The following is a 72089-nucleotide window of genomic DNA, read 5'->3' on the forward strand; positions in this document are numbered from 1 at the left end:
TCCCATAAAATATATGATTTTATATATATATTTTATATGTATATATATATATGTATATATATGTGTGTATATATATATATATATATATATATATATATATATATATATTAATGGCTGTATTTTACTTAATTAACTCATTCAGTATATAATGCTGATGCTCTATTTACAAAAAATGACTGCATTGTATACAGCAACAATATTGCAACTAGCTTCAGCACTATACTGTGTTTTAGTCTACTGTAAAAATCAATGAAATGCAGGATTGTTCTGTAATTCAGTATGTGGTTTTATCACAGTAACATACTGTAAAGTAAATAACAGTAGAGGAACTGTACAATTAACAGTGGAGTGTTGGCAACCCTGCTGTCAGTGTTTTACTGTTAATTTATAAGACAATTGTTTACAGTGTAATATTGGTATTGGATTGAAGCTTAGTATATTGTGTATATTTTTTAATTCCTTGTAGATCCACTGTCTTCCATAAACTTCTTCAATTCCATCTCATTTGTTTTTTTTCACGTCAGAATAGAAAAAAAAAGTGCAAGCTGCTTATTGTCAGCCTCAATCTGTTCCTTTCCTCTTGTGTTGGAGATTCTATCCAATTTCCTGTCTCCTGCGTCTGGCTCCAGATGTGCTCACTGACTTCAGTCCTGAACTAACCCTCTGGCTCCTCAACCAAACTGTGTGTTTCTCTCAATGGAGGTTGTGTAACCTTCTTATTCTTGCCAAGTTTCTCTTCTTTGCTCACTATCTGCTTTCTGGCTCAACTTTCTGCTGCTTGTCCCAACATAATATCCTGGACATACTGCTACTTTTGGAATGACATTACTATAATTATTATACTTTTTAAGATTATGAAGCTGTGTTGGCACGTGCATGTGTGGCTGTGGGCGAGACTGAGGGCCAGACAAAAAGCAGCTGGCTGGCAGTGATAAGTGCTCTCTCTTTGAATGCATTGCAACCTTTTTGTGCTCAATGTTTACTCTTAGTGTCTAAAATGAGATAATCTGTGGTGACAAGATAGCAACTAAAAAAGCATTGACATATGCATGTTTTTTTTTTTTTTAAAAGGACCATATAAAAAAGGCTTTTTGGTTTATTTAATGTAGGTATGGTTTCAAGAAGTCCTTGAAATCATATAAGCACAGAGGTTGTTTGTTCCTCCCCTTAAATACAACCAATAGGAGTGTTTCCAAAAATAGCAACGTTACCAGTTGCAGGAGATCAACAAGTCCAGACACCTAAATATAACGGCCACTGTATTAAACACTTAAATACACATATATGCCATAAGTTAAGAAGATACAAGAACAACATTAATACCGGAAGTGACATAGTTACATTGCTTACATAAAAACAAGACACACTGAAGTTAAATTAACTTACTTAAAATATTATCCTATACTTTTGGTTTCACACAGGATGGATGGTGGTCTCCTTAGTTACAGTCCTGGGTTTGTTTGACCCATCCAACCCCCCCTTAAAGATCGTTCCCTAACTTCCTCATAATTCTTTCGTCACTTCTGCCTTCGTGTCGTACATAATTACTACGGCCACTAGAGGGTGCCACCAAACAGTATACATGAATATATTTAAATGAGCTGATAATTACCTGCTCTACTGACTAAGAAGTAATCGCCCATACTTATGGGATGATAAGCACCATTCAAAGTATTCTCGCTTCCTGCTTTGCTTTTCTACTCCATAATGTCACTTTTGATTTTGGCGTCCTTCATAATTACTGCGGCTACTACAGGGCACCGTTAACTACAAACGTAAATATCGGTCATAAAAAAGATGGCCTTCACGTTGCCTTTGACCCAGAAAATATTACTCAAAGTGAAATGACCAACCAGAAACAGACTCAAAATGACCACAAAGAAACATAAAGCAACCTCAAAGAGACACAAAATGACTTCAAGTTTCACAGCTGATGATGTTTGAAAATCTCAAATGATACATCACTTTGGATAAAAGCGTCTTCTAAATTAAATTGTGCCACTGTACAAAAACAAATCTATATCTTGTTTAAAGTGCCTTCCAGTGCCAGTTGATCATTTTACATTTAGTTTTGTTTTCAAATAAACCAACAGACCGTAAATATAGAGATGTGACCGTGTGCTGTAAATCTCCTGAGACAGGCTTGTTAAAGATGATTTCCCTGCGGAGTTACTCTTCCTGTGGGTGTCAGGAGACTGACAGTAACCTACAGGTGATGGATTGTGTAGCTCGGGCTATTTTCATCTCAGCAGAATACGTTTTTTTTTGTGTGCTGTAAAATAACAAATGGCAGTAAATGGCTTCCTGTAAAGCTGGAAAATTGAGTTGTGCTATATGGACAGCAGCAGGAAGAGTTTAAAGGTTGAGGACACAAATTTAAAGGGACATTTTATCTTTTAAAAACACTTTTGTGATGTTATTTTACAAAAAAAAAATATTTTTTTGATTTGAGTGCAGCTGCTGTAGAGGAGCCAAACTTTCCATTTTCAAATGAAGAAAAAATTAACAGGAACATTTGCAACAACTCATCAGTCGTGCAGAAATTACAACACTGAAAACTTCCATTCACCTGATTATCAATAAGTGAATGGAAAGAAAATTAATCAGCAACTACTTTGATAATTTAGCTTTTTTTTAGTATTGACTGAATATATTGAGACCTTTGGTCTTTAAGAATTACAATTAAGTTACAAACTTTTTTTTCTTTTTACCATTTTAATGTCACTACACAGCAAAATCTGTAGTGTTGTTTTTTCAGTGTCATTAATTTTGAGTTGGTGAGTGTTGATTTTGGAGTTGTTTTAACACTTGACGTGACCAAAAAGCTCTGCCAGCGTTGTCAATCAAGCGAGTTACATGTTAACACCTGACACCAGAGTTCGATTCACTTCAGTTGGAGTTGATTTTCAGATTTTGTGACTTGTATGTTAGGCTAAAGACAGAATGCACTTTGAATGTATCATAAAACAAAACAATGAATGTTAATTATCACATTAGTGAAAGGAAATAACATGATTTTAGGGTTAAAAATACACTTTAATGTGTCAAAGTAACACAATGTACGTTAAAAATGAACACTCAAAGTGAAAAGGAATAACACAATTTCGAGTAAAAAGTGCCCTTATGTGGTGTCATAAAACAACACCAAGGGTGTCAAATATTTAACACTATTAAAGAGTTAAAATATTAACACTTTTCAAGTGTAATTTTAACTCAGAATCCGTGAGAACTATATAAACTCTGAAAAAGTGTTAAATTGAACTCCCTGCGAGTTGAATTAAAACTCCCGATTTATAAAGATGTTCATTTATGAGAAACATATTTATATTAATAGATAAATAAATGTTAGTTGCAGAACTGTGAACATATGTCAGAGGAACAAACCGGCTGCTGAATGTGTGTGTGTGTGTGTGTGCGTGTGTGTGTGTGTGTGGGTGGGTGGGTGGGTGGGTGAGTGTGTGAGGGTGTGTGTGCTCTTTAACACAGCCACATGGCCTCATCTCAATATTCTAAAAAAACAATTTTTTTAAAATGTGAAAAAAAACAACTCCTGAACAGCTGGGCTTTTAGCAAGAATGCCATCCCAATGACGAAACACACAATCACACATCTGCATCTGAAAAAACACGCGCACACACACACACACACACACACATCCATACATCCATAAGCACGTACACAAACGTGACACACTCTAGAAAACGTCGCCTTGCAAACACAGCAGACATCGGTGGAGAGAGAGAGAGAGCAACATCAAACACCTCAATGTCAGTGGACGGGGGAGTGGTGGGTGGTGTGTGCATGCCCAAGGTGCCCACTCACCTTGAAGAGCCAGGAGGGCCAGAGGTAGCAGCAGAAGCAGCTCTTGTATTGCAGACATCCTGACAGAAGGAATAAGACTGGTGGCAGCTCTCAATGGCATCAAAACACACTCACACACTCACACACTTCAGAGTGAGACACACAAGACAGATCTGAGGTGGTGGAAACCTCCAAGACACCCAAACTAAAAGTCGGGGAGTTAAGACGAGGTGGCTGTTAGGACTCTGGGTGTGTCTTCTTCTTCTTTTCCTCCTCTTTTATTTTTTTTTCTCCAGCTCGTACACAAGGGCTGTGAGGAGAGGTGTGGGTGGATCTTCTTGCTGATTTGGTCTTCTTAAGCACCTGCAGTGAGGGAGCCCTACTGCCTCGTCTCCTCACCCTCTCAGGATCTTAAATCACTCTGAGTCGCTGGAGACTTTGTCCAGCTTCACAGAGTGCGAGCGTGTATGGTTACCAGAGGGAGGAATCACTGAGGGTTTCAGGTTTCAGCCTCTTGTCTGCTCCAAAAGGGCCTTTGTTCAACTATTTATACTCTGTGGCACACCCTTAGGCTTGATTAGCTCCACAATGAGACTGAGTGCACCAAGTAATGGCAGAACCCTGACACACACACAGGCTGGGTGATAAATGACATCCACTATATATTTTGGAAGATAAATGAAGGTGCTGAGAAATTTAATGCTGAATATGGAAGACACAGCGTGCAAAAGAGTGATTGTGCAGTCAAGTGTTGCATGCATGAACGCCTTTAACAGGAAACATTTAGCTGCACTTTTCCCTCATGTGCTGCAGATATGACCTGAGGCTCAATGCTTGATAGATCCAGAGTGAACGACAATTGGAAGTAGTGTGAATTATCCTCTTGCTTGTTTCCACTTCTCTTTGGCTTCAGAAGAAGTTACTCATCACCTTCCTATTGCCTCATATTAGTGTTATTGCTTTCTTTCGGTCTAAATTGCAGCTTCACAGCACATCTCTTCAGGTGAAGTGATCTAGGGCAGAGTCTGTTTACTTCTGACTTATTCATGTGAAGTCATCCGCTGTGTCTGCGCATCAGTTAGACCATGTGGTTTGTTTAGCTGCTGTCAGGCTTGAATGCAACAGCACAGGTGGCTCTGCTGCTCAGCACAGGACTCCAGTGTGAAAGGCATGCATTCAACAGCTAAGGACGGGCTTTATTTACCCCGCTACCCGCCCATCTGTGCGTCTTTCGAAGCTAAAAAAAGTGCGCTATACTGTCGGCTATTGATTATTAATAGGCTATTAACCAGTGATCCGTTTACCTGTGACTTTTGTTTACTAAAGTGCTACTTTTAAATAATAAATTGTGCGCCTTTTCAACCCCTCTATTATATCCCTGAAACGTGTCGTCCCGTTGATGGGTCAGAGGTGGACGGTTTCCATCCCGCGTCAGGCTGTCAGATGCTGGAAGTCGCTCCGCTGTCACACCGGGAAGATTTTAGGATCAGAGCGCGCAACAGACAAAAAAAGACCGAAAATAAAAGAAGACAAAAATCTTCTTTGCTTCTCATCGCCTCCAAGAAATGACGCACAGAGGCAAATGTCCTGTGGGCATCCACATATTCCTCGAGCGGGACGTGAAATTGAAGAACAAATAAAAATGGGTAATCTCCAGAAATGACGTGGTGTGTCAGTGGAAGGATGCCGCGCTAATCAGTCTTTGGGGAGGGTGAAGGCTGGGGGAGGGAGGTGCATGCTGGAGGAGGAGGAGGAGGAGGAGGAGGAGAGAGGGTGACATGCATTGCAGCAGAGGGATGGAGAGGAGGAGAGAGAAGTATAGAGGCGTCGTTGTGGCAACAGGGATATTATGTGATGTTTTCATCTCTTCCAGAAGCCACCACGTGCTGGCAAAGAGAGCAGTCCCTGAAATCACAGAAACTAAATAACCTGTGTATTATTTAAAAAAATAATTATATATTATAATTATAGGTCAAAACAGATCTGTTTTAAATGATATAATTTGCAATTTCTACAGCTTTTTTAAATTCTGTAGGCCTATTACTCTTTTCCATCCAACCCTATTTCTTATCTATCTATCTATCTATCTATCTATCTATCTATCTATCTATCTATCTATCTATCTATCTATCTATCTATCTATCTGTCTGTCTGTCTGTCTGTCTGTCTGCCTGCTTCTGAATGACCCTATCATCACTTTGTTGAGACTGAATGGTGGTGATGTGTCATCATGTGACTGTAACAGTATATATATTTATCAAACTGTAAATTATGAAATTACTCAACTTCAACTCTACTAAAAGTCAAAGCAATCACAACCTGAAAGTATCAGCATCAAGTACAAAAATTATGCAGAATGGACCCACTCAGATATTATTATTTATATGGGAATATTATTATTGATGCATTTATGTAAGCAGCATGTCACTGTCATATAGGCTCATTGTAACTACTTAATATACTGTTAAAATAAAAATGCATAATAAAAAAATGTCTCATGTTTTTCATGTTCTTGACCTGAAAAGTACAAGAATCTCAAAATTGTACAGTACCAGAAGATGTTATCTTTTAAATAAGGCCTCATATGAATGCAATTTGGCCCTATAGTTCTTCTGATTTCACTTTTTGTACACCAAATAAGCAAAAAAAAAAGTGTGGGTGTTATAAAAGGTTAAAACTGTTTCCCACCTCTACATGGAAAGTTTCATTTACTCGCCTGTCCTGTTCTCAGCCAGCCTTCTGGTGGTGTTTCAACTGATAGGTTTCCACTTTATAAGCCATCATTGCTCTTTGTTTTAGTCATGAATCCCCCCCCCACACACACACATATACACACACACACAACCACATGACCACAGGTGCACTGACTCGCTCTCTGACTCAGCTCAGAGGGGAATCAGACTACTGTATGTGTGTGTGTGTGTGTGTGTGTGTGTGTGTGGTTGTGGTTGTGGTTGTGCGCATGCTTATCTCTAGTTTTGGCCATTTCATTATGCCAGCAGTGAGGATTACTGCGTTGATTGCATGCCTGTCCTCGCCCTGAGAAATGTATCGTTCGTGTGTGTGTGTGTGTGTGTGTGTGTGTGTGTGTGACCTCCCTGTCCTTAATTCCACTAACATCCCTTTTCATTTTTTTAAATATGTGGATTAACTTCAATAACAGTCCCAACTCATATTGAGGATTAATCTCCACTCATGCAGTGAGATGTATTCAAGGTAAACTTGTTTTATTGTCCACAAATATAAACACATCTTCTGTGAAGAAGGCAAGTTGATGCAGCAATACTTTTAATTAAAAAAGAAATACATTTGCTTCTTTCAGTTTCAGCCACAGGTTTTGCTTTTTCATGTTGATGAGTCATTCATTGCAAGTAGTTTAGATTTATGCTTAAAGTGAACCGATTATATTCCAAGTTTTAAGTCAAGAAAAATGCTTTAATAATTTTTTAAAAAAGGAGAAAGTGTCACCCTCAATATGTGCAACTGCTCTTAGTCACCGTTAGAGGGCGATAAAAACAAAACAAAAAAAACAACCTTTCTTCACCTTAAACCTGGGGAACAGAAAATATTGTGAAGGAATTGAAGCTTGAAACCGAAAAAAGCGAACCAGTTATTTACATTTCTGATGAAGGAGGAACCTGTGGAGGGGATTTACTTAGATTTTTCTGATTTAAACTGAAGTATTCCTGTGAGGATAAAACCACAAGTCTAGTATCATTATGAACCACTAAAAATCTGTAAGAATCTTACTGTTGTTGTGTATTGTCCAAATACACAACAACAGCACCTTGAGATTGCTTTTAACAATGAAAAGTGCTTTACAAATAACATTTATTATTATTATTATTATTATTATTAAATATTTGTAAGAAGTTGTACTTGTGCTTTGGCACCATTGTTTTTTTAACATTTGTGCCAATAAAGCCTTATTGAATAGTATTGAATGAATAAATAAGAGTATTACTTTTGTCATATATCATTTCATATTCACATATAATCACTTCTGTCATCATTCTATATTATTCAGAAGTCAGCTAACTTTATGGTGAATAATACTGTCAGTCAGAGCACTTCCCTTTTAACTTGAATTTATAGGACATTGGCCTTGATTAAGAATGACGTTGATTGGAAAACGAGCCGTTGCTACACCTCTCTGTTACAGCCAGATGTTGGCAAACTCAGCATCTGTAAATCAGCAGGGCAGTTAAAAGTGCCAGCAGGGTGGAGACAGGCACCAGGAGGAGAGCCACATACAGGAACCATGGCTCTGGAAATGGACCCAAACTTGGCTCTGAGAAACACAAAAACCATGAAGTGTAATCATGAGATTAAAATCACACACTGATGCAGCGATGAATCATTAAAACAAAACCAATAACAGTTGCAGGAAAAAGTATGTGAACCCTTTGAAATTACCTAGTTTTCTGCACTAATTTGTAAAAAAAATGGGATCTGATCTGCATCCAAGTCCCATAGACAAACACAATGTGCTTAACCTATACCTTATACCTAATTCCACGCAATCAATTCTAATATTTCATGTCAAAATTCCTCCTGAACGTTTTGCAGGTCTGATCAGCAGCTGTCAGAAGCGTTTGGTTGAGGTTATTGCTGCTAAAGGAGGCTCAACCAGTTATTTAATCAAGGGTTCACTTACTTTTTCCACCATCACTATGAATGTTTAATGGATGTGTTCAATAAAAACATGAAATATTATAATTGTTTGTGTGGTATACTTGGGACTTAGATGCAGATCAGCTCACATTTTATGACAAATTAATGCAGAAAACCAGGTAATTTCAAAGGGTTCACATACTTTTTCTTGCAACCGTATATTGGTTGCTAGATCTACCAATGCATTTTGTGTGAGGTGATCATTTAATAACACAATTTGAACCATTTTAAACAGCAGAAAGTGAGTGTTTGCTTCTGTTTAGGACAGACTTACCAGAATCAGTAATTGGAGGTGTTACCGAAACATTTTTTTCAGCATCTGCAGCATCTAAACAGATAAGATCGAAAGAGTCTTTGCTTAAAAGGGAAGAATCAGATGTTTTGAAGTAGGAGTGTATGAGATCATTGTATGACCTGCAGTGGATGATGGCCGACATGCTCCCAGTTTGGAGAAGCAGGCAGGAGAACCAGCACAGAAACCAAACAATGACCTTTTGGAATTTCTACCTCGCTGTCAGACAGCCCTTCCCCACAAGGAACTGTGGTTGTTATATCCAGTTATGCTCTCTTCAAAGCCACCAGACTTCTTTGACAAAAACAGTCATTTTTCCTCGCAGAAAATAGGAGCCGCTGATCTGCCACTGCCTCGATTGGTTAGATTGTTTGTGCTATTGTGTCACTTTGGTGTTTTAAAAGGGGTTGCTTCAGATTCATCGTAGTCACAGAATAACACAAACTGACTAACCAAGCAAGGCTGCAGTAGACCAACAGCTCCATGTTCTGTGTGATAAAATTACTGTTTGTTAGTGGAGTCTGGTGGCTTTAAAAGAACATAAGTAACTCAAACAGGGCTGTCTGATGACAAGGCAAAGCTGTAAAAATACTGTACATATAGTGTACACTGCAACTGAAAAAGATTTTAACGTGTGTAAAACCTGTTTAGCTGCTGCCCATGTCCACAGCAGTACATCACTCAGTTTCTGTGACAGTTCTCCTGCCTTCCTCTTCGACCGTCAGCGACTCGAGGCAATACACAGACTATGGATAATTACCTCATATAATCCGCCTTTAAACATCCAAACCATCCCTTAAATGTTGACATTTTACAGCATAATCTTCACATTTTTCTTAAAACAAAACTCATAGTGTTTGTCACCAATCGAAGAGCAGAAGATGTTAAAACTGTGCATGCATGAATACTAGATCACATCAGGAGGGAGATTATTACCATTCAGATGGTAGTGGAAGGTGCTATTTGTGACCAGCGTTTCGTTCAGGTGCAGCTGACACTCGTATTCTCCTTCTTTCCTCAGAGAAATGGTCTCAGAGAGTGTGCCGTAGTGCAGAGCTGCACTGGTGTCTCTTGGAGCACAGTCAACGGGTTGAAGTTTGTATCCATTATGAAAAATGGACAAAACGAATCTGGCATCCTGGCTCACATTTACTTCACACCGGAGCAGAGAGTCACTGTGATTGATGAGGTTAAAGGTCAAGTTGTCTGAAAAGAGACGCAGACAGATGTACAGGTGTGTTTACTTAGAAACAAACACACATCAGTACTTAAGGTTTTCTTTAAATTAAAGCCCCCAGTCACTGCGCAGTCATGACTACCTTTAAGTCTAGTGTTCATACATATGGGCACAAGAAAAAGCTTGATAGAAATAGAAATGTACATGATCATAAATATATTTAAATAGAAAAAAAAAGGTTAATGCTGAAATGACTTATATGGAATTAGTAATTAGATTTCTTCTCCTTAGCATGTTTTAGAACTAAAACAGGCACACTTAACCTGTTTCAGTAAGGCATACATTTGTTTTTTTCTGATTGGTACAATGACAAGAGACATTTTTTCTCATTGTGCAAATGTGTCGTAACTCTGCAAACAGCCCATGGTGAAAGCAGTGGAAGCAGATTTAATTATACTTAGCGGCAAACTGGCCGAGGCTTTGTAGTCATATTGTTTTTTTTGCAACAGTGTACACGGATCAGGAGTGATGCTACGTCATCAGCTGAGGCTACCATAAGCTAGCTAGCTTAGTTAGCATCGGGCAATTCTAAATTCTAAATAAACAGCCATCTCCAGACATTTTAAACGACCAAAATGATCCAGTTTACTTTGAAGTGTAAACAAACTCAAAGACTAAAATAGACTGCGCTGTGATAGTGACCTGTCAATCATCCTGTAGCCCTGCCCTACAGCTTGCCCTGCTTTATCGTTTATTTTACTCAAAATGGGACTATAATTTGCAAACAAAACAATCAGGCTGTATTAAAGAAGATTTGAATCTAACGACTGAGACCAAAACTCATTATGAGAACATTTACTGAGGTAATAAATCAAGTCAGAAGTATAATAGCATCATTTTCCTATTTACTTTCATACAAAATTATTTTTTCAACCACTGGTGTCACCCCCTGCTGGCCATTAGAAGGAATGCAGGTTTAGTCATTTTCATATTGGCTTCATTCAGACTTTTGGTAGTTGCTGCCTCTGGGTTTTGTTCATATTTCTTCTTCTTCATGTCACCCACAGTTTATAACATATCCAGTTTAACAATGGCCAGAGGGGGATGTTTAAATGTTTGTGAACATTACTGGAAGTCACAGAAATCACAACAGATGTGTTGCATACTTTGGTTAGAGATGACTGTGCAGGCCTGCGGAGAAGATGGCAAAAGCACATGTGCATATTAAAGCCGTTAACCTGCTGTATAGGCCTTGTCTATCATTAAAGTGATCCTAAATCTATAATATTCGCCTTGAACTTGATTCCTACCCCACAAATCATCTTGACAAACCAAGACTTTATCCCAGTTTTGTCTTCAACTTGAGCCAAACCCTACATAATACTGAGACGAACTTGCAGATGTAAATACTGGTAAAATGTCCCCATGTCTTTCTTTTTCTGTGTGGACATTTGGTACAGCAATGTATAAGAAATTAAAAATGTAAAACCATGTATTTACCATAAAGCATTAGTAATGTTTTATCTCCATTCCTCCTGAAACTATCTCGGTTTGTGTTGACAGAGACTTTGCACTGGTATTTCCCACTGTCAGCCCACTGGACATCCTTGAGGAGTATGGACAAGTTTGAAGTGTACGGATCATTGTCCAGACGGTCTACACGTCCAACATATGCCTCAGAGGGGACCCACAGTTTAAGGGGGTCGATTTTGTCCTGTGTTAAGAAAATCCAATACAGAACTGGTGGGGCCTTCATCTGCTCATCAGGGGAGAGATTGAGATTGCACGGCATTATAACATCATGACCCAGAGCACTAGTGAGTGCAGGAGGCTGGTGGACTGTGACAAGAGAGCAGGTACCTAGAAAAACAGCAAATATAGAAATAAGAAAATAACAGGAAGTTAGGTAACCATGATAATTTCCTTTCGAATGTCTTCCACTGAACTGCTCAACCTTTGCCTTTGCTGTTTTAAAAAAAAATTGTGGTTAATATAGCTGTAGGCAGCTACTGACTGCATGCAAGCGAAGACCACCAACTTGACAGCAGAAATAACATTGTCTACAGCCTGGTGCAAAATCAAGGTTATGGTCTCTTTAGCTAAATTCCCCCTTCATGACAATTTACAGGGGTTGATTTTTATATAACTTACTTGTTGATAAATAATAAAGGGATATTTGTAATAATTATAATAATATATTTTCTGAAGTGGGGTTGTATGAGATACTTACCCACAGTCAATGTATTAGCTGCATTAGATGATGGTCTGTCCGTTCCCAGTTTGGAGAACCAGACACGCTCCAGGCAGGAAATTAATTAATGTATGTTTTATGAACCTGTAGAACTCAACCGTATTCTTAAGCAGTAGCACAGGTATCCTACGGATCTGCGGCAGTGCAAGAAGCATATAAATGCGCTTCTCTGTAGGAACATGGAGGTTCTAGGGTTGAGAAAAAGTAGTGCCAAATGAAACAGCCGTGAATAGCAATAAACATATTCTATGTGGACATATTCTATATATAGCATAAATGGGTATTACATTTTTAGGTTGGGCCTTTGATTAGGTGGGTAAAACACATTTTGTAACAGTCCTCGTCTGCAGAAATTCATTCATTCACTTCCTGCACGTCTGGTTCTCTAAACTGGGAATGTTCAGACCATCATCTACCGCAGGTACTGCACTGACCGTTGGGAAGTACCTCATAAAACCCCACTTCAAAAAATCCAAACTATCCCTTTAATGTTTGAAATGATGCATAGCCAAGTGTGTGGTTGTCACATTTTGGCTCTTCAGAAACCTATGGATAACATCACAGAAACCAGTCGTGGAAGTTTTCAGATCATTTATTTAACTAGAAGTACTAATACCACACAGTGAAATTACTCCACTACAAGTAAAAGTCCTGCATTCAAAACCTTACTTGAGTAAAAGTACAAAAGTATCACCATCAAAATGTCCCCACTCAAAATATTATATATATTCTAAATTTATTATTAGATTCATTCTATTATTATTGTTACATATATGTAAGCAGGGTTTTAATTTTCGACTCATTTTAACTACTTAAGATACTGTTATAAGATTTAATTTTTTAAAATGTCTAAACACTTAAACCTGTTTTTATGTTAAATATGGACCTGAAAAGTAACTCAAGCTGGCAGCTAAATGAAGTGGAGTAAAATGTGCAGTATTTGTCTCTAAAATGTAGTGGAGTATAAGTATAAAGTTACATAAAATTAAAAGACTGAAGTAAAGTACAAGTACCTCAAAATTGTACTTCAGTACAGTACTTGAGTAAATGTACTTAGTTACATTCTACCACTGACGGGGACTACGTCCCTGTTTAATACAGTTTAAAGTTGCCATTGACATTGCCATAAAACAATTTATAAAATATAATATATCCCAGCCCTAGTAATGTGTCATTTAGAAAAACAGCAACTATGCCCCAAAATAACACATTATCTGTTATCATTATATTATTATCCTAACTAACTGTGATTTTGGCCATATTTCTGAGAGAATGTTTAATAACCTTACGTTTGGGGTTCTGCCATCTCAAATCTGTGGTGAAAATGTTTACTTTTTTCAATAAAATTATAACAGTTGGATCTACATTTGCATCTATCAGCCCTTATATCATCCATCACCAGCACTAAGTTTTGTGCAGTCTGTCTGCTACGACTCTGCATACAAACCTAGGGCCTATAAAAATCAAGACTGTGTATTTGAGAGTCGGTACAGTATCAGAAAATATGGTATCACGATGCTAAAGTGAAACTTTTTATTTCAAACTTCCCTTTAATGGAATAATTGGGGATTTTCCGAGCAGCTTCGATACAACAAAGTTTTAGTGGTTTTCTATTTAGCTAGTAGGAGGATATGTGCCTTTCTTTGTAAAAGGACAAGCTGGTTTCACTTGTTTAAAATGATGTTCGCCCAGAGTTACTGAATGAAAAAAACCCATTATAAAGCTTTATATAGAAAGGCAACACAGCTGAAAGGTTCAGAAAAAAATACAACATTACTGCAACAAATTAAATTTAATTAATTCAATCTGCAGCTTTCTTTCTTTTTATGTTTCCTGTGTGCCAATCAAATCAGGAAAATTTGAAAAAAGATAAACTTTAGATTCGAAATCTACCTACAAACATTGTTGACTTTAGCCACATGAGTCCAAAAATGCTACAAAAAATGTCCAGAGACAGAGTATGAGGTTGTTGTTAGCCCATAAATTTGACTCTTATCAAATCTGAACCCTTTTCACAAATTTAACACAAGAACCGCGGTAAACAAACAGAATTTATTGGGGGTTTGAAATGCTATTAGATTCAAAAGCAATTTGAAAAGACACTTCTCAATGCCCTAATATACAGTTAACTTTGAGTCTGTCCTTAGATATATCACGGACAAAGCGCAGAGTTATCTTTCTTTGTTCTTGTTACATATCTAAGAAATACATTTATGCACAAACATATACACACCTACCAATACCACCGCAAAGTAACCACTAGAGAGGTTGAAGGTGCCTGAAGGAAACCTGATCATCTCAACAGTCGACACTGTGTCGTTAAGATTTGAGAAATAAATTGAAATTGTCTGCCAATGAGCTTAAAAAGCGTTTCTTATAGAACACAATGGATTGAACTGCACAATATGTAAATTTTCTTATATATATAACAGCTTCCAAAATCCAAAAGTGTACCTGAGACCATGAAGAGGAGAAAAATCTGTGTCCATCTCTGTTTCGTCACCATGAAGCTGTGATGCATCTTAAACAACATCATCTTTAAAGTGTCAGTTAAAGAGAAGATGTGACCAGTTAAGTAGATGCATTCAGGCGTGTTTTACCACTTCCTCAAAGGGTTAGGGGGCTATGTCGACTGCCACCTTTACCATGTAAACAGATGTGTTATGTGCAAGTTTACACCCGTATTTGATGCTAAAAAGATTTCTTAACTTCTGCAAAGAAAAAAAATGCACTATATAAAAACATTTATCAAAAAAAAGTATCATGATGGAATGAAAATGAAAGCACAGTAACAGGAAGTGGTTCTTTGATTGAAAGACAAAACAGGACTTTTTTTTATTTCTTGCATGAATTTTGTTGTAGGGAATAGTTGGTGACAAAAAACAATCTCCATTCAATGTCCCCTTACTTTTTTGTTCTGGAGCTTTCTGCTGTGTGACATAGATTTCATCTGCACAAAGTTTGTGCAGTTGTCATGAAAATGTGCTTTATTCAGAGCACTCTTACAGCCTCTTGTTACTTTCTAGAGCTTCTAATAGTATTGCAAACAAATAAGTAGAGATTTTTGAGATCTCTTAGCATGCATGATTCACTTTACCTTGTTTCTCAACTACCGGACGTATAGGCATTTGCATTGCTGACAAATTATGGTCTCATTTTTCCCATGTATTCTCCCACACAGGAGAAAATAAATATATAATCTATTCTTAATGTGCACCAGTAGTTTATTCTGTTGAACCTCGGAATGGAAACCCCTGTGGAGGATGTGCAATAAGCCACAGAGGTGTCAAGAGCCCCCCCAGCTCTGCAACAGGATATACAGAATTTCTGCACACCCACTTTTACACCTGCCTGTGATGAAGTTGCATATTAAGCTGTATATACTTTTGTGTCACTAACCCTGACCTGGTCTGTCAAAGTCTCTTGCTCGAGAAGTTACAAAATGATCTATTTTGGTTCACCAGAATTTCCATACTTGGGATATTATACAACAAAGTGGCCAGTGTTTTTTCAATAGTTAGTGGCTTATAGTTTGTCTTTATGGATAGGATAAATGCAATGTTTTTATTTGAGAACAGGCAGATGTATCTTTGCTAATTATTTGTTGGAATCATGGTGATGTGTACTATCAGACATATTTTACATTAAAGAAATAACATTATCAAATAATAATTTAGTGGCACTCCTGCAGCATCACTAATTGACGACTTATGCTTATGAAATCAGACAGGATGTGCTGTGAATGTTTATTGCCAAGTAGGTTTTCTATGGTTTTCACATACGATTTATATGCTGGCGCTGTATGTTGGTGCATAACAACAAACATAATAAGAGAAAATAAAAAAAGATAACAATCAATTGTGATAACATACCTATATGGTGTAGTGGTTAGCGCTCTCGCCTCACAGCTAGAGGATCGCCGGTTCGCCTCCAGCCTGCGGCTCTTCTGTGTGGTCCAAAAACATGCACTTAGGTTTAATTGGGGACTCTAAATTGCCCGTAGGTGTGAATGGTGTCTGTCTCTATGTGTTTGCCCTGCGATAGTCTGGCGTCCTGTCCTGTACCCTGCCTCTCGCCCAATGTCAGCTGGGATCGGCTCCAGCCCCCGCGACCCAATTGCGGATAAGCGGTTAATGGTAATGAATGAATATATTCATTATGCAGCCTGGAGCTATCAAATGCCTGCCATGAAAATGCGTGTACCAAAATTAAATCTGAACTTAATGACTACAGACCAGTAGCCCTCACTTCTGACATCATGAAGACCTTGGAGCGGCTGATTCTACGCCTACTGAGAGCTGAAGTCAAAGATAAACTCGACCCCCTGCAGTTTGCATACAAACAACACATTGGAGTGAACGATGCAGTCCTCTACATGCTTCACCGTGCCCTTGCTCATCCGGAGGAAACTGGTGCTTTTGTGAGAATCATGTTCTTTGATAATTTAAGCACATTCAACAGCATCCAACCCAACATACTTAAAAACAAGCTCACAGAGATGGGAGTGGATCTTTCCTTTATCTCCTGGATCACAGATTACCTTACAGGAAGACCACAGTATGTCACGTTGGGGAACTTCTGGGACATTAATGAGCAGCAAAGGGGCTCCATTTGAAGTCCTACACAGCGGACTTCAAATACAACTCTGAGTCCTGCCACATCCAGAAGTACTCCGACGACACTGCTATTGTGGCGTGTATCAGGAATGGACAGTAATCTGAATATAGGGATCTGATAAAAGCCTTCAGTGACTGGAGTCACAAGAACTATCTCCTACTGAACACCTCAAAGACTAAGGAAATTATCCTAGATTTCCGCAGGCTCAAGCCCCTCTTCAGCCAGTGAATACCTGTGGGGTGGACATGGAGGTGGTGCCAAGTTATAAGTATCTACGTGTATACCTGGATAATAAGTTGGACTGGTCCCTAAACTCAGAAACTCTCTACAAAAAGGGGCAGAGCTGCCTCTTTTTCTTCTTGAAGCTCAGATCTCTGGACATCTGTAGTAAGATGCTGCAGATGTTTTATCAGTCTGTGGTGGTAGTGTGTTGTTTTATGCTGCAGTCTGCTGGGGAGGCAGCATCAGACACAGAGATGCAAGGCGGTTGGACAGACTGGTCTAAAGAGCTGGTTCTGTGGTTGGAGCCAGGTTGGACACACTGGAGGAGGTGGTGGAGAGATGACCTGTCAAGATGTTGGAGTCCATCCTGAAATACCCAGATCATCCACAACACACTCAGTTGCAGAACAGAGAGATTTTTTTTTTTTAACCTTTATTTAACCAGGTCGGTCCCACTGAGACACAAAGACCTCTTTTTCAGGGGAAGCCTGGCCAAGACAGCAGCAAGGTTAAAAGTTACAACAATAAGACAGACAGTGCATCATGACAAGAACAGACAATAAAACATGGACGTACAGAAAAATACAAGCAAGCCAGACAACACAGTAAGATAAGCATTACAGTACAAGATCATGACATCATAAAAAACAAGTGCAAAGGCGATACGAGTCTGCTTACAGATCTCTCAAGAGTTTTTTAAATTATGTGACCGTAATAAGGTCCTGCAGATTGAGACTGCTCTGGAGCAGATTCCAGGATGACGGAGCCCGATACATAAAAGCCTGTTTACCGAGTAAGGTGCGGACTTTGGGAACAGTCAACCGGTATGTATCGTTGGAACGAAGACTGTAAGTGCTATGGGTCCTGTTGATGTAGTCACACAGGTATGTGGGGAGTAAAACAAAAGATCCTTCTCTCCTACAGCCATCAGGCTGTCTCATTCTAACAGAGATTTTACCAGACTAACTGATTTTCCCCTGAATAAAATAATTTTGATTTGATTTTGATTGATTGAACTACATTACCCATACACCCTTCCGCCAACGTATTACGTCATCACGTCATTCGGTAAGCATATTTCAACATGGAGGACATCGTAGCTGTAGAAAAGAGCCCGGTATGAATTAGAGAGATTGTTTCCTGTTTTCCACTTAAAATTGAGAGAGTTTCTGTGGTAGGGTTTTTTTGTACTTGAAGTGTTTAATTGTTGCTCTCGGTGATTGCTTGTCGCAGTATTTGACCATTTGTTTGTTTCGTTAAAACTGCCGAAATGTAAACCTGCCAATTCATTCTCTACTCGGTTTAGTTGCTATGTCATGCAAGTTAGCTGCTACCGTTAGCATTGTGTTTGTAGAGCTCGTTAAAGGGAGTTGTTATTAAAGTAGAAGAGTGATTTATAGGACTACCTATAGTTTGCTGTTAGATGGGGGTTTCATTACTCACTAGTGCGTCACTAACGGCTTTAGATAGTCAGTTTTTGCTGTTTCACGCAATTTAACATAGCTAGCGGCTAGCGAGCTATGTGTAGCTAAGCTACTGTTTGCCGATGTTTAGGTGCAAAATAATAATAATGTAATAACTGCTTACAGTTATTGTTTATCGGTACGTTTTTGTAACGTTTGACTTTTGCTGTCCTCTTTTCCTGAGACAACCCACATTCTCTTTTTTAAGGTTGTTTGGGTGGAATACAGTACAAGGTGTTTACTGACGTGTCTTGCCAAGTTCGTTACTATTATAGTTTGCTAATGTGTTTTAATGTGGTCACATTTACAGGAAGAAATGCCGGCAATACTGACTTCCAGACCTCAGACAGGTCTGTCCTTCCTGGCACCAGAACCAGAAGATCTTGAGGACCTTTATAGCAGATACAAGGTCAGATACCTGTTAATCTTCACACTGTTAAAATAATCGCCTAAGTCATTTTTTGTCAAAATTGGGTTTTTTTAGTGGTCGACCAATACAGGTTTTTTAATGCCGATAACGATTATTTTGACATCAGTTTTAACCGATCCCCGATATGTGCTGCCGATTTTTTTCGGGCCGATTCTTGAAGCCGATATTGCCTTTTCTCCCTACCTTTACATGATAAAAATGATACAATGATAACAAATGTTACACAAGTTTCAATTTAAACAAAAAACATTAATTAACAAAACAAACAAAACATATTAACAGTTGGATAGCAAACAATGTGTATGTTGTTATAGGCCTCGAGGTGGTGGCGCCTCAGATGAGTCCACATATTTGATGTGTTTTTCTTTTTTCTGGTATCAGCAGCAGCTCACCTGTGAATGGCAGATGTTGCACTGAGCCCTGCCTGGTGTTAGCTCAGTGAAATGGGCTAATTGACCGGCGAACGCACGCACGTATCGGCCGATACAAGTAAAAAAACGCAAATATCTCTAGTTTTTTTTCTTCCCCTAAATTATCTCTTCATGACGCCGGCCACCTATGGTAAAATCGCCTACATCCTCAGTTGATCAGATCATGTGATTTTACCCCTTTAACCCATTTAGGCCTAAAACGCCACTGTAGCAGATAAAAATTAAATTAAATTCAAAAAGTATTTGAGAGCTTATACCTGTGGCTTTCATGAGAAGTTGAGTTTATTTGTCCAAACCTTCAATGGAGTTTTTTTTTTTTAAATTAACAAACTCAGCAAATAGAGAAAAAAAGGCCTTTTCGCCTTTTATTGAACAGGAGAGTTGAGAGAGACAGGGAATGGCAGTGAGAACTACAGCCTCAACACATGGGGCAGGTGCTCTGCTAACTGAGCAGCACTATTCAATCAAAAATGTAAAAATAAAGTGTCAGTACAATAATTTTTTTTAAGTGTCAGTGCAGCATTATTTTCAATAAAAATGTAAAACATAAAGTGCGATAGTATGACTGTATATGGACTGTAAGCTACTGTTTACAGTTGTATGTGATGATGCCTGAATAAAAATACTATGCATAATATACTATCTATATTGAAATTACATTGGACTGTAAACTACAGTTTATACCTGTATGTGATGATGACTGAATAATAATCTTATGCACAATACTAATACATGCCCATTAGCAAGATGTAAACATGATATGACCATTGGAAGAAATAGACATAGTTCTCATTAGCCTACTGTAATAAAATAATAATAAATAATAATACATTTTATCTACATTGCACTTTTCAGGGTACTCAATGACGTATAAAGTAATATAAGACATAAACAGTCATGATTTCTTCACATCACAATCAATTAGTATTATTTTTGTTGTTATCTCCAGATGGCCACAGATCTGTCTGTTCTTCGGTGAAAATATGTTATCTAAAAACATATTCCTCGTCCATAAATCCCGGTCGATTGGTTCCAAGGGTTCAAATTCCGGATCAGCAAAAAAATCCTCGGCGCTGTTTTCATTAAGATCGCTTCCGTCACTTATTTCTTATAATACTTATCTCCCTCCGCTATAGCCGCCTTCCGCCATGATTTCAAAGTTCTGGAAAAGCCCAATGTTGCATTGCGACACTCCCGCATGTATTCTGATGCATTTCATTGGCCACCTGATCGAAAATAGGTGGAAAAAAACTACAAATACTACAAAACAACGTGTCCGCTTTCCCAGCTTAAATGGTAGAATAACGCAACAGCGATCCCGGTTTTAATGGTAGAAATGTGGTAATGCTTTCCTGGCTTGAATGGGTTAAGATAATGGCCTATGTCAAGTGTGTGACTTAAGTGGATTTATTATGCCTAAGTCAAAATAAAATGGGACTTAGTCATTTTTTTGAACATGCCTTTGTGACTTAAGCAAGATATGGTAACACTTTATTTTGAAGGTGTCTACATAAGAGTGACATGAGCGTGTCATAAACATGACATGGGATGTGTCATGAACATCAATGACAGTTTGAAGTAACATTAATGCTCATGATACTTGTCATGTCATGTTTCTGACAGGCTTGTGTGACTCTTATGTAGACACCTTCAAAATAAAGTGTAACCATATCTTGCTTAAGTCACAAAGGCATGTTTAAAAAAATTGCCAAAGTAATTTATTTCTCTTAAGTTACATAATTTACACACAGTGTTATTACTATGCCAATAGCCATCCTTTGTTACATCCTTTTTGAGTGAAATGATCAATAAATGTCATATGTTACTCTTTTGGTGAAGTTTTTTGTGTTTCCTGCAAAACTTGAAAAAATTAGTTTGGCGATTATTTTAACAGGGTGACGTAATGCTTTTTTGCTAAACCTTACAGTCTTCCAAATCTATCATTCAGCATGACAAGCCGTAAGTTTCAAAGTAGTTCTCTGTCTTCCTCTGTAACAGAAGGATGTGGTCTGCCTAAAGATTCCTGTCCAATTGATTCCAATCAAGGCAGTCACCTGGTTTAAATACTCTTAAATGCTGCACATATGAGTTTTCAGTGATTCAAGTGATGCTAATAAGGGGAACAAGAAGTTAATTCAGTCTGTTTCTAAAACATTGACAGAGTAAGAGCAGTTAATAGTGATCACATTTACATAAGATTTATTGGCTCACCTAATTATGTAACCATTTCAGCATTGTTCAACCTATTGTTTTCTGACATAAACTTTTTCATAAATCTAGAGAGTAAACTAGAAAAAGCTTATCAGGGCTGATATACCATAATGACTGTATAATCTATGCAGGCATTTGTGACTACTTATATTTGGAGCTGCCTCACAGAAAGAATCAGATACAAAGTGGTGCCTTCAGTAGGACCAGGTGCCCACTGAGCTACATGCTGTCATCCTGCCAATACCACTACCATTGAAGAGATACAGATACCAATAGTTTACTACTGTATTTGATAGTACTAATGTGAATGGAAGCATTCAGCTGCATAACATGTTGTCACTTGCCACAGCTGTGTACTAGAGCTGTAGTTTTGAATGAATTGATGGCTAAACTGCCAACTTCGTCAAATACATGGTGCTCTACTTAATGGATAGTTTCTGCAACCTAGCAGGCCAATCACATGTAATTAAATTAAAGACAGTTGCAGTGATTGGCTGCACTTTTTTCTAGATCTGGGTCCAAAAAAATGGAACTACTACTTGAAACTGGGAGTCTTTCAGTCGATACCTTATTGAGTATTTGGGAACAGGCCAGTATTTTTTTGTATTTTAGATTGTTTTCATAAAAATGCCTAGGTGCATCTTTTTATCTATTTACTGTTTTATCAGAATGTTTGTTGTTTTAGTTGTTCCTCAACACTTATGTCCTCAAACTAGCAACCAACTTTTGTCTCTAATCTTGAGCAAGCAGATTAGTAAACTAGTCTCTCACACTATTTCTTCCTCTCCTGTTGTTGTGTTGTTGTAGAAGCTGCAGCAGGAACTGGAGTTCCTGGAGGTGCAGGAGGAGTACATAAAGGATGAACAGAAGAACCTGAAGAAAGAATTCCTCCATGCCCAGGAGGAGGTGAAGAGGATACAGAGCATCCCGCTTGTCATTGGCCAGTTCCTGGAAGCTGTTGACCAGAACACAGCCATTGTCGGCTCCACTACAGGTACCATGGGAAGGATAACCTGCCCAAATGTTAAAGACTTACATTGACTAAACCGAAGATGTGCTGGCAATAATAATTTTAAGGAATAAAAATGTGGACAGCTTTACTCGTACAAATTGCCATGTATATGATAAGACCTATAGTAATTTTCAATAGGAAATCTAAGATTTAGATCATCAGAACATTTAAAGACAAACTAGATTTAGAACTGGGTTGTTTCTCAAAGTTCTGCAAGGGGAGAGGTGGGATGTCACAACTGCACTTTAATTTGCACTCAAAAACACAGAAAAAGGAATGTGTTGTTTCCTGTTGCGTTTTCACAGATATTTCATATTACGCGTTTCATTGTTGAACAATTAAATTCTTACTGGCAATAAAACTCTAAGAAATAGAAAACAAAATGTTATGCATTTAAGCCCCCCCCAAAAAATAAATAAATAAACAGATAGAGCTGAGTATTAAAAATTAATGAAATGGCTGATGATGCATACAAGCTGTATATTTAAATGCTTTATCATGTTCCGGCTAGAGAGAGAACCTGGAGAGATGTACAATGTGCTGTGAAATGTTAATTATTCAGTGTAAAGTACATATTTTAAATGTGTAATGAGTTCAGTTCCTGTGTTCTTTCTCCTTTCATTCATCTTTGTTCCTCTGTTCCTCTGTTCCCAGGGTCCAACTACTATGTGCGCATCCTGAGCACCATCGACAGAGAGTTGCTGAAGCCCAACGCCTCAGTGGCCTTGCATAAGCACAGCAACGCCCTGGTGGACGTGCTGCCTCCTGAAGCTGACAGCAGCATCATGATGCTGACGTCGGGTAAAACACGCAGTACCACTTTTATGGACATATTTTAATTACTCTTTATGAAAACCTTCAACCTTTTCATTCATTTTTTGATATGTTGGAATCATTGGGGGCATGGCCTAAATTTCAGTGATGTCAAGGTTCCAATTAAAACAGAACAAATGCACAAAGTAGTTAACAGAAATATCAAAAACAAAGAACAACAGAACACAGGATTCTGTTCATTCATTCAAGAGTTTACTTTACTTATCCCCATTACGCCGGCTGGCGCATAGGGCAGCAATTCAATTCAAGAGTTTGTTATTAACTTATAGCTACTGTTGCACTAAATGAATAATTGTTATAAAATGTTCCAAGTGTTTGCAGCACAGAAATGAAAAGCTGTCAAACAATGAGTTTGGACCAATTTAACAAGGGGGTGATATATTATGGGGCTTTATAAATAAATAGAAACCAACGACTTTCACTATTAGAGGCACCTAAGCAACCTTTTCATACAAGATGCAATGATGGGTAGAGCAACTGTGACTAGTATTATGAATCTCAGGGCGGAGGAATAGACTGAATCTAGTGAAACAGACATATTTATTCATTATTTTTACTTTTAAAGAGTCATGTCACTAATCCTGTATGAAGTTGACCATGTTTGAAAAGCAAAAGTAGCCAAGCTAACCCTGCTTCTTGCTGTGTTTCTGCTCCCAGACCAAAAGCCAGATGTGATGTATGCTGACATTGGTGGTATGGACATTCAGAAGCAGGAAGTCCGAGAAGCTGTGGAGCTGCCACTCACACACTTTGAGCTCTACAAACAGGTCAGATATTCAAGATAAACATAAAATTATTACATGGACAAAAAATATGTGATTGATTTTGCATTCCTTGTCACAGTTAGTTAGAAAAACATGGATTTGTTCTCTCAAAAATTGAACAGCTTCTGTAGATACTTAATGACTGGTCTGTTTACTTTCTCAGATTGGCATTGATCCACCCAGGGGTGTCCTTATGTACGGACCTCCAGGTTGTGGGAAGACCATGTTGGCCAAGGCTGTGGCACACCACACTACAGGTTAGTCCTCCAGACCTGTATCTGTTAATGCACAACCCCCATTCCAAAAAAGATGGGACTGTGTAAAATTTAAATAAAACAGAGTGCATCAAATTCAGAATGAGTCTACATATCTACAAGCTTTCCAGTTGAGTGTTATATATCTTGTCTTTCTACTGTATTAGAATGTAGGCTGTTTGATGCATTCAACCACTATAAAACAAACATTACATCATTATTTAAAAAATAACAACTGATTACTACTGACTGGGGGATATTTACAGTTGACACTGTATTTAAGGTATGGATTATTGCTAAGGAGTGTGCACATTCAACAGAAAAATCAATCTTTTTCTAATTTGTCTGTCCCCAGCGGCATTCATCCGTGTGGTTGGCTCTGAGTTTGTTCAGAAGTATTTGGGTGAAGGCCCTCGTATGGTGCGTGATGTTTTCCGGCTGGCGAAGGAAAATGCCCCGGCCATCATCTTCATTGATGAGATCGATGCCATCGCCACGAAGCGTTTCGACGCACAGACTGGAGGTATGATCAAGTGTCGCTCAGATGTAAACTTGCTGAATACAAATCAAAGTTTATTTGTAGATTTTAGTGGGTTTTTAAGGACAAACTCTAGTCATATTTCTCATTTTAAGATATGTTTTTATCTGACACTTTGTTTTTTTTTCTTCTGCAGCTGATAGGGAGGTTCAGAGAATCTTACTTGAGCTGCTTAATCAAATGGACGGCTTTGACCAGAACGTCAATGTCAAGGTGCGTTATTCACCTGTCTGAGGAAGCTTTTATCATCCCCCTTGTGACTGCACCGTCTCCAATGTACTGACTCAGGATGTCAGTGATGACTCTTGAAGGACTGTCAATCCAGCATTCATTTACTGAGTCACTTTTTCATTGCTCTCTGTCCATTATTCACTTAAACCTCTGAAGTCCAGGAGATTTTGGTTCAAATTTGTCAGCTTCCTATGCATTCGTTTCTGTCTCTGTTTAGCATTTTTCAGTCTGTCCTTACATCACATGCATGGCTCCTTTTTCTCGACACAAACTTGGCTATCAGTCAGATTTTTCATTTTATTTTAATTAACAAAGTATAGAGCTACCAGGAAGCAGGAACCAAAAATACAAACAAAAGACAAAGGTGTCTATGGAAATGTACAGTTTCCCCCCATTTATACACACAAAAACAGCAGAAAAAAAAGTATTAAAACTACAAAACAGTCTCATTCAATTTACAGTCATGTCAATTAAAAATAGTAATAGTTTTCATTGTAGAAAGAAAATTCACAATTTAAAAATGGTCTAGAAACATAAATGGCACACTGTGAAAGCTCCTATGATTGCACTTTCAACTGGCTTTCTCAGCTTGTCTACGTGTCACATATAAATTATTACTGTAAATAAAACGTGTATTTTCAATTAATAGATGGACTCCAGAGGGTTAAGCAAGCACCCAAATGGTTTATGTCGTGAGTCTACAAAACCTTATGTGGACATTTTGCTAATAATCGAATGAAGTTCAGCCTTGCACAAAGAAAGCTTTCAGTATATTAAAACATGTCTGTTTGTGAAAAATGAAATTTCCCTAGAGTTGCCACAGATTTTATTCAATCTAGAAGCAAATATTTTATGTGGAACCTAATGCACCAAAAAATTACAATATGTTTCCCACCGTGCTCACATTTGAACCCCCCCTTAGGTGATCATGGCCACCAACAGAGCAGACACGCTGGATCCAGCTCTGCTACGTCCTGGTCGTCTGGACAGAAAGATTGAGTTCCCCCTGCCCGACCGCAGGCAGAAACGTCTCGTTTTCTCCACCATCACCAGTAAAATGAACCTCTCTGAGGAGGTCGACCTCGAAGACTGTATCCTTCTGGTTCAATAACAGTGCCTTTAAGTGTTGTTTGTTTGTGTGTACAAGGGAGTTTTCCTTCCAGAGGGCATTTTCTGCTCCCTGGTGGATTTGCATAGTATAAAGTAATACATTTGCTTCATGTACAGCAAGTACAACTTCAGTTTGTGCCAAAAAAGATAAGCTTTCATTGAGCATTTTCTTGTAATGCTGCCAGGATTTCCTCCTCCTTCAGGCAGGGTACTCTGCTGTATTATATTCCAGAAACTGTCACGCAAACATTTTTCAGGACAGTTTTGCCTCAAGCTCCTCCTTGTGTGTTTTCTGTGACAGTCTCAGATTAGGTTACTTTATTTGTACCAGTAGGTAGATTTGGTAAATGAGCTGGTTTGGGTAGATGGATATTTAGCTCCTGAGGGAAGTCTGCTAAAGATCAGGGATGCTAAAATGAAATCCTCCCCACTGCAAACCATACTATAGTGTTGAATTAAAGCCAGTTGTAAAGCCATAACTTAACATATTTAAGCTTCATAGTTGGTAACACAATGTTTGTCTTTCGAAGTGTGTACTTGCACAATATCCAATCTTTTACTTAAAACACACAGCCTGACAGCAGGAACTTATCAGTTGTTTTCCTGTGGTTTTGTTTTTAAAAAATCTGCGGTGATGTTTGGCGTCACTTAGGCTGCATCAGTATCATATTTAACACATCGTTCAGAGTTTGAGATAAACGAGTCATTAGGCGTCACGCAAGAACCACTTGTACAAGCAGATTCAGTCTTAATTGGTGATTCAGCAGAATTTAGCACACACATTGATCTTATATTGAATTTTCTCTTTCTCTCACAGTTTATGAGTGGTCTAGATCTGTTGTATAAATCATACAGTTATTTTGACTTTGAAAATCCTGCATAAATACGTAAGAAAGAGAAAGTTACGATGAGATTACAAAAATGTTTTAGCATGAGGCCCATTGTTTTATCTTCTGTAGTGTCAAAACTGGGGTTAAGCAGGGACGCTCACATCCTGTTTGACTGATAACAGCTTTGCACAACAGCGCAAAAAAAAATTAACTCTGAATCACAAAGATGAAAAAGAAAAACTCTAATCAAAACACTCAACAGTTGGTTCATTTGCACATTAAACAGTGTTAGGGATGAAAGTCTGCAACGTGTTTACATTGCATCATTCTTTTATGTTTAAACACAGCTCAGATACTCAGATGTTCTGTTGCTTGTACTTTGGCATTGCTGTGTTGTTTATTCATCCTTAACTGATGTACAGATGTGGCCAGACCAGACAAGATCTCTGGAGCCGATATCAACTCCATCTGCCAGGAGGTGAGCTAATATTTTAATTATCTGCTCATTTTATCCTAACCATTTTATTTTATTGCTTGGAGCAGTGCTAAATGTAAGGAAAAGGTTTTGGACCAGGTGGGAGAAAAAACAATTCTTTATGTACTTTGAGAAAAAAGTCTAAATGATGAGAAAAGTCAACTTTGAGTTTGGTAAAGTAGACTGCAAGCTACAACCTGATTTCCCTCAATACGTCTAATTTCTGATTTTCCCAAAACAATAGTTGTAGAAGTATTTGTTTTGTTTTTTGCTTATTTTTGACATTGATGAAAATCAGGTTGTAGCTTGCAGTCTACAGAACTGTTTGGATAGAAAACAATGTTCCATCTCTCCAACTTTACCCAACACAAAAAGTTGACTTTATTCTCGACATTTTGACTTTTTCCTCGAGGTGCATAATGGAAAACAAGATGACTCATTAGTTTTTTCTCCTACCTGGAACCAATCCTTTTCCGTAAAAAATAATAATAACGACGGGTTACTCAATTTACTTGCATTTTCTTTTTCCCCCTTCCTTCTGTTAATTTTTTTCTTTGCTGTCTCAGGCTGGCATGTTGGCTGTGCGTGAGAATAGGTATATCGTCCTGGCCAAAGACTTCGAAAAAGCTTACAAGACTGTCATCAAAAAGGACGAGCAGGAGCACGAGTTCTACAAGTAGAGAAAACAAGTACATCCTGGAGAAAAAAAAAGGTGTCCAGACACACAAGTTTGTTATTGATTTACGTCTGTGTCTGTATCTACAGTGTGTCTTTTGTGGATTTGCAGTCCCTGACTTGCATTGATTTTTGGACTAAATTTACTCACTGCAGCACAAGGCCTAATGTGAGACAAGCCCCATGTCTCCAGCCTTGACAAGACACACTACCATGTGAAGGAGTGTTTTTTTGTACAGGCACTCTATTGGTTCATAGAAATATCTGGCCCTGACTGTAGCTAGGATAGAACATTTGTATCTATATGTACTCCCTTAACACAACATTACATTGAAAAATCCATTAAAGATGTTTTCCATAAAAAAAGTAAACTATGGTTGTCTTTTTTATGCCTGGAAATATATATGGCTTTTAATTGAAGATTATTGTAAAATGATCATCTATTATTATTAACTAACAATTTTGCTTTGATCGTTAATCTGAGATTATGTAGAAGAACCACTAGATGTCGCGCTAGAGCACAAGCATCTCTAACAAAAACGTGTGTATTGTCCGCACAGATGTTTTCCATACAGCAGAGCACATTCTGACAAGCGCAGAGGAAGAGTACCTCAGAAATGGATGAAAACATTTACTGCCGGCAGAGAGCATTACCTAAAACAAATCATAGACCTGTCTGAACGAATCAAAGTTTGTGTCATACCCATTGGCGAAATAACGATGCTCTGCTGTATGTTAATAATTGCTGATATATTTCTGAAAATGGTATGGAGAACCTTTTTTTTTTCCATTTTCTTTAAACCAAAGAGGTCCACTGTGAACATTTGGTTATTTGAATCATCTTCTATGATATCATATTAAGTATCTTAGGGCTTTTGGAAATTGTGTTGGACATATTTTAGTATTTTAATATGTAAATAAATAAAACTACATAAATATCTACAGTGCTTGAGGGGGACTTAGCTGCACTTGTTTGGCAGGGGATTTTGGGGAAAATATTTATGATTTTCCTGACCATTATTATAATCAGTCCCAGGCCCCTGAACTGAATAGTTGCAGACCTTGTGATATCAGCAAATATTGTATCGATGTCCAATATATCCATATCATATTTTGATGAAACATAACCTAATTTACAAACCAAAAACAGCTTTAAGCTCTTGAAAAAAAGTTAGTTTTGATGCTCTTCCTATTGATCTTAGGTGAGGCCTGAAACAGCCTGGGAGCTGCGCCATATAATGGAAGTCAAACCTTGTGTTAGTAGAAGTCGTGTATGCAGCATTTACCTCAAGTGTTGTCTGGCAGGACTGGACCTTTATCCACACTGCTTTGCACTATTCAGCAGTGTTGCTATGTTTCCTGCCAGCAATATGCTCTCTTGGGAGGTTATTTCAAAGAACCTACTGTTGCCAAACATTTTGATTCAAAGTAGATGGGAAATGTTGTACTTTAGGGTGGAATTGGTGACTTGGACAAAATCAATGTGAAAAAAAGTGTATTAGCCTGAAAATGTGTGAATCAAATATTAACCATTTCTTCCACACGTACGTAAAAGTGTTTTTCTATGCTGGTATCAAACATCAGACACATGCTCAACATTCATATCTGTAATCAGACATTTTAATAATGGCTATGAGACAAATACTTGAGGTTGTTGGCAGTCAGCCGCAGTGGCCATACATCATATAGATATACTGATTTGTGGATGGGCTCCTGCCACTGTTTGGATCTTGGAGCTGACAGAGTCGACTCAAGTAGATGCCAGTGCCGTGCCGGGCATCTCTGTTAGCGCCTAAATGCCGTCTTCCATGTTGCTCTGTGGCCCTCTGCCTCTCGTGTTTTAAGCTGGCCCATGAGTCGAAGCAGTGCAGCCTGAGGTTGTAGCTCTCTCTTCGGGCCACAAGTGGGGGAAAGATCATTCATTATAGCATGCAAGTAGCAGTGACCGTAAGACAAATGCACATTGAGCTATACTGAAAATATGACCACCAATAGTGTGGATTTACATTAGAGGCACAACTATTAATAGATTAGACCATTAACAAAAAAATACTAAACTATTTTGATAATTTGATCTTTTTAGTCGCTTTTTTACAGCAAAGAAGCCAAACATTTGCTGGTTTCATGTCCCTTAAATGTGATAATTTATTGTTTTTTTTCTTTGTCACAGATGAAAATAAACTGAATAGCTTTGGATTCCTCGACTGATGTTTGGTTAAACTATAACGCTACAAGCCTGATTGCAAAAAGTTTGTCATAGATGATTTGTGATAATCGTTGTCATTATATATTCAATTGAAAACTGCACAAAGACAGTATGTTTTTTGTTCTAACTGAAACTTTTTTTTTTTGTAAATATACACTAAATTTTGTTCATCCTGTTTTAATTTTGGCACAACGTCACTACTTCTTAACTGGAATCTGGGCTGTATACAGGGCATTTTCCCCTATATTCTGATATTTCATTGGCAATGTTATTATTAAAAAATATATATATTTTTTATTTTTAGTTTCAGCCCTAATTTACAGGGACAGGTCAAGGTTCAAAGTCCCTTGAGGGACTATTCAACCTATTCAAATTCTACAGACACAAAACCCACTACAGGGGTTATATCCACCATTAAGAATAAGAATAAAGGATGCCCATAATTGCATTAATTATTTAACCAGAAATTAGTGCATGACATAGAATGTAAAAAAATATTTCTTAAAAGTTTGAGTTAGTCTGAACAAATTCTATTCTATTTTAATACTATTTGTTGATGTGACAGCTCTTGTGTGCACCTCCAGTTGCCTTGGCGAAATCTGTCTATGCAACATTAGTTAAATCAGAATTTTTACTTAAATAAATGCCACCACAAATATGAGCCCAGGTGTAGGTGTGGATGGGTGCCGGAGGGGTTTTAAATCAGGCTGTTGGACCAATGACTGTCCGCCTTCACGTCCATCGGCCCAACCCTAGCTCAGACATTACTGTACTTAAATTGAAGTCAAAATGAGTAGGTGATCTAAAACTGATTATTCTGATAAGGAGTTTCAATGCAACCTGCTGTTAACCCTTTATCAGGCAAAGAACTATATTTGGTAACTTCAGGTAATATTTCGAGAAAAATGTTGCAAATTTACTAGATTAAAGTGGCAAATCTGTGCGAAAAAAGTCGCAGATTTACGAGAAAAAAGTGGGGAAAAAAGCAACTTTTTTCTCCCAGATTCACCACTCTAACCCTTAGTAGGGTACTCATTGAAATACTTGCAAATTCCAAATTTCAACCCTAAAGAATATTGGAGGATATTACATACGGCCAGAATGTGTAAAAAAAAACAACATACGAAATAATATTTTGAGAAAAAAGTTTACGCAAATCTACATGAAAAAAATGCGCAGATTTATGAGATTTATAGTGGTGAATCTGGGAGAAAAAAAAGTTGCTTTTTTCCCCACTTTTTTCTGGTAAATCTGCAACTTTTTTCGTGCAGATTTGCCACTTTAAATCTCTTAAATCTGCGACTTTTTTTCTCATAGATTTGCCACTTTAATCTAGTAAATTTGCAGCTTTTTTGTTGAAATATTACCTGAAGTTACCAAATATAGTTCTTTGCCTGATAAAGGGTTAAGAGTCAAAACAAAAAAGTCAATAGCATGACAGTCGGGGGAACATTTGGGAAACCTGTGACAAAATGTGACTTGATGTAGAAAATACAGTGGCAATCAAAGTAGTGGTACCCACATGTGTTTCACTTGGCCTCGGGTAGGAAGGCTGTAAGTGACCTGGTCGAAATAGAAGGGACAGAGTTGCAGGGTTGCCAGTTCTGGACAGTGTGACATCCTTGCAAAGATCTGATCCAGCGTGTGGTCTGGACCAAAGTGCTGTGCAGGGAAGAGTTTCCGCCACAAAACAGACACCAAAGCATCCATGCTGGCTCGAGCTGCTGAGGGCCTGCTGCGATTAAATAACTGGTACAGACGTGGTTGGACAGCCATTTTGCTGACTGTCACATCAAAAAACATCAAACATGAAATTACTGGCAGCCACAGAATAAAGTGATTCTGTTTTTTTTAAATGTTATTGTATCATGTAATTGCACAATATTTCTGTGTGGCTTTTATGAAGCAGAACTGGAATTAGCAAGTATATGATTATTATTTTAGGTAAAAGAAGTACACACATTCTTCACACAAGTAAAGTAGCAATACCACAGTGTAAAAATACTCTAAAGTCATGCAAGTATACTGAAAGTAGCTTATGAATTTGCCCCAGGGAAATCTATGACATAAAAGTTACATGAAGATTTATTTGTAGCTGATAATTTTGTTTCATAAACTGAATCTCTGGCTCAGTGTATTACACATTATTATTAAATATTACAATTAAATTGGAAAATAATAATGTGGTGGAGTACCTATCCATCTGAATATCTGTAGAGAAGAATTATAAAGTAGCAGACATTAAATTAAAGTATAAGTTACTTTCCATCCCTGATTTTGATGAATTAAAAGTAAATGATTGTTACTTACCTTGAGTATATAATATCCTTTATGAAATGTGAAATATTTGTTTTCTTTTGTATTTCTTTGTCATGTTCTAGAACATTGCAGCTTTATTTAAACAATGACTCGGGGCAATCATCAAGTTGATTCATAAATACACAGATAAAAGTGCCTAAACTGAAACAAACAAAAACCCTGCCAAACAAAGATATTTGAGTAAGATAGATTGTGACAAGTTAAACTTCATTGCTAAGTTAATATTTGTTTGCTGTACATTGTGAAGAGGTAAAAAAGTTATTTGTTCTGTTTGTTGATTTTTCTTTTGTTGAAAGTCACACACTAATACTGCCCTACAAAGCCTAACTACAGTAAATACATTTTTGGTCGAAATTGAGTTATAAAGAAAAATGAACTCCTTGATGTCTGTTTTATCTTGTGACAAATTTACTTTGTATCAGATAAATAATGATATAAAAATTGCAGTAACTACAAAATCCAACTTAAAACCAAAGAAGACTGAGGTAGCACTTACCACGGCCTGCTTTGCATATATATTTAAACATAAAACAAAAGCAGTGTAGCCTTGTATTTTTTCATTGTGTTGAACAGTGAAGACATAAATATTAGAAATTATAAGTTTATTTGAAAGGGAAATTATTATCTAGATAGTGATTAAGTAAAAAAAGTGAGATAAAATTATATTAAGACTAAAATATAACATTAATTTATGATATTAAGTCTAAAATACAAAACTCTTTGAATAGAGTTGTTAAACACTTTATAATACACTTAACAAAACTTATTACAAAATACATTTGGAAATATTTATTCACTGAAAACTAAATATAAAAGCTGAAAGAAGACAACAACATGTAGTTACTGGACTGTGTTTGTGCTTTACTATTAGAACCATTTACAGCAAAACCAGAGTGCAGTAACTATGTTTTTGGGGCCAAAGGTCAAATAAATCATCATGATTTTTGAGCATAAAAATTACATCATCAATACATGTGGAAGTAAGTGTCATATCACTTACCTACCTAACCCATTTGGCTGGCCAGTTAAAAAACGTTAAAAGCCCTAAAGCCATGTTTCTCAGTTTTACCCCTTGCGTAGTTACTGCAGTTAGGCTTTGTTGGGCAGAAAGGGCCTTAAGTTAAAATACACAAACTATGTGGCACAGCCACCGAAGGCCAGTCTGGTGCCATCAATTTTATCTTACGAGGTCAAAACAGATAATGTTTTAGCTTGAAAGACTCAGGTCATGAAGTCCTCAGGCGGCTTCAACTGCAGTCTTAACAGACAACAAGTCTAAACTAAAATGTAATTTCTGTCATTTTTAAGTATCAAACATCTTGATAGTTTCATACCGTAACTATTTAAGGCAGACAGATGGCTGGCACACCGCTCTTTCTGATCTTTTGCAGGTCACAGAAACAAAAAATGTAACATAAAAATGTTTGGGGTATTTTGAGACATTAAAAACGAAATGCAAAGATTAAAAACAATGTTAATATTATAAGCTAATTATTTCTTTAAATGGTCAGTGGCAAAAGGTATTAGACAATTCCTCGGAATTGCTTAACAATGTTGACAGGTTTTAAAAATTGGCAGATATTCTATTAATTGTTCATGGTTTTTGGTTCTTTGAAATATACATTCAAAATGTTGCTTAAATTTTTTGTAACAAAACAATTTTAACCTTGTAGCAGCCAACCCTGTGATGGAGCTGGCTGGCATCAATGCACAACATGACTTTAATCATAAATCACCTAATTTTAGAAACCATTTATGCACAATACAACATATTGCACATATATATAACATGTGGAGACAATTTTCCAGTGTTGTATGTTGTATCTATAAATTCAGTTTTATTCTAATTTTAAAGAAATAATTTATCAGAGAAATTTAACTTACACTCTCATTATAACTGTGTTATTCTGCACAAAATACATTTTTTGAGTTTTCCCCACTTCTAGCTATATTTGTGCTGATTACATAGAGCGCAGGACGTATATTGCAGTGAAATACAAGGACACAGTGAGTAAAATGTAAAAAGAGTATAAAACATCCTTAACCAGGGGTTCATAGGGTTCCTTATTACTTTAACTTCTAACTTTTTATGTCTCTTAGTTTTCACAGTGCTGTTTTTATCCAAACTGCGTTGGTTGTATAATTATAGCCTTGGTATAGCTTTTTTCCCCCACAAACTATTAAGAATAAGAGGATTAAGTGAATAGGAATAGGCTTAACATTACCCACTAATTTACCTTAAACTTTAAGTTACTGCCAAATCAACCCACTAACACCATAGTTGAACTGCAGTTACTACTAGAATATCCACGTACCACACTGTGTCAACTATGGAGTCTTGGGCTATTTTGTCCATTTTTTAATCCTTTTCATGTCTTCGTGTCTTTTTTGTTTCATTTTGTGTCTTTTTTTGTTATTTTGTGTCTTTTGTAGTTCTTTAGTCCAACATAAAATGTGATTTTGAATCTTTACTATCATCACTACTAACACTATCATGCTCAATAAAAAAAATTAAATGTTGCAAATGTGAACAAAGGTTAAAAAATATAACATACATCCAATAATTTTATACTAAATATATTTAACCTTGTCTCCAGTTTTACTTGGTATATCATCATCAAACTGAAACTGGCCTCATGGAGTTTACAGCCAGAACTTTAGAGGTAAATTTACAGTAGGGCTCCACGCTGCTTTGTTTTCTAGTCTGGATGTGATGAAGAAGTCATGCTTTGGTGCTTTTGGAGACTCCAGAGGGTTAAAACGTTTTCCGTGTAACGAAAGCAGAATCGGGTCTTTTGGTGGGTCCATGATGTATTTTGGTGTTTCCAGTGAAGGGGAGGGGAGAGCGGCTGTGCGACACTGATCTGCTCATTCTCTCAGTGTTGGAGACTCTAGCGCACATCACCCCGACCACACAGCATCAACTTCAAAACATATCGGAAATACGGAGGAGGGAGGGTACTGTCGGGGGTATCGACGGCTAACAGCTACTTAACCTGCCGAGGGATAAAAATCACCCCGTCTGGTAAGAAACAAACTGTTATATATGTCGCTAAAGAAACCGAAGACAGACCCGTGTGTGGGGCTGCTAGCTAGCTAGCCAGCTAACTAACTACCGTCAGTTAACCCGCAGCTGCTGCTAGCTCGGCTCGGCTCGGCTCGGCTTCCCCCGACACAGCTGGCGAGGATCAGCCCTAGTTGGAGTTTAGGTTACAACAGTTTCGCCTATTTTGTTGAGAGGATTATGTGTTTAAAAGTATGGCTAATCGTGCTTTGTGTATACTAGTTCACATCACTCACAACAGTTGAAAGATTTAAAACAAGACCTGTGACGGAACTTAACGTTTCAAAAGCGCTTAAAAGCGTTCAGAATGTGTTCGAAGGAACAATAGTAGACACTCGTTTTCTCTGTTTTTTTTGTTTGAAACTGTGCGTTATTAGTTGGCTAAACGCTACACAGCCAAAGCTAATGTCAGTAAGTGAAATGTCAGCTCAATTTACGCAACTCCCCCAAAATGTTTGCACAAGTTTTAGCTCTCTAGTTAAAAAAACCTTAAGTGTTTGTCTGCCTTTCAAGTGCCACTGCTACAAGTCACAATGGCGACACAAACAGAAGTTTTGTTGTAACTTTTAATGGCAGCCGGAATTGGCAAACAACTCTGTTTATTAATAGCTAAGTACTCATGAGTTGGCCAAAGCTGGTGACGCTCACTGTTGAGATATAGTGTTGTAAAATGCTCATCGATTGCGCCATTGCATGCCACTTTCTCGCTTAAAGTGGCTTGACTTCCAGCTGAAACAAGCTTGTTCGCCTCTTTTCTTTGCCTATATTTTCATGTATACCCTCCTCAGCAGAACAAAAGGCTATGCATGGCGGTCCCCTCCCCCTCTGAGCTGTCAGATTGATAGAGTCAGTACTTGAGGAATGAGAGGACCAGTGCAGAGGCACAAAGAAGATTGACTAATAGTTTAACCTGTTGACCACTGGGATGTTATCTTTGTCTTAATGTTACACACTCTCTCTGTGTGGTCATGATGAGTCACTCTACATACCCAGTTCTCTTTAACTGTTTTGTACATTTCCACTTCTACATCAGGAGAAAGTTGCACGTGCAATATTTTTACACTGAAACTCACTGAAACTACTATTACTGAATTTCCCCTCGGCGACAAATAAAGTAATTTTGATTTTTGATTTAAATCAACTGATACACTTGACTTTCCATAAGAATAGGTCTCCAATTAGGCGTGAATGAAAACTGACAAAACACCTCTTTCACAAATATGTATACAATACCAGTCATGGTGACTTAGTTAATGATCTAAGAACCAATAGTGTTGACTTTAAAGCCCATTTATAAAACACTCACTGCTAAATTAGCTGTATATATCCAGCTATGTAAAATCTCCTCTTTTGACATCTTTATGTTACCTCTCTGTCTGTCTATTGAAGGTTATTGTGCTGTTAAGTTTGGTTGTGGTAATGTAGTTCTGTGAGAGGTTGATATCAACGATGTTTTTTTTCATTAGCTTCTTTTTTTCCCTTCAAATTATCTTCTATGTTGCTGCAACAGATTTTTTCACAACTCACACATTTCACAAGGTACTAGACCACAAAAGTATGCCTTAAAGGTGCAAACTAAATATATTCCATTTGTTATATAGTAGATACATGTCACTGTGAAATGCTGTTATAGTAAATTATTAATGTGTTTTTCCTGGCAGCCCATAGCACCTACTCAAGTTTAGATAGAATTAAATGCTGTATGGAGCCTTTGTAGTCAAATCCAAAATATTGCAACAGGATCTCTATTGAGACCCTGTTAATAATTAGATCTGACTGAGAAATATCAGTTTTTAGGGCTAGGTTATATGATGATATGCATCAGCAATATTTATAAACATTGGACAACATGTTCTGTTCTGTTCCCTCCACATGGAAGCAAAGCTGGAGTTAATCATACAGGAGCTGTCTACATGAAATATACAAAATATGCTTTACTATGTGGTTATATCATATCGATTATTTACTTATTGTATTAGCAAAACAAATTCTATATCCTGATATATTTCATTAAAGAGATTTGAGATGACCTATATCAGGATAGAAGATAATGGCCTATTCACCCAACCTGACAAGTTTTAGTTTTTGGATCAGCTGTCAGAACTGAGCAGTTTTCTTTTGTTTATATAGGCAAACTGTTACAGGACCAGTGGTGTCAGTTCTCTTCTTGTCTAACTTGTTGCTCCAGTTCTGTTGTGGGTTTTCTGGCCACATGGGGGTTTTCTGTATCTCCATGGATGTGTCGCTAATTTACCAACCAACTGCAAGTTACTGTGATTGGATAAGTGGCTTTCCCAGGTGGATTGGTTATAGCTGGAGGTAAACACTGCACTATGGGAACAGCACTAGCAACCAAAGGCAGAAAGATGAGAAGAAAAAGTGGGTGGGAGGAAGGAAGGAGGAGGATGATGTGTTTTCCCCCCCTCTCCTCAGCAGTCTGTCCCAGCAGAGTCAGACTCAGGGGAAACAGCCATAGAGACGTGTACCAGCTGCACCCACGATGAATGGCCAGGGCTCAGGATGGGTTGCCATGACAAGGACGCTGGCACGCGTTGTTATGCAGACACCTCTTTTCTTAGGGCATGTTTGCACATTATTTCATTGCCTGGTCTTGTTTGTTTGGTGTTTGAGAAAAGGCCTGCTTGTGTATACAGAATCCAAATAACATTTTCACCTTGAGTCTGTTGTACTTTTAAGTGTGATTGTGGTTTTTATGTAAAGATTATTTCCCAAATTTCTTGGCAGCCAAGTAAATGATGCTGTTGTGTAAGAGCTGTTTGCTGACCACATCTTTTCAGATCAGTTTCACTCCTTGGTGCAGTATTAAACCAGTACCTGTGTTAATTAGCTTATACTTACAGATCCTTAATATGACTTTTGAGGAATGGCGTAGACCAGTGGTCCAACAGTTCAATAACAGTCAACATCCTTGCCCTTTTATAGCTGTTTCTCTAAACCAGAAGTTCTCAATCTTTTTTCAACCATGGACCAATTATAAGATGGAGAATAAGAATTTCCTAGGGACCCCCTTGTGTATGTCACTTGGAATACTTTGATCTAGCCCATTTTATAGTCTTAATTATGTAAAAGAACATCACCAAAATAAGCAAGATATTAGACATGTATTTAATATATTTGCTGATTATAAGGCCTTGTCCATATGTAGACAGGTGGTACCTTTTGTGGCCTTTTGTTTACACAAAAAAGCTGATTTAGGTCACTGAGTTCTTCAAAACCTCCGACCAGTATGAAGATTTTCCAAAACACTGTTTACAGTGTTGTCCTGTAAACAGGGAAAACAGTGGTTTGTAATGTCAGTCGTCAGGCAGATGTGGCTAAACAATGCTTGTTCTTATCTTGCTAATTAGAATTTAAATGTTTCTACATAAATGTAGGGTTGCTCTTCCACTGTAGTGAATAACAGAGGCAGTGGTGGCGTCAGGCCTTGGTGTCTGACACAAACGGCTTGAATAGATCCAGACTTTTCAGACTCTTAGCAACTTGTTGCTCAGAGTAGTCTCAGAGAGCGGCACCTTTGGTAGCACCACAGCACCTCTCATCTCTGTCGCCATGTGCAGGTAGGCAGGGGAATTCACTCCTGAACATAAAGTCTGGAGTTATTTATAAAATAAACGTGCTCCCGAGGCTGCTGTACAGAGGTGCTGACTATGATTGATGCACCTTTGCAGCCCATTAATGTATGAATGCATAAGAATACATCCATATTGCAGAAGTGGTCTGGGCCTTCTATCAGTTTTTAAGAATGAGGAAATGATAACAGAATTCAATCATTAATTCCACATGAATGATTAGTTGTGCTTCATGGCTGAGTGAAAGGAGACACAATTCATAAAGCTTGCAGTGGACATTTGCTGTAATTTCCCTTCCCCACTATGTCTTTTAGTATGTTCAGTGTCTCTTTGTGCAGTCTGCGGTAGATGTTGTGGAGAGTGTGACACAATGTTGACAGTTGCCAGTGAAAAGTTCACTGAGGACAAGGCCAAATCTCCAGGGGAAGTATATCAATGCTTTCAGTTCAGAGTTTTCACCACAATTCTGGTCAAACAGGATGCCAAACATGATTCAGAAGTCTCCCTTTGGTATGTTCAAATCATGTGAGGTCACAAAGAGAAAAACGGCACACTGATGCTGCCTGGCACAGATTAATTTTATTAGTGATGGTTGCTCTGCTTATTTGTAAATTTGCTGTCCACCAAATACTTCATTTTGGTTCATTTTAACACAAGAATAACTATAATATACTCTTGAAATATTTATTTGGATTTAGGGCTGGACATTTTATAGATATGGTGAGTTAACAAAATTCAGGGTTAAGTTCATACCACGATTTAATGGTCTTTCGGTTTGGTTTGGTTTGGTTTGGTCCGGTCCAGAAAGGGGACGTGCAGATTTCAAAATGCTTTTCATTCATGTATATTTGGCAAAACGTTAACTGTTTGCTGTGACAAAATTCTGGCTAAGAACATAAAGACTTCTTCTTCTATCTAAAATTTGCAACATATAGACTAAGGCCATCAACATAAATTAAGCATATGCTGCTAGCCCTAGGGTTGTTTTTTTTTTTTTAAAACAACAGCATAACGTGGCCCTCTCCAGTGTCCAGTGTCAGTTCTTCAGAGAGATGCTCATCTGTATGACTCATCTGTTTGTAGTAAGAGCTACGTAGACTGTGTTGGTTCTTTGACAATTTCCTGTCATGTCTGTTCATAAACTTTGGGAATTACTATGTTGTTGTAGTCATAGCCAGAGGGGATATGATAGCGTTGCTCAGATACTTTGCTATGCTCAAATCCGTCTCAACCACAGCTGCATAAGGCTGCATAGCTTTAGCTATGAACGCCCCCTAGTGCTTATAGCTTTTGTCCTATCCGAATCTGCACGGAGATGCTGTTTAATGCTGTAGGGAGAAGGAGTTGTTCTTTCCTACCAAACTGTCTCCTCCTCGCACTGTCAACAGACACACCGACATGATGTCTTTGTGAATGTGCCATCATATTAGAAGTATTCCTGCTAGCATTAGCCACACGTGTTCGTGTGTGTGTTTGCACTCGTCGTTTTCATAAGTAACCCTCAACCTGTAATGTAAACTATGCTGAGAATCCTACTGTAATTTGTTTGACTTGCCATTCCGAAGACTGATTGACATCTGCTCTCGTCATATTATCCAACCGAGAGGTTTCACTTGGTTGGTGGAACAAGGTCTTTCCTCACTAGCAACTTTATTCATTAATTATTTATCAAAAATGTCCTTGTGTAAATGTGCACCAATCATCAACCCGACAATATCTTTACATATCTATATTGAGGTTATTGGTAAAAAATATTGTGATATTTGATTTTCTCCAAATCGCCCAACCCTATTAGGATTAATAACTTTTTGGTCAACAGATGAATGCTAAATGCTTTTTCTGTATTGACATACATAGAGGATATTGATTTTTGTTAAACTCATCTTTGCATGTTGTCTCTGCTTTCTTCCTCTTTCCTGTCTATTGTTTTGGATATATGTGTTGTAGATATGTGAAGTAGAATTACATTTTTCAGCTCAACTAAATGTTAAATTAACAAAACCAAACTTAATTTCCAATAGCACATGATCAAAGGTAGTGCAGTTTCAAAGGACACCTGTTTTTCTGCCATGGTATCATCTTCCTTTTGAAAGAGGCCCAGGGGACTGTACATTTTAATACCTTATCCTTCAGACTGTCATCGTTAATGCCAGCTCTTGTTTTTTCACTGTTAGATGTGTAGAATTGTTTTTTTTAATGTGTTTTTTAAAGCTTGAAATGAATCTCTGTTCAAAAGCGAGTGGGATTTGATGGACTTTCCCCCCACTAACAGTAGTAGGGGTTTAACAGATTTAAAGTCACACATTTAAGGCTGGAAAGCACTCACTCTTCAATAGACTGACACATATAGAACTGATGACACACTCAGGCAGATGTGAAAGCATCATCCTCTAATGTAGAGCCGTCATATGCGCTTCAAAGGGGGGAAGAGGTTAAAGCCCTTAAACCAGTCCCGTCCAGCAGCCAGATGCATAAAACCGTTTAGATTCATGACTCAAACTGTGTACACACAAACGACGGAAGTATGCATACACATTATTTTCATTCGATTTATCAAGCTGCGCATATGGCTGATTCTGTTTTATAAATCTCTATCATTGTAGGACTTGTGTGCATGTACGCAAGCTTCATTTCCAAACCCAAAGTTAGCCCTAAATGGATGTAGAAGCTGTTTGACCTATCAATGACAAATACGGCAAAGAAGTCTGAGGTTCTCCTACAGTTCCAGAGAGGTTGTTGATACTCACAGCTGTGGCTATTTGTATTAGCCTTACCAGTGATTCATCCATGTTTCTGCAAACTGTCATTACGGTAAAATTCATCAGAGGGATGATCAATAATTCATTCATGCAGCTCATGTTGATACACAATTTAGGATTCAGTTAAATTATCATTATCAGGGGCATGAAGACTTGAATGCATGTAAAAAGAGTGATAAATCATAAATAATTTAAAAAGTACTTTACAAATAAGCCTTTCATTGCACAGCAGCCGGTAAAATCCAAAAATAACCCAATCAGTGAAAATCTGTGAAAATTTTACTGTAAGATTACATCTCTCCTTATTTTTCATGTTCACCTTCATATTAATCCGCAGCTATCTCAACTACAACCTTCCTTTATAAATTCCAATTTATGTGTATGAAAAGGCATGTGCATGCACATAATTTATGCATCTGGCCCCAGGTTTTGTGGCAAGCTTTTCTATCCTTTTATTTTTTCTTTGTAATGGCATTCAGAGCACAAGTGTCGAGCATTTCCATCTTTCTTGTCAGTATTAACCTACGAAATTATGATCCCTTTTTGCTTCACAGCCATTTGCTCTTGCTCTGAGGACTTTATAAATCAATAGCCCATACTTAATAGCTTCATTTCCTTTCTTGCAGTAACACTTAGCAGACGCACTGCTTTGAAATCATTTGCAGATGATTTTAAGTAGTAAAATAGCGCGGATGGGCCACATCTCGTCTCTGTACTCTGCTCATTTGATGTGAACCAGCTGTGTAGGGAATTTCTGGCGCAGATAACTACCCATGACAGGTAATAAATGACTGTTGCTGTTAAAAATATGATGCTTTTGTGCGTAAGTGCTGCTGATCAGTCCTAATCCAGAGAATTGGCCGCCTTGACAGCAGAAGAGGAATAAAAAAAGGGGAGGAGAGAAGAAAAGTGATTGGGTGTTAGTGCCAGTGGAGACGCAGTAAGAATGTCTGGTTAGGTAAACCTCTTCTATGGTTACCCCCACTGTTACTTGGTTTGGCTGCTTGTTTAAATCCCTCTGGGGCTGATATGGCTGTCATTTGGCTGTGCAAGAATGCTACGCTGTCCCTTTAGGATTTGAACAGCAGTGCATAAGCTATTAGTCCCACGATGATGATCTAAATATAACTCCCATACTCTATAGCTCCATTCCCCTTTTATTTTCTTGTTGGCTCTTCATTCTAACCCTTATGCTAGCCCTCTTGGCTCCTCTTGCATTCACTCATGTGCGTGCAAGCATCCATGTGGACATACCATATATATATATATATATATATGCAATATTAATGCCCCATGGGCAGAAGAGAAAAGGTCCCATTTGTCGGCTGTTTTGTGCCATCACTCTTTAAGGCACACATTGCACAAAAAAGAGGAGAGTGGGGGTGCTGGGAATAAGACCAGAAAAGGCTCGCTTTGGTGTGCTGAAGTATGTTATGTCATGCCAAACCTGCCTCTTTTTAAATTCTAAATGTAGAAAGGAAGGATATCCGTGCAGGAGAGACAATGAAGTCAAAAGAACATAGTGTAACCAGACTGTTGGCTGCTCTCCCTCTCCCCCTCCAGCTCCTCTTAGTTTGCTTTGTCCTTCTCTCTCTCTCTGGTTCGCTCCTCAGCCTTTTAGTTAACACAGAAAGATTCGTCTAAATCTAGTCACTGGATCTCTTTTATATGCATGTTAAGTCAGTGCCGGAGCTTTGTTGAACGAGGTGCCTGCAGCCAAGTTCTCTCACTGTATAAGGCAGCTCAAGCACAATATGCCCCCCAAGCACTAAAGCAGACCAGACTCATCATTTCACCCCTTTGTAAAGACATGCATATATCTCATTACGGATGAATATGATACTGGAATATGGGAGAAAAGGAAGGGAGTGTCATAGAAAGTTGTAATTCAGTCCCTGGAGATTTTTCCAAATGCACGATGCTTCACCATGTAGCCGCTCAAACTTTCACAACACATTGATCTTATCAGCCATGTTTTGTCCTTGAAAACCTGAGATCATTCATTTATATTTATCTAGTGAGCCTGAAAGACCATGAACCAGTTAGCATCTCTTAGTCATTATTTAAAAAAAGATTACTGTTTTCCAGGTCACTTCTTTATGTGTTCTGAATCACATCTCTGAGTGGTGGAGTTGAATTTCCCCGCTGTGGGATTACGTCTTTATGGCATGATCTTTACAAACCATATCCATAATCTATGGGGTTATTATAGAGGCCAGGCAAAGTGAGAGGGGTCAATCTCCCATCTGCTCTCAGTTCCACATGCAGATGATTTTCATCTGCAGCGGCAAGCAGAGGCTTTCCTCTCCTTTTTGATCCACATATCCCCTCAGAGAAAAACCTTTATCCTCCTTGAACTGAAAATCCTCACAGTCAGCTGTCAAAGCAAAATGCAGAAATGCATAAACACAACAGCTCAGTAGGCATGAGTTTGTCAAATGTCATCAGTGTATCTGCATTGTTGATCAAGTAGGACCAGTGTTTACATCATAGTATGTACCTGGTTCAAAGATTTACCCATTTCCTGACACTTATTTCATTTAAGGTTTATTCACCATCTTCACTGAGGAAACAGGAATGTGATGACCAACTTATGATCGAAACAGTCATTTATGAAAGTTATGATAGTTTTTGCATTATCATTTCCATTGAAAAATATATTAATGTTGTCATAGTTTTATTTTTTATTGTTTGCATCTTTCAATGATCCAAATTGAGATCAGAATAAAAAAATGATTTAATAGCCTTAATGTCAACATGAAATGAAATATAGCATCAAGCTGTAGCATTTTTCAAAAGATCAAGACTAGTTATGGAAAGAATTCACTCGCTTCTTGAAAACATAATGAAACGGATAAAAGATAACCGAGTAGGCAGTCATCCACTCACCATCTCTTGTCGGAGCAGTCAATATGTTATTTTTTTCATTTTTCTTTTTCCTCTTGGCTATCTCTTTTTCCCGTCTCTCTCCCATAACAAGCTGTTTGTGATGTACCTGTTTTTGTAGAGTGTGACTGATAGACTGCTGCAAACTAATGCATTGTTTTCCCACTGTGTAATTAGCAAGACATGCTCTAAGGGCTGAAGATGTCAACACCATACTAATGATTCTGTAGAACTGAACTGAACTGAACTGGCATTAAAACAGAACTTTGGGTTTATAAAGCAAATGTTACCCAATCCCAAAAAACAAGGCATCATTCACCTATGAGAGGTGAAATGACTTATAGCATTAGCAAAGTCCAAGTACATTGGAATACATTGCGCTTCTATGTGTTTTATACCTTTCATTTGGACTTGAACGAATATTGATATGTGGGAATTAAATCTAAGCTGTAAAATCAGTAATAGTTTAGTTTTTTAGTTGATCTTATTTTGGTCACTTTCAACTTGTACAATTAAAATACTATATAAAAATAATAACAAAAAAGAACATTAATCATTACTTAGGGAAGTAGCATCAAACCAAAGCAAGTTTATACTGATAAAAAATGTGGAGGCTTAAGCCTTATGTTAGTACACCTACCCTCTTTACATTAATTACAGTACCATAAAAAACCATAAAAGTAATAATGTAATTTTTAAGTATTCTTCTTTAATCAAGAAAGTGTGTTACATATTTTCCTTGCCATCTTAAAATTATTCCACAAATTAACTGTAATTATGTGTAGGTGAGAGGGTTAGAAGCTGCTTTAGTAGCTTTTTTTTTTTTTATAGCCGTGCCTCTCAGTCTCCACCAGCCTCCTAGCATTCAGTGGGATTAGGATTAGTGGTCTGAGGCTGGCTTCTTTAACAAGCACTAATTGATTTGCGACTGAGGATGTGTCGGACACTGCAGCAGACAGCACAGAGCAGGGTTAGGGGTTATGTAAGGTCGGCAAACACCACATTGCAGCAGCCTGCAGCAATAAGGCCACTGAGTTTTTTGGCAGAAGTAAGAAGTTTCATCCACATGGCGGTGCATGGCTTCCCGACTGCCATCCGCTGTGGGCAGCAGGCCTCTCTTTGGGGAGGCATCTGCACTGGAGCCCACGCTGGGCCTGATTAATCAAGGCTATCCAACTGTGCTGCTGAGTCCTCTTGTAAACAAACACAATCCATTTGTTGAGCCTGTATTGCACACAATCAGTCATTGTTTGTATGGGAAAAGCATTCTGCTGTAAGTACAAAAATGCTGATGTCAACAGTTTGAACCAAAGGGGCTCAGTCGATAACTGTCCCTCCTCTTCTGTGTTTTGTTTTTCAGAGCTGTGCTGGAGTTACTGGTCCAGTTTCTGACGATCCAGTGAGCCTTGTGGCTGTCGGCCCAGTGAGCTGCTTGAGGTGTCTCAGCTGTGGATTGCATCATTATAGGACAATAGCAATTGGAATCAAAGCTCTCCCTCCTCCTCTTCCTCCATCTCCTCCCCCATTTCTTTCCCCCTCGGCCTGACTCTCCACACACACAACTCTCTGACCACTCCTCCCACACTGGTCATGGTCCACTCCCCCTGTCTCTACAGCCAGTCAGGCAGTGAGTCGATGGAAGCTGTGTAATCCTCTGTAAAGTATAGGGCCTATACGGCTGCATATGCTCCCTTTTGTCATGGCGGCTGTTGTTGTTGCAGAGGCCTCCCTCAGGAGAGCACATGAGGGTGAACAGAAGGCAGCATAAAGCTCACAAAGGGAGGAAAAGAGAGCCAGGGAGGGAGTGAGAGACACTGACTCTGCCATTTATTTGACCGGAGGAGAATGAGCTTCACAGGGAAATGGATGCAATTCAATGGGGGTGAAACTACATGATGTGGGACTGGCATTACCACCCCACGCAAATCACAAATTGGACCAACAGTCAACTTTGGAGATATTTGCCACATAGTGGCCTGCAGCAAGAAATGCAGTAAAAAAGAGAAAAGTAGACAAGACTTTTTTTCTTGGTTTACAATATTTTTCTATTTTTCCTCTCTTTGGTGGTCTTTTTCAATTACAGCCTGCCAAAAGTGCCTTTTTGTGTTACTTTTTGTTTATTTTTTTCAGTCATCTTACTCGATATTCATACTCCACATTGCAGTGGATTATTTCATGCAACCGAACATACAGTTACTGTGACATTAAGTGATTGCTGCCATATTTTAGAGAAGGTACATATTATATTTGACTTTGTGTGTGGGCTACAACACCAGCCTCCATCAAATACACAGTTGACAATCATCACTTTTCCAAAATTTGTTCCTGCCTGTGGATACCTTCTATATAATCCCAGCATTAAATCACTGAGAGTCAGGTTGCAAGAGACCAACGTGACTTTCTGCACTGCCTTCTCCCAACATTTGTTGATTTGACGACGCAGAGCCGTCGCCATGGTCAGTATCCAGTCCAAATGGCGCTACCTTTTCATGTTCCTGGGCATCCAGCTGGTGGTCATGGCACTACTGTCCCGAGAGGGTTACCAGAAGAGGGTCTCTTACTTCATCCGCATCTTCCGCAAGCCTGACACCACTGGTTTGTCAGGCCGCAACCACACAACAGCAGGCATCGCTGGAGCGGATGTATATGCCAATCTGTCGCGCATATCCAAAACTCACAGCCATAGAGATGAAATGCCCTACTGCCCTAAGAAGTCCCCTCTTGTAGGTGAGTGGTCCTGTTTCTGTGACATTCCAAAGTACCTGTTAGATTGTGTTACTGAAGGTAACGCACTCTCTCCTTCACATGTTTAAATCTCTAAATACAACTTTGTTTATGAACAAACTTGACCGGCATTTTTGCTGAATTACATATTGGGCGGTAATACGGTAAACCGAGCTTGAACGATTTTTATTTATTGTGCTGCCTCCAAAGAATGACAATGTGACACTTTAATCTGGGGCATGTCAGAGGCACAGCGAGGGAAAAGACAGCATGAAGCTAGCAGCATGTTTTTACATCATCTGAGTGAATCAAGGATTTATTACGAGCAGCAGTTGACTGAAAACTGAATAAAACTGAGCAGTTATGATGTTTATTTAGCTTTTTCTTTTATTCAGTTCTCAGTTATTATTTGGATTAATAACTGACAATGTAATACATGTTTTGTATAATGATTAACAATGATAAATATTATTTACTTAAGTTTTATATTTGAGGAAGATGCTCTCTGGGTACATTTACAGAGTGATGAAAAATCGGTGCACAATCCACATAAAAAGGTCAGTTTTCATTCCAACTCAAAAAATGACTATCTGTTAGAATATCAGTATCGGCATTGGTCTAAAAAATTCCATATCAGTCGGGCGCTAATAGGTTGTGGCCACTTGTTTGTGCTTCAAGTGCATCACATTGCTACAGCTATCAGACATTTCCATTTAGAACATCGGAGTCAGCAGTGGTGTAATGACTGAGGCAATTTGAAGAAACAAAAATGTTTTCATTTTGTTAAGAGTGGATGTGCAGTAAATTGGCTTTCCGTCACTGATGAAAGTGAAAACACATCTCTAAGAAAGAGTTTACCAGTGATTTAGAACTCCATGCTGATAACTGGGCCAAAAGGCATTGGCTACCTTTGTATTAATTCTCATAAAAAATAATGATAATTTCAAAAGGTCATGGAGGTTATTCTGAATATTATACCAGACAGTACAAAGTGAAATGTGAAGTATGACCAGGGTCTGAAATTAACTCGTTCTCTGCCTGCGGCAGGTATTTTTGTCTGCCACTCAGAAGTTGTATCTGTTACTTTTATAATGTATGTGCTAAATTAAGGAGTAACATTTAAATCGTTTGGACACCATTTATTTGTGAAGAATAATGTAATTCAGTCGTCAATATATTTACATAAAAACATGACAGGCATGGTAAATTCCAGCGGTGGAATGTAACTAAAGCCATTAAGTCAGCCACTCATGATGAGAAAAACAGGTGAACTGCGGATGTATTCATTTCTGAATAGGTGTATGACAAAGTTACATAATTTTTGACTTGCAGTTGCAGAGTGGCGCTGTTCCTGTAAGGCAATCCCATTAACTCCAGGGAAAAACCTGAAATACTCTTAGTGGACGTATTAAGTTCCGGGTGTATTAAATGACTGCTTTGACGTAAAGTAGAGCATGAATTCAGTGGATTAGTTGATATGCTGCGTGACATTCTCAACAGTCCACAGAACCCCTGGTATGTCTCCATTGATATTTTTGGAGCCTAGATTAAAAAAAAGAAAAAGTGTAACCAAAAAAGGCAAGGTAAATAAAAAAAAAACCCCTGAAAAACAGGTTAAGGCAAACATACGGGAGAGGTGAGCATGATATACCAAACAGCAGGCAAACATACTGTATGGGTATCTGGTTGCGGATATAAATTGCCTCTCGCCGGGGCACCACAAATTTAGTGAACCTAGGATTATATCTCATCAAATAAGTAAATGGATACCTCTAAAAGGGTTTCAAAGGTGGGTTAGATGGCTATCAGAATTGTAAATAACAATAACAACAACATAACAATTGTAAATAACTATTCATGATAATAAAATATGATATGACTTGATTTACTCAAGTCACCTCGAAATGGGGTACCACTCTGTAAAACAGAGAAAAGATAGCCAATTCACTTAAATCAGTCTCATAAAGTTACTAAACTATCAAATTGGTACACTGATTAATTAATTAATTAACTTAATAATTATAATCAAATGACCATATTAATATTTAGTAGTGGTTGACGGAACTTGAAGTTCTTTTCATAGAAGAGGTTGTATATCGTGTGTATAGTCCCAAAATATATTTATTCTAAAAACAAAGTAAAGCACATCTCGCATATGCAACATGAATTTCAGCAAAGAGCCATGGCTTGGTTTCTGGGCCTTGCAGGCATTTGTCCCTTGGAGCTGCAGGAGAGATGTGGTCTCTGTTGACCAGAGGAGGAAAGAGAACAGAAAAGGTCTGGGAAGGACTTTTCTGTATGAAGCTGGGGTTGTGCTTCCTGGAAGAACAGGTTCTGCCTCTTACCACATGGAGGAAAGCTTGCATTACTTCACCCAGTTCATTCATTTTCCAGACAGCGATTTGTTTTTGTTTATTCTACTTTAAGTCAGACTGCCAGTGTGCCTTTTGAGCCTGACAAATCAATCTCAATCTTAGAAAATGGCAATTTGCTAAGAAAAACTCAAGTTCTACTTACTACCATCTCTTCTCCAGGGCTCTCAACATCAAATGTTTCATCTCAGTTTGCTCAATAAAAACAGGGCAGTGCCGTCCCAACTCCCATCCACTGATGAATACAGTGAGTTACAGTTTAGGGCTTGGGGGAAATCAAGGTAGTAAGTGGATTTTATTACACATCCTACATTTGTGAGTTGTTACGTGTTACCTCAGCAATCAGATCTTGTGTAATTGTACTCTTTAATTAGTATGAATAGGCTACACGGTCAAAGCAGGCTTAGTTTTCTGTTTTCTGGGCTCTGCCCTCTGCCCCTTTGTTCCCAAATCAGTGCCAGTAATTTAAAACTACATGCTGATAACAGAGCCAGAAGGCTTTGACTCATTCCTAGAAAAGGTCATTGAGGTATTACTGAATATTCTGTCAGGCAGCCGGAAGTGAGCAGAATCCACCTTTAGGTTAAAGGAATGGGTGCGATGAGGCATATTATTTCGGTTTCAGTTGAAATGTCATAATATTATACCAGTATACCAGTACACTTGACCTGTGTTGAAAAAAAAAAAAACTAAACTTGGGAAAATTGCAACTAACAGTTATTAATGTTAAATTAACATTTTCAATTTAATTATTATTAAATAATTTATTCTGTACAATTTAAAAACCCCATAGTGACATTTTCAATTCAGCTTTGTCAGTTGGCTGTTAATGTGCTGGAAGCATGGTGTTTGTCCAGTACTGCAGAGCAGGAACAGTTAATGACAGGCTTATACTATGATCAATATGACAAAGTTAGCTAGATAGTCAGTGCAAAGGTATTGAAATATGTTGTACAAGCCTGTAAAGAATGCGATCAAAAATGTAATTTGAAAGGCATCCAAACAATTTAAATTGTTGAAGTTTTCTTCTTTTTAGGAATTCCCATTGAAAATAAGCAGGAGGCATGTACAGAAATGATTTTACACCTTGTGTATCCAGGAATCAGTTCAGTTCAGTTCAGTATGTCAGGTCACTTTAAATGTCACATTGAAATCATAACCTCTCATACACCAACCACATTATTTGCCTTGAAGCCATTAGGCCTATCTTGTTTCCTGTTGGTAATGACGGCAAACCATTCTCTGCTCCCAGGTGGGCCGATCCACGTCAGCTTTCCATCAGGGCTCACTCTAGCAGAGGTTCAGAGGAAAAATCCACTGGTGGTGCGCGGAGGACGCTACAGGCCGCCTGACTGTGAGGCGAGGCACCGAACAGCCATCATCATTCCCCACAGACACAGAGAACACCACCTAAAGTTCCTGCTCTACTACCTGCATCCTTTCCTGCAGCGACAACAGCTCAACTATGGAATTTACGTCATTCACCAGGTAAAACACACGCACCCAAGTCATATGTTAAACACTAAAGGATGAAGAAGGGATTTAAGTAACATTTTACTATATGCAGTTTAGGCTAGACGAAGAGCGCCCTCTGGTGTGCTGCCACTGGATGTGCATGTTCAAGGATAAGAATGCTCAAGTGGCTTAGAGAGTTTAATCTCCTGAGCTGCTTGTAACAATTCATTCATGTTTACTCCTCAGCATTTTATCTCTTATTTCTTACTCATCCTTCAGCTGGATTTGTCGCTGCTGAGTCATATGATTGAATTAGGGCTGTACTGTATTGGAAAAAAACTGCAGTATGCAGTGCAGTATATATTTTTTTTCTGTGATATAAACTGTCGTATGAAAAACAGGCTATAGGAATCTTCAGCTCTTGGGAGGTCCAGGGGCATGTTCACCTGCAAGAAAGTTTTTTACATTCCCTGGGCAGACTTAGTGGGCACCATCCATTGTGAAGTGTAAAAATATGTGCCAGGCCTACGTAGACTGCAGGTAATGTGAAACACTGAATAAGTCATGGAAGATGAAAGCCGTGCAAGTTTTCCTTTTTGTGTCAAGCTGCAAAAAAGTTGTAGCATGACGTGTTTGAGTTGCACGTCCTGCGATGTGACTATTGTGCACATATTGCTGTGTCAATCCTGAAACAATCATTTGTGTAGCGCTGGGTTAAATCTTGATTCTTGTAATTCTGCCAAGACCTCAAAATAAGTCTTGTATTATAAACGGAATCAAATTATATGCTGTTTTTTTTTTAAGGTAAGCTAGGGAATCAATACTTGGAAAAATATGCAACATTTCCATTGTGCAAGTAGGGGTGGGCGAAACGGGCAAAAAAATATCTCTATTTTTTTATTTTTTATTTCTGATAACGATAATCTGACATTATCCTTTGAAATGTGATTTCTTTACCAAAAAAAAGCCGTTGAAATTCTTCTTGCTTACTAGGACATCTATGGATGGACACAATGTTTCAGAACAACAGCTCTTGATTATTTTCTTTAAACTTAAGCATTCAAGAGACTCCCAGTTAAACTTTAATGTAGAGACATTAAATGGGTAAATATCAGTTTATTTGTTTTTGAGATATTATAAATACTTGATAACGAAAAATTGTGTACCATCAAAACAACGTTAACGATGATATTGTAGACGATATATATCGCCCACCTCTATGTGTAAGATGTAAATGTGGGCAGTATCAATATTTATCATAGTGTATTTTTATAATATGAACCATGATGCACGATTGTCTTTATTTAAACCTACAAATCAAGAGTTTTTTTTTTTTTGCCAGCTAAAGTGAATGTGTCCCAGCTTGACTTTTCTTCCAAAACTGATATACAGATTTACAGATTTTTTTAAATTTACAAATCTGGATGATCTGTTGTTTTTTTCAAAGTAGTTAGTGGATACAGAATGTCTTTGTTGTTATTTTACAATTACAAGAAGATTAGCATTGCAATATCTGTAGTGATGCTTTAATAATATTACTCAATATCTTATCCCGACAAGTTTTGTTTTATTAATATACATTAGGTGCTGTTTGATGACTTGTAAACTGGTGATTAAGGTGAGATTGTTCCAGCACCCAGCCTGCGTTGACGTTAGCTGTCTGCGTTTACTCCACAGGCGGGAAACTACACTTTCAACAGGGCCAAGCTGATGAATGTTGGTTTCCGGGAGGCCATGAAGGAGGAAGACTGGGACTGTCTCTTCTTCCATGATGTGGACCTCATCCCAGAGGATGACCGCAACACATACGTCTGCGACTCCAACCCCAAACACGCAGCAATCGCCATGGACAAGTTTGGCTACAAGTATGTCCTTTCTCGTCAGTGAATGTCCATTGAAAGGGTTTCCTCTTCACAGATTGATTTAATGTTCCACATTGATTTGAAATATTTAATTCCACTCCAGGCTTCCGTACAAGATGTATTTTGGAGGAGTGTCAGCTTTGACGCCACTGCACTACCTCAAAATGAACGGCTTTCCCAACAACTATTGGGGCTGGGGTGGAGAGGACGACGATATTGGAGTCAGGTGAGAATAGTGTGGCCCACATGTGAAGTTTCTACTGTGGTTATAATGCATCTGCAGCCACTTAGACAGAGATGTCTTCTGGTTTCCTTGAATTCATTTTTTATTTTTAATTCAGTGTACAATACCAGTCAAAAGTTTGGACACACCTTCTTATTCAATGTTTTTTCTTTATTTTTTATTAATTTCAACATTGATGACAGTTTTGCACACTTCTGGCATTCCCTTAGTCAGCTTCATGAGCTGGTCACCTTGAATGGTTTTTAGGTGTGCCTTGTCAAGATTTAATGTGTGGAATTTCTTGCCTGCTTAATGTGTTCGAGGCCATCAAAGAAAAAGGTAAAAGGCTGCTTGGAATAATCTAAAATAGAAAACATATTATTTTTAGTTTACATACTAAAGTCTACATAATTCCATATGTGTTCCATCATAGTTTTTATGTATTTAATATTAATCTTCAATGTAGAAAAACATTGAATGAGAAGATGTGTCCAAAATTTTGACTGGCATTGTCTCATAAGACATTCATACTAAATCGACTAAATACAAAACTTAGATTTAACCTCAAAGACCTGAAGGTACGACTCATCTTAAATCATATGAGGAGACATGTGAAACACTGACATTTGTTTCTCGACTTCTCAGAGTGTCTCTGGCGGGGATGTATATCACTCGTCCATCGCTGAAGGTCGGCCGTTACAAGATGATTAAACACAAGCTGGACAAAGGCAATGGTGTGAATCCAAAGAGGTATGGTAAACTATTTGATGTTCATGTGGATGGTTTGTGGCAGATCTGACTTTAATTGTTGTTTATCACTGTAAAGTAAAATCCAAGGTTACGCAGCTTTGAACATTCTCTCCTCTCCGTTTAAAGGTTCAACATGCTGGCCAAGACACGTCAGACCTGGAAGTTGGATGGGATGAACACAGCTGAATATGAGACAATCTCCCGGGAATACCTGCCGCTCTACACCAACATCACTGTCAACATCGGCACTGAGGCCGGTTTACACCCGCCTCTCCGAACGCCACGTCCTCCTGCCAAAGCTGCAGTCAAAGCACCTGCCGAAGGCCCTGCCAAACTCACAGAGGGCCACTCAGAGAAAAAGTCTACCCCAAAAGACCACTAATCATGTTCCACTCTGCCATGACTTCAATGGGATACGACTATAAGTACTTGCAGTAGGATGTCGGTTTTCCTCCTCAATCGTTTGGAGTTCTTTGCCGAGTTTGAGCTTTTTTTTGTGAACTAATTAGTTTGCGCAGAATCAACATCATACTGCTTGCAGACAGTGGGGCACTCATTTGGGTGATTAAACCACCTGATTTATTAAAGATAAAAACACTTGACCTGAATTCTCAACCCTTAGGTGACAGCTCTCCACCTTGGTTCCTGTTACATAACTGATTCTTCTTCCAAGGGAGCCACAGTGAAGAGTGAAGGGTAAAAGTTGGACTCTATGAGTTTATATATCTACAGCGCTGTGGTCGCTGGTTAAACCTTGTGATGCCTTAGAAGCTTATTCTTATTTTTCGTCTTTTCACACGTACCTTACATTATTTAGAATATGGGTTTTAAATAGAGTAGCAGCTGCAATTTCGGGCAGTCATACTCATTGTTTTAGTCTCAACACCAATGAGTAAAGGAGACGGATTGTTGTTCCCAGTGGAGTGTGAGAAGCTGCTGCAATGAGTACTGATTGAAGAAACTTGACAGGTTTGTGTATTACTGTTTCTACTATTACTGCTCTTCACATAACAGCGCACATATCCTATCGGTTTGCAAATATCCGGGGTCTCGTTTAGAAACGTTTTTCTACATATAGATGCTGATCTGTATCCACTTGATTTGTGTATCAGTAGATAGACTTTCTAATTTTTTCAAAGTTATTGAGGCTCTACACATATGTCATATCAGCTGAAATTCCATTGTGAATGAGGGTAAAGTGAAAGCATTTTAGGTCTGTACACCAAGGCCAATTTACAGTTCCTTAGTGTAACCTTTATTTTCATCAGTGCATTCAGTTTAGCCTTTCAAATTTCAGCAAATCCAATATCTACAGCATTTTATTTTTTTGAGTGTGTGTATTTGCCTTTATCAAATAGAGCAGGTCTTGGTGACGGTGATCAGCCTTCTGCCTTCAGATGAGTCTGAGATTCACATCATAATGGAGTCTGTCTCGCTTAACATGTTGACTATGTGCAGTGTACGATATATTTCATTATGTTAAGAGTGCTGGCTTCCTCCCATAACACTTTGAATGCAGTCAATCTTTTTAATGCATCTTTTCCCACCTCCTGTTCTTAATCTATACATAGCGGTGAGAAATGAACTAGAAAAGCTATTTGTCACTTCTGCAGCATCAGATCCGTGCAGGTCCAGGAGTAGACATTAGTCAATGCTGCTGTTTTCACACTCGCGGTACAGTAGCCAAATGTATCATGTAGACAACAGGTTAGTTCAGTAGCTTGAGCCCAAAGCACAGCATGACAAATCTGTGATTGCTGTTGATGTTGTCTTGCTGAGAACATTGTGACCTTGTATGTTTTTTTTTTTAACTTCAGTTCAATACGAGTTTTATTGTCCTAGCTTGTTTTGAGGTAATTGTTATTGTGGACTCATTTAGTCTTTTAAAAACTCACAAAGTAATGTCTAAATGCATTTTCGTTGAGTTGACATATAGATGATGAGAGGTTTTTACCTGGTTCAGACATTTTAAGGGACAATTTAAAGGGATAGATCACCCCAGAATAAAAATATACATAATTTCCCTCTTACCTGCTGAGCTATTCATCTGTCTAGATTGTTTTGGTGAAAGTTGTAGAGTGGTGCTATATACTAATCTATTCAGCCTGATTATGAATCCCACTATTATTCTTGGGATTCAGGTTGAAGTGATATGATTTGCAGGTGTAGTTAGTTTGCAAGAAAATAGTTCCAGCATGAACTTCTCACAACAAGGTCTGTGGGTCACGATATCTGGAAAGAGACATTGCTGTGATTGCCACCTAGTTCCATTATATTTGAGAGAAGGCAGATATCACCAAACACCAAACAATCTAGGTTGATAAATGGCACTACATGTAAGAGAAAAAAAGAAATGCATTTTTTGATGTTCGGGTGAACTGCCCCTTTTAACTAAAAATCTAAGAAATGTTGATATCTTTTGCGATATTTGCAAGAAACAGACTGTCTTTCTCTTTCCTTTTCTCCTTTACAATTTGTCAAGATTGATCCAGTTTCTCTACAATGTGATTTTGAAAGCCAGGTCAAGTTATCATATCTGCCATTTCCTTTTCCACTTGTGCCCGTATACTGCATGTGGACTCTCTGCTCTGCCCTCCTCTTCACTTCTCTCCACTTTGACAGACGTGATTGTAAAAACAAGAAAAAGAAACAGTCATCCGGTGAGAGTGGCTGTACCGGCAGATGAACAGGCTGAAACCAAAGACGACTGCATGGGAAGCTGTAATGATGGATAAAAAATGTGTGAGTGTGTGTGTGTATGCATACAGTATACTTATGTATATATATGTTATACATATGTTATGAATGATGTCTGTAACGGTGTATTTAAAAAAATATATCTTAATCTAAAGGCCTCTCCTATCAATCCTTCCTATCAATATTTGTAGCTTTCAATTCTGTGTTTCAAGAATCTCAAACCAACATGTATTCAGATTTCCCAAAATGTAAAAACAGATGGAAAAACTACTTTTTTTTGGTGAAGGGACGGGAATAGTTCATGATGATTATGAGCAATTTCTTTTTAAACGATATACTGAGAACTTATTTTTATCTTCATGTCATTGTAGTAATTGTCTGCTAAAGTGTACGAGATGAGCTCTGAGAGTGGTTGCCTGTGATTTTCATAAATAGATGACTTATATACTGTATTATTTTTAATTCATATTCAACTCCTATGGCCTTAGCAACACACACAGTACTAGTATTTAAATACTTGGTTACAAATACAATAGCGTCTTTTTATCAAGACTAAATATGCATGGCAACAAACCTATTAGTGAGGGAATGTACTGAGCACAATGTGGAGATGATGCATATCAGTGCTTATCCAGGAAATATGAAGCATGCTGTCTATATTGTCAACTGGAAACTGTATAATTGTGACTGTAAATGTTAGTCTCCATCTGCTTTGCGGATCCCCACTGTTAAATTTGAGGATAAAAGCAGGGCATTTTTTGAGCAAAATAGAACCGGAACTTAGATTCCCAAAGTCAAAACGTACAGTCTTTATCTTTTACTCTGTATCACTTGACCTGATGTTTTTTTTTTTGTTTTAATTTAATGCTAGTTTGTTTGATTTGACTCCGTTCTGATGTGGATAAACTCAGCAGCAATAGAAAGCAGTCATCACAGGGTAGTACTGAAACAACCAAGGGCAATGTGACTTTGTGAGTTATTTCTGCTCTCTTTATGAATTCTGCACAGTCCAGAGTGGCCTTAAATTCATTAATAAACTGATTATTCAAGATTTGTTCAATGTTTTTTGTATCATATATATGTATATGTATCATTTGTATCATATTAACAGTTCCGTGTTCACATCCGGCTTGTGGTTCCTTCTGTGGGGAGTTTGCATGTTCTCCCCATGTCAGCGTGGGTTCTCTCCGGCGTCCTGCCACAGTCCAAGTCCACATGCTGGTTAGGTTAATTGGGGACTCTTAAATTACCTGCAGGTGTGAATGAGAGTGAATGGATGAACATTAAATTAAATCAAATTAATTTAAATTAAATAGGAACAATTTGATTTTAATGGGTCTTTCCATGATTATATTGTTGCCATATGGCCACAGTTTACCAACTACCTTTGAAATATTTTTTTGGAAGAATGTAAGAATATTTCATATAAAAAATGTAGGCAATAACATCTATCATGTTTAAATGATATATTGATTCACTTTTTTTTAATACATTTCTATTCAAAAGGCCTAGTCAAGTAGCCTACTGCTTCTGCTATATTATGTTATTAAATTTAATTATATAGGAAAATTTAAATTGTTATGGGACTTTTCACGATTACATTGTTGCCCTATGGCCACTGTTTACCAACTACCTTACTTTTTTGACTATTGGATCACACACCAGCCACAAGAGGGCCATTCTCTCATGGACAGTGATGCAGTTAGGCAAACCAAATGCATTTTCCAGTTTTTGTGCCATCATCTATTGTAATCATGTATATCATCACCCTGTTAAAATAATCGCCTAACTAATTTTTTCAAGTTTTGCAGGAAACACAAAAAACTTCACCAAAAGTGTAACATATGACATTTATTGATCATTTTACTCAAAAAGGATGTAACAAAGGATGGCTATGGCAAAGTAATAACACTGTGTGTAAATTATGTAACTTAAGAGAAATAAATGACATAGGCAATTTTTTTTAACATGCCTTTGTGACTTAAGCAAGATATGGTAACACTTTATTTTGAAGGTGTCTACATAAGAGTCACACAAGCCTGTCATAAACATTACATGACAAGTATCATGAGCATTATTGTTACTTCAAAGTGTCATTCGTGTTCATGACACATCCCATGTCATGTGTATGACACGCTCATGTCACTCTTATGTTAAAATAAAGTATTACCATATCTTGCTTAAGTCACAAAGGCATGTTCAAAAAACTGCCTAAGTCACATTTTATTTTGACTTGGCATAATAAATCCGCTGAAGTCACACATTTGGCATAGGCCATTATCTTAAAGGGGTAAAATCACATGATCTGATCAACTGAGGATGTAGGTGATTTTACCATAGGTGGCCGGCGTCATGAGGAGATGATGATTTAGGCAAAATAAAAAAGACAAAAAATGACTTGGGCGACTATTTTAACAGTGTGACGATATGTTTGCCAAAATTGCATTTTTGTTCGTCTAAAGATGCACCAGTTACTACCAGTGCTTTCAGCAGGTTTAGTAATGTATTTTGGAAGTAGCGAGCATAAAACTGAATAAACGACACTTTCCAGTTCCCACCGCTTTGATCTGGTTTAGTCAGTCGTGACTTCAATACTTCACCTTTTTTCCTGTTTTCGGATGCTTCCTTCACGGTGGAGGCATGACACATATAGTAATATAGTAATAATAGTTTTCCTCAAGAATTCAAGCTAACATGGTGAGTAACTGATAAAATAATTAAAATGATTATTTGGGAGATTTAAGTATTCCTTAAACAACCTTGACAGTTTCTGCCTTACATTACTGTCATTCGTTGGAAATCATTTGTGAAAGAAGCAAGGGTGTAAAAGATTTCATTAATAAAACTAGCATACAACATTAGCGAACATGCTAATGGTAGCTAGCGGGCTAGTTTGTTTGCAATTTTTTACCTGAAACACTCACTTCCTCAAGTTTTTTTTATGACATTTCATTGAGTAAACATGTTTGGATATACATAGCTGCACAACAATGTTGTTAAAGATATAAATAAAATGTGGTATGTTACAGGATAATCCATCTGCATGTTTCAGATAGCTTAGGGTGACCATATTTTGATTTCCAAAAAAGAGGACAATCGGCACGGCCTCGAGACACAAATTCAGACAGGCTTCTCGGAGGTTGATGAACATGCATTATTATGCTTCAGTGGTGCAAAATTAACTTCTGTAATAAAATAAAATGAAATCTGTAAAAACTTGTAACAAAATAATAGCTCTCGTAGACTCTTTTCAACTAAATGAATAAATAATATGAAATAATGTTCTAAATATAAACTCTTCTGTTAGAAAATCTAGCTTCAACAATATATCTCTTAATAACTGCAATAAGATAAATAATAGAAGAGTCTCACAAAGATACTAACTTAACAAACAAAAAGGATCTAAACTTTTCATCTTTAGTTGTCTTTGAGCTTTGAGATCTCCAGCATCTTTATTAGACACTGAGACATATGTGCCAGCATTGCACACGGTGCACTCCGCCTCCCACCTGTGACGGTACGTCGGAATTTTTTTTTGCAGTTCATCTGTGAAACTGCACTTACGCTTCGGCATTTCCCGTGCAATGCTGCTCCGCTGTTCGATCTGCCCTCTGTCTGCTCTGCTCTGTCTCTCTCTGTGTGTGTGCACGGCGCTGACCCGCCCACAAGGCAGCCTCTTGGTAATTACGTCTCGCAAAATTGTGTGCAAAGCGCCGGTCAATTTACGTGCACGACACGTGTACTGGTCCTATGAAAAACAGTGAACACCAGACATTTTCGTGAATTTATAAAACCCGGCCGGACGCCCCGGACAGGACGTAAAAAGTGGACATGTCCGGGCAAAAGAGGACGCTTGGTCACCCTAAGATAGCTTATATGTTGTAGTCCTTGTTGATGAGTTCAATTTTATTTATTTTTTATTTTAATTGCCCAGACTATTTTGTAGATGCAGAATTCACAGTTAGTTTAAAAACATATTGAATGAGCATATTGAAAACAATGATAGAAATGGCTCACACTGGTAAAATAATATGTATTGTATTCAAAACACCAACAGTTACCATTTTCAGTGTATTCTTTGGGGGGAATTAACTCAAAAGCAGTTATTAAAAGAACTTTATTTATACTTGGTCATTTTAAAACAGGAAAAAAAGTGTTTCAGGAGAAAAACGAAGAAAGAGAACATTTAAACAAACACAAGCTTAACAGACTCATTACATGACATTTACATTAAATTACTCTTCTTTAAAATAAACCTTTTTTTTTTTTTAACATTTGGACAACTACACTACTACCACTAATGGAAGTATTGTTGCCTCAGACATTCAACTTCAAAACTATCTTATTTATTAACCAACAAAACAAGTTAAATATGAAGAATTCAAGACAAGAAAGACACCATAGTTGTAGAATCAGTAATTACTTTTACTCCAGTGCCCCCTCGAATGGACATAATATACTCTAAACTGGCTTTTGTTTGAATGATGGCAAAATGATGGTCTCACACAAAACCAGCAACTAAAAAAACCTAAAAAAAAACAAACAAACCAAAGACCAAACAACACCCAGATCTTGGACTACAAATATTCCTCTAAGACAGGGGCCTGCCATTTTTTTACATGTAATACCACCTATTTTAGGGCCCAGAGCACTGTACAAGAACCTAAACTTGTGCTTCTAAATGTTTTATAAACACAAGTTTTTATCAGCAGTTTTATTTATGTATTTACTTCTGATATAATTTTCAAATTTCTTCATTAAAAAAAAGAAGGAATATCTTGAAATCACCCCAGTCATTATAAGCCCTTTAAAACGTTAAACATGTCATTACGTTTTTAAAGATGCATGCACATATTTTTCCAACTGCTAGAAGAGGACATTACCTAATCCTCTAGGGCATGACCCCCTCGATCATTATTGGTTACTCTTGCCCACCGAGCTTCACGTGGTCTGCCATTCTCAATTTGCACTGTACCCGTAATTATCTGCAGTCTCCCCTGATTGTCGTACTTTTTGTGACCCATGTCAACAGTGCAGTTGGGGGGTAAAGGATATGGCAGAGATAAATCTGGTGGCAGACCAAACCTTTCTCTGCTCTCATACTGCTGGACTGACATATTGCAGGGTTCGCCCATTGATCTGCACTCATCTAGCTCTCGTATTTCATCAATGACTTGTGCCATGGTGGCCCTCGGTATTGGACTTCCATCCAACATCCTACTGACCACATCACAATAAACTTCCCCACTCAGAGTATTCTGAATGTATGCAGGGCTTGTGTGATGAATCCTGCTTCCAATGAGAAGCTCGGCGATTATCTTACCCATCGCCCACACATCTGAGCGAAAGTCTCGCTGAACCCAGGGGTGTGTCCGGATCTCTGGAGCTGCATATGCTATGTTTCCAATATTTCGTGCAGAGTTGAGGCCATCCCGGTAAAACTTTTGCGAAGCCCAGGTCAATGATCACAGCCTCGTTTGTGTCGCTCTTCACCTGGGTGAGATTATCAAAGAAGCAGGCATTAAGATGTTTAATTTAACAACTAATGTACTGTCATCATGGACGTTCAACACCTGTTCACAACTTACAGTCAGAGACTGAACTTAAAGGCCCTAAAAAACATTTTCTCTGCGAGTTTGAATGCCTGATTTCTCAGCCAAATTTACGAAAGTTTTGGTTATTTTATATGAGTGATGTGTTTTCGAAATGTGACAGTTGATGGGTTGTGTGCATAAGTTGCCAGCAGTAAGTCAAATAAACTTAAACCAAGCCCACACAGTCTCGATGAAGAAGATGAGTTTATAATGTTTTCGTTTCGGTTTGTTTATTTGTTTGACTGTCCGTCAACAGGATTATGAAAAAAACTACTGGTCTGATTTTCATTAAACTTGGTAGAGGGTGTGGCATAGGTTGTGGAAGATCCCGTTAGATTTTAGATTGGATCATATTTCATGGCTAACCTGACCCTTTGCTTGTTTGGGTCACTTATAAATGTTTTGTTTAGTGTTCGGTTGGATTGAAGGACACTCTAATGAGTGGACCAAGCAAGCTAGCTAGCAATTGCGTTAGCTACTACATAACATCATCCCAGATCTGGATCGCTCAGGCGCATGTGCTTGTCGCACAAAAACAATATGGCGATGGCAAAAATGCAGAATGAGAGGCTTTAAAACTGGAGTACCAATAATACAGTCTATGGAACATACCACAATTTGAAGAACAAATTCCCAAATCAGGACCATCTGGTGATCATGTGAATGCACCATTGGTGGTGCTTTCTGAGTGCCATTCTAGTTTGAGTTTTAAGTCCTTTTTTTTCTCCAGAATTTCAAGCACAAAAGCATTGAAAGAGCTATTATTTTATATTCTTCAGGAGATTGGTGACTAAACATGCAGGGAGAAATACTGGTAAACGAACATTGTTTAATATTAACATGCCAGTGTTAAGTTCTCACTCCTTGTAAAACATGGACACCTTTCATTCACCTCAATGGGGGAAACTAAGAACCAGGAAGCCCTGTCATTTCAGCCAGTTTCTCTAACCACACCGTACATGCAAAGACTACAAAACCACTCAAGAGCTTTGCAACCTTGCGCTGCTACAACACTTGTTACCACCATTATTAAATATATACCTACTTTCTATTTTGCATTCTGTGCATTTTTAAAATTATGCACCTTACCATGATGTTATCCGGCTTGAGGTCTTGGTGCACAATGTCGTTGTTGTGGAGGTGAAACAACCCTTCACACAGTCCAGTGATGATTTTGCTCTTGATTCTGTGAGTCAACTACAGTAGGGTGAAGTAAACATATCTCAATTAAACCCACATTATTACACAGTTTTACTCTTCAATTTTTGTCTCTATCTCTCTCTAGAGTTAACCATAGCTCCATTGAGCTGATTCAGTTTCAGGGTTGTGGTATTATGCACACTGGTTTACGGAGTCACTAAAAACAGAGCCATTGTTAATGTACTTAGTAACACCATTGCTTTTCTTCCTACTATGAAAATCAAAACATCTGATGCAGAAAAGGCCTTTTAAATGAATCATGTTGTATAATACCTTTTGGTTGAACATAATCTTCTCCAATGTTTCTCCAGAGATGTACTCCATTATAATGTACCATTTGTTATCAGAATGAATTCTTGGTTTCTCAACAAGCTTTACAATGTTGGGATGTGCTGCTTTCCTGTGAATATGAGCCATGGAGAAAACAGGTGTCAGATTACAGCCATTTGCTCTCATGAGTGTTCAAGGTGTTGTTTGTTTGTTTTCTAATCAATCGTCCAGTCTTGTCTATCTTACTCACCTATAGATTTGATACTCTCGGTCCATGTCATGGTGGGTCATCAAGTTTACTGGAACCTTCTTCACTGCGACCAACTGTCCATTGTGCATCATTTTGTAGACTTTTGCTGTCGCACCTTTTGCGTCATAACTAGCCATCTTAAAAAAAAACAGGATCACGTGTCATTAATGGGCACAGACTGTTTTGAAAGACTGACTGGGAAATATGTTATCAGTTGCAAATATGTGCAGGAAGACCGGAATGTTGCCCATCTGGTTCATGCTGGAAACAAAAGGAAATTACATATACCTTTCCTTTATTCCTTCTTATATTATGTTTATAACCTATATGAAACTATTATAAAGACATTTTTATTGCTAGAAAAAGAAAGAAGTTGTTTTATTTGACATCCAAAATTAGATCAGTATATAATAAATACACACCCCATACGTTTAGATCAGTCTTTAGAATATATTAACTTAACGTCATGTATTGACATTTTGATGTCTACATATTTCGGTCAAGTATAAAGTGCTCTGCCTTAAACTGAAGTTGAGGATACATTCTTAATATAAGATAAAATTATCTCAAGAAAAATGTTGGAAGAGTGCAGATACACCGAGTGCAAGTATACAAAGACTAAATGGTATCGCTTACCTTGTTTTGTCATTTACGTTCCTGCTGCTGAAGAAAAAATAACCTGCCCAAGCTCTGTACATCTCCCTTTATCATAAACCACATCCTGAGGAAAATGAAAGTATTTTTGCAACCAGCAAGTCAGATTTTAGCTTGATTGGCTCCAAACTTTGACCTAACATTGTAATCTAATGGCTGACCCCTCATTGGTGACCCCTCAACTTGAATGTAGTATCTGGACAACAGCTGGGTGGATTTCCATGAAATTTCAGACATGAGGGTCCAGCAAATTGAAGTAATTTTGGGGATAACCTGACCTTCTATCTAGTGCCACCAGCAAGTCAAATTTCTTACTTTACTTTAGACTTAAGACTCAGACTATTGTGCCCAAAGGGAAATTAATTTTAGGTCGAAACAGACCAACAACACCCTGTTACAACATATCCAGACAGCAGAATTCACTCAACGGGGCCTCTTATTTAAGGTGGCTATGGCAGCTGGGATCAGGCTTTTCCAAAGTGAGCCCTTCTGCCCCTCAGAGCTCTGTACCTGCGGTTCAAACAGCCCAAACCGAGACATTATTAACCACATATCCCAATAGACTGAATGATTAACAGCTCCAGATTCACAGATAACTGAGAAGAAAATATCAGCGCCAGCTTTTTCCAAGAACATTGAGATAACCTTGATATGGAAAGTTCTCAACTTTCAAAAATACAGATTTGCAGTTTCAATCAGTGAGCGCACCGAGTAGAGTTCAATCAGCAGTGTTGATGTATTAAGGCACACTGTACTCGATTACTAGATGGCGTGGGTTCAGATGCCGTTCATTACAGTGTTAAACAATAACAAACTGATGGAGTGTGAAACAGGCTCTTCTGGTTTTTAAAAGGATCAGTATCTGAACTGTCATCAGGAAGCTGAAACCAGTAGCTGGTTAAATAGTTTAACAATCTTGATAATTACATTGTGGCAGATTAAATACTTTTGGTTTTATACTGTTGGTTAAACAAAAGAATACATTAAAACTCCACATTGGGTTTAAAGATATTCCAAAGGCCATTTTTACTGTTTGTGGATGTTTAATAGACAAAACTATGGAGCCCTAAGAGGCAGGTGAGAGAAATACTACACTTATTTGCTAAGTCTGATCCAAAAATCTCCGATGTCCTGGGTTTTGCCAGTATAATCTGCCTAAATTACTTAAAAAATAATGTCATCTTTGAAACCCCCCCCCCCCCCCCCCTTCAAGTACTACTGCATTTACCTGCCACACCCTTCAACTCATTTCAGTGACTGATCAGAGTATCAGTATGGTATGGGGAAAATAACTCAGCCAAGGTTGCACAGTACTGACTTCCTACAAAATCTCAGGTGAGTCAGACTCACATGAGCACATTGTGCAGTTGGTGTCTAAATCTGGTTGTAAGTGCAAAATGCGCTCAAGAGTTTTAACTGTGAATCAAGTTTTGGAGAAGACTGGATGAAATTTGTCATTTTGTCACAAAACTGTCCAACAAGTTTAACCGAACAAAACAGAAAACAGCATAAGTTTGACAGTTAACGAACAAACAAGTCACATTTAGCAATAACACCATATTTTCATTGTTCAGATAATCATCCTGAGACTTTCATGACCATTAAAATAAGTCTTAATAAGTTAATTCATAGAAGTCACTAATACTGGAGCTGATGAAAATGACTAAAGCCAGTATTATATTGAAGGTTCCAGCTTGTTGTATGCTATTGAACCATGTTCTCTGCATGTTTATGTATATTAACACCAGAAAAATATCTAACTTTAGTGTTACTTTCTCTTCATTACCTGCTCAGATTTCTGGGTTATTGAAACAGAGAAAGTAATAAACAATCCAATAAAATGAAGTGTTGTAAATATAAGCATAGAGTATCAGAAAGAAACAAAATCAACTTCTGTCATTTAGATTTCAGAATTTATTCATTTACATGAACATACACGTAATGTACGAACCATGTTCACAGTCTTATGCATTCAGAAGCTGAAAAACATTCACAGATGGTTGCTCATGCCTGAAGATATTTCATTCTTGGCAAGTAAATGAGCTATTTATCAAATTGCACAACCAAATCCAAATCAAGATCCTCATCACTGCTTTAAACTGCCATACGGTATTTCTCTTTGTAACAGGTTATTGTATATGTGCACGAGAAACAAGTGTCTCCTGTAGTTTATTCAGTTTACTTTTTGGCTCAGAGGAAATTTATTTTACATGCTCTGATAAGAAGATACCCAAAAGTTATGTGACCCTGAACTCACCATTCAACCAGCACATGCAGTCCTTTTTGACGAGATAAAGTCCTTAAAAGTCTTATTCTTACTTGCTATTAAATGTGATATCATCGAACTTGACTATCTTACCATCACGAGTCACCACCTCCTTCTGCTCCCATTTTCCAACCTCCCCATCTTTCTCTTCGAAGCGTCGCACCACCACCCTCCCTGTTGTGGGCAGGCGACATGGCAAATCCTTGGCAACCTCTTGGTACAACTTAATTTTCATGAAGTCTTGCGTGAGCTCGGATCCACCTGTCGGGACCAGAGCCTGGTTTTTGTTTTTGTCCTCTGACTTCTGAGGGGAAGGAGAGCGGTGCATTGCGGCTTGAGGACGCAAAGCTTTGATGTCTGGTTTGGGTGATTGCTCCCGTCTGTTGTGTGGCAATGGATCCCTGTTAAATGGTGATGGGCCCCTGTTCATTGGCGAATGATCCCTGTTAAACGGTGATGGACCCCTGTTCATTGGCGAATGATCCCTGTTAAATGGTGATGGACCCCTGTTCATTGGTGATGGGTCCCTGTTAAATGGTGATGCACCCCTGTTCATTGGTGATGGGTCCCTGTTAAATGGTGATGCACCTCTGTTCATTGGAGATAGATCTCTGTTTGCTGGAGATGCACCTCTATTCACAGGTGATGGAGACTGGTTTTTGACATTATTGGTAGATGAAGGTGGCTTAAGGTGGTCTTTTTGAACGGGTGCACTGGTTTTGAGGCCTGTCCCTCCAGCCTTTCGTAGCTCACTCATGACCCCCCCTATGGAGGCCCTCAACGAAGGGTCTGGCTCCACCATCCTGCACACGGCGTGGCAGTGTGGCTGACCCTGCAGGGTCTCCTTGATTTTGGTGGGACAGACGCTGGGCGTGTACAGCCGAATCCGGGCACAGAGCTCAGCGATGATCTTACCCATGGCCCATACATCGGAGCGCTGGTCCCGCTGGCTGCCCCGCTGCAGCACCTCGGGGGCTGAGTAGGCCTCGTTCCCCATGTCAATGGCAGAGTTGAGACCACATCGAAAGAACTTGGCCAGTCCCAGGTCGATGATGACGGCTCTGTTGGTTTTATGCTCCACCTGGAGGACAAATTACATTTACTGTCTCTGAAATATTGTCGTACAAAATTACAAAACAATTCACAGATTTGGTATAGTGGAATAACCTACGACAAATTGGTCATTCATCTTTATCATGAAGGGGTCTACAACTGTGCCAGCAGCTCTGTGAAGCTTTACCAGACAATCTGAGTTAAGCATATTAGCATGCTAAATTTGCCAATTAACACTAAACACACAACAACTGAGATTAACAGGAATGCTGCAGGTTTTTCCCAGTGTCATAAAGCAAATAACAGACAAAGTGAAAATTTGACACTGACTGGATAGTTAAGGGATCACCCAGATAATTACAATTTTATCCTGAGGGGAACATTAATGCATGTACTAAATCTCACATAAATTAATCTGATAGTTGTAAAAACATTTAATTAAAAACGTGTATCTGCACCAAATCGTTGACATATTTCAGTCTGGACCAAATGTCCTCTCCATAGTATTTTGCAGCATTTCTGTATACAGTACGTGTTGACCTCTCTCACTGTAGAAAATATTCAATGTGTTATATCTCTGCTACTCTTGTGTTTGCTGTGATCAGGTGTCCAAAAAGATCACCTTGGCACAATGTAAGTAGTAGTAAGTAGTTTTGTTAATAATAAGTAACCACTGTTAATAGTGTCCATTGCCTTGTCAGGATTGGCAAAATTTCAATTTGTGAACAGCAGCGATTCAGCAGAGAATACCAACAGTTTGAAACTTGTCATCTTTCTTTCAGCAGGCTTATTAATACCTCATTTTACTTGAAATTTTTTTGTGAACCACTGCTTTTAGAGCGCTTTAATATGCAGCTGTAGCACTTATTCCACTTTCACATAAGCCCCTCACACAGTATGTTGACAGTCTGCGCAGACTTCTGCTCACCATGATGTTTTCAGGCTTGAGGTCCTGATGTACAATATCTCTGGAGTGGAGGTGATACAACCCTTCGCACATGCCGATGATGATAGTGCCTTTAATAGACGGAGTCAACTGCAGAGAAGGACATTTGAGATCAAGTTTAGCCGGACTGGCATCAAGTATCACCCACATAATATTCAAGCCAACTTCCTCAAATTGAGTTACACACCTTTTTTCTTAAGGCCTGAATGAAATTATTGATTTGAAATTCAACAAGCTGTGACATGAACTACAAACTCACATCTAGATTTGTTCATATTTCAGTACAGAAAGCATGTTTTAAGCAGCGGTAGTCACGTGTCACCATGAGAATGGGTTGCAGTTGTTCAGAAATGTTCATATTGAACATATTCTTTGGTTAAAGAATATGAACCTTTTCTGTGTTTTGCAGAAATACCATGTCAACATTTATTCTGGCAACTGGCTTGCCCAATGGAATGACCTTTTTTTGCATAAACACATTTTCCGATATGAAGCTAAGACTCTTTAAATTGAACAGTCGACTATTCAGCACCGACAAGCCCTACGTAGGGTACTGGCACCTTCTTTGGTCTAGGTTTGGTCTTGGTTTAGTAAAACCTCACAAAGTTTGTTTTGTTATGTTTCACACAGGAAATTACTGGTCTCCTGTTCGACCCATCCATCCACCCTAAAATCTTGTCTAAATGTACTTGTTGGCTTTGATAGGAAACACATTTTTGATACATGAGCAACAAACATTATCCAGGAGAAAATATCGTCCCCTCTAAGCGGTTTTGTTGTTTGGAAATATCATTTTTAGAAAAAACTGTCTGGATTTGTTGTGATCATGGTTGAATTGGGCTTATACTCAAACTTTAAATCATGTGCTGTTATTGTCAGTTAAATAAAAAATCTTTAAAAAAAAAAGAAAAAGTCTACTCCAACACTCTGAACACACAGCGTGCATGAGTGTGGCTGCCTCGCTGAACTTTTGCAGCTTGCACCGGAGCAGTGTCCACACGGACAATGTTTCTATTGATGTGCTGATGTGGGGCTGCCTGCTGTCTACTCAACTCAACTCAAACTTTATTTATAAAGCACATTTAAAACAACCGTGGTTGACCAAAGTTCTGTAAAGATATCACAGTTGCAGGAAATAAGGTAAAAACTAAAATACTAAAATACATATATCACAGTTGCAGGAAATAAGTAAAAACTAAAATACTAAAATACATAAACACAATGCATTTTCACCTTAAATCATGTGCATTTGGTCTGTTATTATTATAACTTTACCTGTATTTTTGACTTTGATGCTTTGAAGATGGTGGTCTCTAGGTCCTCTCCGAAGATGAACTCGAGAGGAATAACCCATTTTCCGTCTTTGAGATTTATGTTGCCCAGAAGTTTCACTATGTTGGGATGCTCTGCTTTGCTGCACATCAATGTAACAAGTCATGGAGGGAAAAAGAAATGGACATCAGTGCAAGACAAAACAAAACAAAGTGAATATTTTGGCTGAATGATTTTTAGACCATCTTGTCCCAAAATGGATGTCACTATAAAAAAAACTCAACTTGGTTTTGTTTTACATATTCTAAAATCAAGTCATTTAACACAGTCATGCCCTATGATGCTGGGGATTTCCAAAATTATCTGTGACTAGCTATGTTTCTTCTTTTGACAATTTGGAAAATAAGTGTTTTACATTGCAGCATCTTAAGAAATCAGCTTCTCCTTTTTGAGTCACTCCATTGTCTTTTCCATTACATACTCTGAGTTTGCAAACAACCACTTGTACTTACTTGTACACATCACACTCTCTCTCCAGGTCCTTCCTACTGATGAGCTGCATGGGGACCCTCTTTATGGCAGCCCAGGTATCATTGTACTTCTCCTTGTACACCTTCCCAAAACAGCCCTGTGCGATAGTGCCCGTGGAGTATGCCATCTTGACCACGTTGGGAGGACTGGACAGTGAAGGTGAGGTCATTTTAATTATCATGTTAAATGCTGGACCGAACAATGTAATTACAAGTGTATACTAAACAGCAGAAAAACATAATTTCCTGCACTAAATGCCAGTTGAGTAAAGAGCATAAAGTTTGTTCTTAGAAATTGTCAGAAATGCTGACTCCCCCTTTTTTGTTGCTGTTGTGCTCTTCTTGTTAGTCATTGCAGCTTTCTTGTGTTTCCTAAAAGTAGCTGTGATTTATGGTACTTTCCTCTTTGTGACCTTGCATAATAACACTTAAAAATGTTTGTGACTCGAAGCAGTAGTGCAAGAGCAAGTCAGACAGGAACTACAGTTATGGTTATGCTTTTAAGTGCAACCAAACAGGCCACTCATATATATTTACCAAAAGCCCAGTTATGAATGTATTTTTCAGAGTATTTGGAGAGCTACCAAACTTTATCAAAACTGTCTCCAGTGGCGGTAATATCTCAACTTTATGCTACTTTATACTTCAACTCCTCTACATATCAGGATTAATATAGAGGTAGTTTGTGGAGATTTAGGTATATATGAGTGTCTAATAGAATAAACATTATTATAGATTAAACTATCTAACCATACACAAAGCTATAGTTAAAATGAGCTTTACTTTGACGTGTTTCATACACTTAAATGCATCCATATTAATAGTCTAATTGTAGGACTTTTATTGGTCGTGGAG

General features: G+C 38.1%; 5 protein-coding genes across 7 annotated transcripts in view; 2 read left to right on the forward strand and 3 right to left on the reverse strand.

Annotated features, from left to right (window-relative positions):
• The window catches only part of scn1ba (sodium channel, voltage-gated, type I, beta a), a 22119-nt gene extending 16747 nt beyond the window's left edge, over nt 1-5372 (reverse strand). For both annotated transcript variants that reach the window (XM_059338941.1, XM_059338940.1), the window contains exon 1: nt 3823-5372. In XM_059338941.1, the coding sequence (XP_059194924.1) occupies nt 3823-3922 (100 nt within the window). In that variant the 5' untranslated portion in view covers nt 3923-5372. The remainder of the gene's footprint in view (nt 1-3822) is intronic.
• Nucleotides 5373-7048: 1676 nt separating this feature from the next.
• On the reverse strand, nt 7049-11735 carry LOC131976054 (uncharacterized). The gene is made up of 4 exons (XM_059338942.1): nt 11445-11735; nt 9704-9973; nt 8750-8803; nt 7049-8092 (listed from the first exon to the last, which is right to left on the reverse strand). The coding sequence occupies exons 1-4, from the start codon at nt 11698-11700 to the stop codon at nt 7980-7982; spliced, it is 693 nt and encodes a 230-aa protein (XP_059194925.1). The 5' UTR covers nt 11701-11735; the 3' UTR covers nt 7049-7979.
• Nucleotides 11736-18087: 6352 nt separating this feature from the next.
• psmc4 (proteasome 26S subunit, ATPase 4) lies at nt 18088-28663 on the forward strand. Of its 2 annotated transcripts, none has more exons than XM_059338932.1 (11): nt 18088-18151; nt 18808-18906; nt 22377-22563; nt 23236-23382; nt 24073-24182; nt 24343-24436; nt 24789-24956; nt 25108-25184; nt 26125-26293; nt 27565-27620; nt 28184-28663. In XM_059338932.1, exons 1-11 carry the CDS (start codon nt 18119-18121, stop codon nt 28295-28297), a joined length of 1254 nt encoding a protein of 417 aa, XP_059194915.1. In that variant the 5' UTR covers nt 18088-18118; the 3' UTR covers nt 28298-28663. The 2 variants fall into 2 exon arrangements, with proteins under 2 accessions (XP_059194915.1, XP_059194916.1); XM_059338933.1 differs by having other exon boundaries at nt 18112-18208.
• A 6969-nt stretch (nt 28664-35632) lies between these two features.
• On the forward strand, nt 35633-55104 carry si:dkey-199f5.8 (beta-1,4-galactosyltransferase 3). The gene is made up of 7 exons (XM_059338938.1): nt 35633-35842; nt 46477-47843; nt 51465-51700; nt 53345-53532; nt 53633-53755; nt 54398-54502; nt 54629-55104. The coding sequence occupies exons 2-7, from the start codon at nt 47570-47572 to the stop codon at nt 54882-54884; spliced, it is 1182 nt and encodes a 393-aa protein (XP_059194921.1). The 5' UTR covers nt 35633-35842; nt 46477-47569; the 3' UTR covers nt 54885-55104.
• A 7414-nt stretch (nt 55105-62518) lies between these two features.
• On the reverse strand, nt 62519-64605 carry zmp:0000000881 (calcium-dependent protein kinase 2). The gene is made up of 4 exons (XM_059339899.1): nt 64514-64605; nt 64267-64393; nt 63883-63990; nt 62519-62692 (listed from the first exon to the last, which is right to left on the reverse strand). The coding sequence occupies exons 1-4, from the start codon at nt 64603-64605 to the stop codon at nt 62519-62521; spliced, it is 501 nt and encodes a 166-aa protein (XP_059195882.1).
• Between the last annotated feature and the right edge of the window lie 7484 nt (nt 64606-72089).

This window comes from Centropristis striata, chromosome 8 (genome assembly GCF_030273125.1).
Source record: "Centropristis striata isolate RG_2023a ecotype Rhode Island chromosome 8, C.striata_1.0, whole genome shotgun sequence".
Lineage (NCBI taxonomy): Eukaryota > Metazoa > Chordata > Actinopteri > Perciformes > Serranidae > Centropristis > Centropristis striata.

What these genes read in the sequence shown, in the direction of transcription:
- LOC131976054 (XM_059338942.1), bottom strand. Translation starts at nt 11,700, where the DNA reads ATGAAGGCCCCACCAGTTCTGTATTGGATTTTCTTAACACAGGACAAA. An exon ending in AACATTACTAATGCTTTATG is followed by an intron (nt 9,974 to 11,444) that starts GTAAATACATGG and finishes GTCTCTTTTCAG; the next exon opens with ACAACTTGACCTTTAACCTC. An exon ending in ACCTCCAATTACTGATTCTG is followed by an intron (nt 8,093 to 8,749) that starts GTAAGTCTGTCC and finishes TGTGTTTCTCAG; the next exon opens with AGCCAAGTTTGGGTCCATTT.
- psmc4 (XM_059338932.1), top strand. Translation starts at nt 18,119, where the DNA reads ATGGAGGACATCGTAGCTGTAGAAAAGAGCCCG. An exon ending in ACCTTTATAGCAGATACAAG is followed by an intron (nt 18,907 to 22,376) that starts GTCAGATACCTG and finishes GTGTTGTTGTAG; the next exon opens with AAGCTGCAGCAGGAACTGGA. An exon ending in ACCAGAACGTCAATGTCAAG is followed by an intron (nt 25,185 to 26,124) that starts GTGCGTTATTCA and finishes ACCCCCCCTTAG; the next exon opens with GTGATCATGGCCACCAACAG.
- si:dkey-199f5.8 (XM_059338938.1), top strand. Translation starts at nt 47,570, where the DNA reads ATGGTCAGTATCCAGTCCAAATGGCGCTACCTTTTCATGTTCCTGGGC. An exon ending in GACGACGATATTGGAGTCAG is followed by an intron (nt 53,756 to 54,397) that starts GTGAGAATAGTG and finishes TCGACTTCTCAG; the next exon opens with AGTGTCTCTGGCGGGGATGT. An exon ending in AATGGTGTGAATCCAAAGAG is followed by an intron (nt 54,503 to 54,628) that starts GTATGGTAAACT and finishes CTCCGTTTAAAG; the next exon opens with GTTCAACATGCTGGCCAAGA.
- zmp:0000000881 (XM_059339899.1), bottom strand. Translation starts at nt 64,605, where the DNA reads ATGATGCACAATGGACAGTTGGTCGCAGTGAAGAAGGTTCCAGTAAAC. An exon ending in CGAGAGTATCAAATCTATAG is followed by an intron (nt 64,394 to 64,513) that starts GTGAGTAAGATA and finishes TCATATTCACAG; the next exon opens with GAAAGCAGCACATCCCAACA. An exon ending in AGATTATGTTCAACCAAAAG is followed by an intron (nt 63,991 to 64,266) that starts GTATTATACAAC and finishes ACCCTACTGTAG; the next exon opens with TTGACTCACAGAATCAAGAG.